Source organism: Cyprinodon tularosa, unplaced genomic scaffold, assembly GCF_016077235.1.
Source record: "Cyprinodon tularosa strain WSP-4 unplaced genomic scaffold, ASM1607723v1 ctg90, whole genome shotgun sequence".
Classification (NCBI taxonomy): Eukaryota; Metazoa; Chordata; class Actinopteri; order Cyprinodontiformes; family Cyprinodontidae; genus Cyprinodon; species Cyprinodon tularosa.
In genome coordinates this window covers 3,102,063-3,163,010 of record NW_024039674.1, presented here as the reverse complement: position 1 = coordinate 3,163,010, position 60,948 = coordinate 3,102,063, and the positions used below count along the sequence as shown (strand labels likewise).

At 39.4% G+C, this 60,948-nt stretch overlaps 3 protein-coding genes across 6 annotated transcripts; 1 reads left to right on the top strand and 2 right to left on the bottom strand.

Annotated features, from left to right (window-relative positions):
• Window positions 1–1,619: 1,619 nt before the first annotated feature.
• tom1l2 (target of myb1 like 2 membrane trafficking protein) lies at window positions 1,620–18,619 on the bottom strand. Of its 3 annotated transcripts, XM_038274121.1 has the most exons (16): window positions 18,466–18,619; window positions 18,023–18,107; window positions 16,098–16,176; window positions 15,870–16,019; window positions 12,502–12,636; window positions 12,276–12,422; window positions 10,788–10,904; window positions 10,565–10,698; window positions 9,561–9,612; window positions 8,453–8,461; window positions 7,519–7,678; window positions 7,044–7,170; window positions 6,874–6,946; window positions 6,177–6,236; window positions 3,262–3,298; window positions 1,620–3,012 (listed from the first exon to the last, which is right to left on the bottom strand). In XM_038274121.1, exons 1-16 carry the CDS (start codon window positions 18,575–18,577, stop codon window positions 2,864–2,866), a joined length of 1,626 nt encoding a protein of 541 aa, XP_038130049.1. In that variant the 5' UTR covers window positions 18,578–18,619; the 3' UTR covers window positions 1,620–2,863. The 3 variants fall into 3 exon arrangements, with proteins under 3 accessions (XP_038130049.1, XP_038130051.1, XP_038130050.1); XM_038274123.1 differs by lacking the exon at window positions 6,177–6,236; XM_038274122.1 differs by lacking the exon at window positions 8,453–8,461.
• A 1,645-nt stretch (window positions 18,620–20,264) lies between these two features.
• Window positions 20,265–25,675, bottom strand: atpaf2 (ATP synthase mitochondrial F1 complex assembly factor 2). Its single transcript, XM_038274124.1, has 8 exons — window positions 25,328–25,675; window positions 25,205–25,249; window positions 24,474–24,622; window positions 23,853–23,950; window positions 21,653–21,733; window positions 21,450–21,562; window positions 21,251–21,366; window positions 20,265–21,115 (listed from the first exon to the last, which is right to left on the bottom strand). The coding sequence occupies exons 1-8, from the start codon at window positions 25,443–25,445 to the stop codon at window positions 20,978–20,980; spliced, it is 858 nt and encodes a 285-aa protein (XP_038130052.1). The 5' UTR covers window positions 25,446–25,675; the 3' UTR covers window positions 20,265–20,977.
• Window positions 25,676–25,802: 127 nt separating this feature from the next.
• Window positions 25,803–36,418, top strand: LOC119775956 (glucose-induced degradation protein 4 homolog). Of its 2 annotated transcripts, XR_005279718.1 has the most exons (7): window positions 25,803–26,206; window positions 29,281–29,340; window positions 30,791–30,898; window positions 30,988–31,089; window positions 31,181–31,311; window positions 35,167–35,725; window positions 36,299–36,418. XR_005279718.1 is itself a non-coding variant. In XM_038274126.1 (6 exons), exons 1-6 carry the CDS (start codon window positions 26,018–26,020, stop codon window positions 35,228–35,230), a joined length of 654 nt encoding a protein of 217 aa, XP_038130054.1. In that variant the 5' UTR covers window positions 25,803–26,017; the 3' UTR covers window positions 35,231–36,414. The 2 variants fall into 2 exon arrangements, 1 of the variants encoding a protein (XP_038130054.1); XM_038274126.1 differs by having other exon boundaries at window positions 35,167–36,414.
• Window positions 36,419–60,948: the final 24,530 nt, after the last annotated feature.

The window sequence follows — 60,948 nt, the reverse complement described above, 5'->3', positions numbered from 1 at the left end:
AGTATTAAGTGGGTTTAGATCATACTAGTGTTCCTATGATGATTGAAGCAGGTTCCAATACTTTTGGCAGAGTGAGTCAGTAAAAAGTCCAGCTGGAAAATAAATTCATCTTCATAACATTAATCACCCAAATCAAGCACTAAGTGGTCAAACATTCTGCTGGATGGCTGCTCCTACGTAAATCAAAGAGGACCAATACTAGCAGATGACGTAGGCTCTTACACAATCAGACTTTTGACCATAAAAGTCCAGCTGTATTTTCTCTGTAGCCAAGGTTAGATGCATCTAAGGGACAGACCGTTCTGGTCCTCATTTGGAAACGTCTCAAACCTCCAACTCCTTCAGGTTTTGCTTCTAATTTTTCCTCAAAGACGTAGTAACTCCTGTTGATCAGGCACATTTATCCGTTTTTTCTTTCCACTCAATTTTACTCAGAACATGTCCTTCAGTCTCCTTCGTTAGCCAATATCTACTGAGGCGTAGCCTCCAGGTGGAGGAACTGTGATCGTCTCACAGAGCTGATTTTATATTCTGCACTCAACATCTCTGCTTATAACCTGAAAAGAAAAAAACAACAGACTGGCAACTCCATGAAAATACTTATGAATATAGAGCGATTACATTGTTTGTCATTTATATTTAAATACTTCATCTATAATTTTAAAATTATTTTCATTCTTTATGGATTTTTTTTCATAATTTAATAGTATATTTAATATTCAAATCACACATTAAAAAAATGTTACACCCACTTCATACTACATTTATTTACACCTATGCATTTGATATTTTAACCCTCATATTGCACCCTCCCACTTTGAGAACTCCATTATCCATTTAACAGATTCAGAATCTTTGGAATCCATAAAAATAAAGATTTCCAAACATCGGTTGAAATTTTAAATGATCTATAAATTAATCTACAACTGTATAAATTCCTCTAAAACACTTAAGGATTAAGATGCACCTTCTTGTGATTTAGTAGCATAAGGTTAATAAGTCATAGTCCACTTGTCGGAGGAATAAAAACTTTCAGCATGGGTAGATCACACATTGCTAACTTTATTTAGACTTCATGCATAATCAACCAACACAAAGAAAAGATGAAGCGACCCAGAAATGCAGCACAGCCTCCCTTTAGGACTCCACAGACACACCGATCTGATCAATAGTTTAAATAGAGCTTCATTCAAATCAAACTTCTTTTCCACCCAACGGAATGGAGAAGTCTTTGCAACACAAAACACACGACTAACACCGAAAAAACAGGAAATTAGAAGGAAATCTCTTTAAAATGTGCAACGTTCATGTTTGTCCAGATGAGGTTAGTGTTCTGGTCAGATGAGAAAATATCCATCCTTCATAAGATCATTCCCTCCAACAGAGAACAACGAGAAGCTAAAGCAGCAGCAGCGTGGAAACGTCTCAGCAGCAGAAACAGAAGCTAATAACATTAAAGCTAATGCGTAGTGATGGTTTGCTCGTTTTCCCTTTTCTAATAAAAACATTTTTAAATACTGATCACAAAAAAAGATAAATTACTACAGCACAGCGCGGTCAAAGTGAACGCTTGTATGAAAGCGTGTCGCCAGGCCGTAAAACGGCGTCTGTGATCAAAATGTCTCGTTTGTGGCGCCTTTTTTTTTTTTTTTTTTGCTGTGGAGCTCATTTCAGAAAACAAATGTCATGTTGAAAGGTCAGGCCTCTAAAGATGTAAGCAAATCAGAATAATTATGTGCAAACTGCATCTGAGGAAGAGAGATGTTGAAATCTTACATCACAGAGTCACTAAATCAGGAATAATCTCAACAGGAAGGACATAAAACACTTGGTCCTCAGCAGGATTTTAGGACAAAACGGAGAGCCGGCCCAAGGTGTGAGTGAATGTTTTAGCTGCTTCGAGTCGCTTTGTTTTAACAGTCAGGTTTTAGAGCTTGGCCATGTTTTCACATCGAGTCTTTCCATGCTCCATGTTAATGCTGATTACTAAGTGTTCCCTTTGCTCTGGTGAAAACAGAAAACTAGCCTCTGTTTTCTAAATATTCCACTTCATCGGATGAATTACGCTCTAATAGAACCCAAAGTGAAACCCAGGGATGAGTGGAACCTTGGGTCGGCTCTGCCTGCGTGTAGAGGAACGCCAGACAGTGAGTTTGCTCGTTCAGCATCGTTTGAATACAGCAGCTTTAGGTGTGGTCGGAGAACCAACCACTGCTCCCAGTTTGGGACCAAAACACAACCAGGCAGATCATCATTTCTGCAACCACTACAAACTTCTTCCCTTTTCTTTTTTTTTTTTTCCTCAGACTATCATGGAGATATTAAACATATCTGATAAGAACATAAACTCTTTCCAAAAACAAAAGAACAGATCTACATTAAATTACCATCTCTTCCATATAAGGAGTTTAAATATACACCAAACATCTGCCATTTACAGATTTACAAATCAACTTAGACTTGTTTGCAGAGACTGAAAGCAACACTAAAACATAATGTGCAGGTTCCCCTGATGAGGAGCGCAGTCTGCACTGGTCAGCTATAATTAAACCAAACACTGACTGGAGGAATCTAAAAAGAAATGTCCTGCATAACTAATATAAGGGATCCTGTTTAAGTTTTAGTGAAACTAAAAAGCATTAGCTGCAGTCCACAGCGGGCCTAAAAGGAAACTATCCAGGAAGCAGCAGCCCCAGCGTCTCTGAAACTAATCGGCAAGCGGATGGGAGCCATCACCTGCTCGCCGGTTCTGTTTGATTTAGCCTTTCTCATGTGCCAATGTAGTGCTATGATGGGTCGGGGGACAGGTCCAATTTCAGGCGTTGCTGTTCAGGGTCTGGGGGGAGGGGCAAAGGTTGACGGTCTACATGGCAAACAGAGCACCTTCCGGTCTCTCCTGCTTCTTCCTGCTGGGTGTGCCCTGCGCTGCGCCGGGGTTGCTGCCAGGGGGCGATGGTACGCCGGGGGTCATCTCAGCAGCTTTGGCCCTCTCCTCAAGGAATTTGTCAAACTCTGGATGGATGATAACATTTCAATTCAATTCAGTTTTTATATATAGCGCCAAATCACAACACGTCATTTCAAAGCAATGTACAATTCAACCAGATAATAGAGTCACATAGATTCAAAGTTTTCCATCTAAGGAAACCAGTTTGCTTCATTGACTCAAAGACAATCCCTCACACCAAATTAAACAGATCTAGAGAACATAAGAGGGAAAAAAAAAACAAAACAAAAAAAAACTAGTTTGGGTTTTCTTACCTTCGCTAGTGACGCCTTCCTCACCTTCATCTCCTTTCTGTAAGAGAAGAAGCCACAACAGAAACATAAGCTCCAGAGGCCGACCCTTCAGACCAAAACTCGGCCTAAATAAGGCTTTCTGCTGCCCTCAGACGACATCTAACCCACCAGGCTGAAGAACATTTCCCCTATATTCGAGTTAGGATGCTACCTTTGGGGGGAGTTTGCCATCCAGATGTTAGATACCACCACTATGACCCCAGAATCTCCCTGATCTACGCAGCAACACTTTCAAAACAATCAAAATCCAGACATTGTAGAGTGGAAGGTAAATAAAAACCCAGCTCTTAAAACCTTTACTAATAAAAATCTGAAAAGTGTGGAGTGCACTCTTTTTTTTCTTTTTTGTTTAGCCCATGTAAATCTGTCTTCTAAATTTAGGCCTTTGAAAGCCACAAAAGTAGGGAATACACTGCAGCTGTAGGTAATTTAAAGAGCAAATTGCAGGTTAAAATTCTTAAAAGAAAAAAAAATGCAAACTGTCTTCCAATGGATCATATCTGAAAAGTTGAATTAGGATTTTAAGCTGGTGAAAATTCTCAGTCATCCAGGTCAGTCATTCCAAAAAAGTAAAAAAAATAATAATTTTTTTTTGCTTTTTTGGATTGAATTTAGGATTAAGTGTTTTGGTCGCCATAATGAAGCCAATTTACCAATAAAAGCGACAGTCCCCCTAAACACTGCTTTTTTTTTTTTTAAACAAGCGCGTCATTTGACGTCACATCAGAGAGTCAAATAAGGTAGAGCGAACGTATAACTGAGTTTTGTAGAAGATTGCATTCATCGATCATAAACATGGTCAAATACTATGTTTTCAGGGCTACACAAACTGTACTTAAAGGAATAGTACACCCAAAACATGATTAGCCTTCATTTTCTACTCACCCTCATGCTGAACAACACTCTGGAGTACTTTTTTGATATCTCAAATGCATCTGGAGATCTGGGAGGCTTCTTGCTGTCTGCTGACATTCAAATAATGGAGGTCTATTGTGCCCGAGACAGAAAGGTCCATAAAAGTCCACAAAAATGTGTCAATATTCCTCCATACTGCTCGTCCAATGTATTCCAAGTATCCTGAGTGGGTAGCATCCAGAATTTACTCGAAACGAAGTCATTTAGAATGTTTTTAGAGCATAAACAGTAGTGTATAGTATTTCCTAAAAGCGCGTTCACGAGTCTACGGAAACCGCGGCAGACCAAACCAGATGAAAGTGCACATTCAGCTCGGCAAAGAACTCATGCTCTTCCTCAACACTGAAGTCCTCAGACATTTTTCTTTCGTTGTTTCTTTCTTTGCACAGGTAAACAGCACATTTCTTCTTCTACGCTTGCATTATCGGCAGAGCAGACGCTGAATGCGCACTTTCATCTGGTTTGGTCTGCCGGCTTCCGTAGCGTCCTGAACGCGCTGGCACGCGCTTTCAGGAAGTCCTATACACTACTGTAGAAAATGAAGGCTAATCATGTTTTGGGTGTACTATTCCTTTAATGATGCTGAAATGAATGGAACAGATCCTCAGAGAGAATGAGATAACGTCTGTGCAAAATCCACCAGAATGACGTCTGGTTTAGAAAAATGGCACGATGCCGCTGGACTAAACCACCGCAGCGAAATTGCCTCTGAGGACAAGATGTGATCCTATGACTGTCGGCGATTAGATCACCTTTCCAAAACAGCAACGAGTTAATTCTCCACCTCTCTGCGGCAACAGGGTTGTGGCCAATCATATGTGTACACTGGAAGAACGATCTAGAAATAAGTAAAAATTTCTTAAATTAAGTTTAATTTCCCCTTAATTTGTGTAGGTAAACGAGATTATATTTATATGTATTTTTACTCTTAGAATAAGATAATTAGATAATATGCACTTGAAATAAGACAATGCAAATAATTTTTCACATTTTAAGTGTAAATTGTCTTGTTCCATTGGCAAGATGTCTCTTTCACCTCCTCAATCCAAGAACAAATGCACTTATTAAGAAAAAATGACTTATCTAGATTTTGTTTTTTTCCAGTGTAGTTCTAAACATTTAAAGCCTCTTTGTTGTCTGAATTAGCATCGGTATCCACTGTTTAGTGCTATAAAGCCAAGTGGACTCACTTCACTCCAGTGCCCCATTTTACCATAGATACAAAAGTAACATTTTCCTCACAAAAAAAAAAAAAAAAAAAAAAAATCAAATAGATCATATACAAGTATATCAAGATTAAAAACCAATTCCAATTTTTAATTTTTTTATTAACATTGATAAAAGTGGGGATCCAATCTGCAATCTCAGACAGAATCATTAAAGACCAAAGGGAACCCAATGCATGATGGTGGTAGCATAATGCTGTGGGTCAAAAATGTTCTAACAAACCACCACTATATGTGGAAATCTAGAAGAAATACACTCCTGTACGGCTCTACATATTTAGAGCCAGTATGGCTCTAAAATAAATGATAAACATAAAGCCCTGCCACACTTTCCAGATTTCCAAAAGGAAAAGCCATTTCACCCCCAGATAGAACAATAAATTCCGATAAGGTTTTTGTGATGCAATGAGATGAAATGTAGAAAACAAAACAGCAATAGTGATTACTTCAGAGCTACACATGCGCCGATGCATTTATTTTGTACAAAACACGTCTCCGTCCAGGGAAGTATAGCAACATTAGTATCGAATCACCAAGAGCTCCTGTTGATCGTGTTTTATCCAACAATCATTTTATCCACCAACACTAGTAGTAAACATTTAGTGAGTGAAGGAATCAGAAGGTGATTTATCGCACTCTAAGGAAAGAAGACATTTTGCTTTCAGGCTGATAAAAGAAATTCAATAGATGAAAGAAAAGAAAAGAAGCAGAAATCAAAGTAATGATCTGGCTCACCACATCAGTACTCAGCCACTCCTCTATGTCATCCATGACAGAGGACTGAGGTCCCGGACCCTAGGGGGCAGAGTGGAGGGCCGGAGGTGGCCGCAAAACAAAAACAAAAATAAACAAAACATCCCAAACAGAAAAAAAAAAAAATGATGTAAAATAAACTTCACTGGCAACTTAAAGCTATTTGACAAATTCAAACACAATATAAACATGTTATGGAGGATGGCGACCAGTCAGGTGAAGCAGATGATCTCATTTCATTCAGTGACCGGCTCATGGTTTCAAACATATGAAAGTAGTTTTCCACAGCTTACTGAGCATATTTGGATACAAAATTCCTACAAGTAGCAGGGGGGTGTGTCTGGGTGAACTGGGCCAAACAGAGATCACAACCAGTGGGAAATATTTAAGTGTTTATCCGGATGACAAAACATGATAAAAATACTGAATAAGCAAGACTTTCATTCCAATGGATTCAAATAATACACCTACTGGTATCAAAATAAGGTAGTGGCTGGGTTTGAAACTGGGTCAAATAAACAGATTGACCCAGGAACAACAGGTCAGTAACATCAATGAGCAGACAGAGCCAGCTTTAGAGATGAGAACACTAAAATTACCTTTTCATGGTACATTACAGCAGTTTTAATGGTACAGGCAGCATCTGGTCATAAATGTTAGGATAATGAACAGAACTCACCCCTCCTGCAGTCGGCTGCTGGACGTCCAGAGTGGGAGGAGGACCGTCGGCTGCAGGGTTCTGTGCTGAAGAACTGAGCAGAACACAGAAGTTAAATAACAGCAGCAGCTTTCTGCTGCACCCAAAGGGACCAAAAACCCCAGAACTTCCTTCATTTAATTAGATCTTACGTTCTGTGTGGTTCTGTCAGAGCTCCACTCCTGGTTTGAGCAAACGTATCAAAGTCGTCCTGTGGAGGCGGAGGCTTACAGCTGCTGAGAGCGCTCAGGGTGCTGCTCACGCTGTCTGCACCCAGATCTAAAGGGGAGACCAAGAAAAAACAAAAGTCAGATTTTACAGGAACAGCAATCTGGATCTGCTGCAGGCTTTCCAGAAAATAATCAACCTTCTTTAAAAACCTTTATAAAAAAAAACAAAAAAACACTTTAAATAATCATTTAACACCAAGAAGGTTTGTTCCTTTATGCCTTATTAAAGAGACGGGATCAACCCCGCTGCTTCTCCCTTGTGGTTACACCTGGGAACAACACCAGCTTTCTCCTTCAATAAGCTTCTACTTGATTAAGTACTACAGCACTAGTCTAAACAAACATGTTACTGCAGCTTTAAATGTGGATAAGGCCTAAGATGAGCTTGCTTGGATACCTAAACCAGCCAGACGGGAGGCTAAGGTGGCCGGGGAGGAGGGTCCTCCTGTCAGGGTAGGGGGCAAGTTGGTTGGAGCTGCGTTCGGCATGTTGCTGACCACCGCAGGGGAGCCTGGACCGAGATCAATCAGGTTGTCCTCTGTGGCTTCGCTGAGGACCTGATCAACAAGGAATCAGCAGCATTTAAAGCTCACATTTAATGTTGGAAGAAAAGGTCTGAGAAGTTAGGAGTGATTCACATTTAAAAAAAAGCAGGCAGAGCAGGTTTAAAACTTAGGGGTCAACTTAAGGAAGGTATGAAAATGTGTCTGAAGGTCACGGGAAGAACTTCACAGAAAGCTGGTTCTTAAGGGGGGAGGAGGTTGTAAAGGGAAATTATTCTTAGAAACACACAGAGGTTCTAAAGGAGCGTAATAAACATAAATCCCCCTAAGAAGAGCTCAGAAAAAAACAACAGAACCGTGCTTTTACTTTGGTGCTATGCTGCTAAAATCTGCTTCCTGTTCAAGTTAATAGGGACTGCAGGGTGAAAACAAGCTGCATGGCAGTAGCTCCCAATCTGATAAGGAGAGCAAAGATAGATTAGGAGGAACTCTGGCTACACCTTCAGCTCCAGCAGCCTTCTTATCTGATTGGTGTAGCACAACAATAAACATTTATAATGATGTAATAACTGCAGGCGATGATGTAACAGGACGACTTTTGATGCAGGTAGTATAAGAAATATTTATTACACTAAATCTTTAAAAGGTTGTTTATCATTTATTAAAAATTCATATGGGGACAACAAAAAAAAAGGCTCAACCAGACAGGTTTGAGAACCACTGCCAAAGGGAATAAAGGTACTGAGTGAAGAATAAGCCTGGATCTTAGCAATCTCTCTATTCTGAGGTGATGCTGCTCATTAAAGATGACATGTTCTCCATACTTGCCTTCCTCAGCTAGCCCCAGAAACAGAAGTACATGGACAGAGAGGAAAGACAGTGAATACTATTAGCATGCCAGTACAGAGACAACATAATGACAGGAAGTATGCAGGATGAGCCATGCTTAGGACCGGGGACCCCAGAATGATGCAGCTAAATGGACGTCTCCCTACTGCCTGATTGAAGGTTAAAAACCAAAGAGTTTTACTGTTATTAGCAGGAAGAACCAGGATATAAACCATGGCTGGCAGTAAACACTTTCAACAGTTTGCATCATTATCATTTAAAACACACCAAAAAAAGGTGCATTAGTGGAAAATGAAAGAAACTTTATAGAGTTTAAGATTTTTAAAAGAGGTTAAAAAAAACCCTTTAAACTTTTGTTTATTATTTGCCTACTTTTCAATTATGCTTTTCATAGAAAAAAAAAAAAAAAAACTTTAAATGAAATCAGTGACACAGTGCAAGGGAAATAAAAAATAAAATAAAAAAATAGACGCCCAGTAAGTAAATACAGGCAGCATGTGTAGCAGAATCTCAGTTTAAATAAAGCATTGGGAAACAGGGTGGGAATTATTTTGAAAAGCACCGCAGAGCAGAGGCCATTTTTACAAAAAACTGCTAATGTCTTGGTTTAACAAAGAAATTTAGAAATAAACCAGCATGTAAATAACTGGTTAAAAAAATATTTAAAGACACATCTTTAATAAACCTGCTAGATTAAAATATACATAACCATTTATTTTATTTTGTACTTTTAAAAGTGTTTCAATGTGATAGTCTGGTTCTGGGTATTAAACAGTGACTCCCTTTCTTCTTCTGACTGGAGAGTTTTGGGTCTAGAAGGAACCATAGCAGTCAATTTCCTTTGCTTTGGTCAGAGCGACGCCCCCTGCTGGGGAGACGCTGCCTTGAGCTGATCTCTAGAAATCTACAGCTTTTAAGACATGGATTGCTCTGAGCTGCCTGGGTCTCAGGTTAGCATGTGCATCAGACACTCAGAGGTTTACTGATGGTTGTTGGTGTCACGACCAGACATGAAAGATGATGGATGTGAAGAAGACGACGGTGAAGCTAATAAGTCAGATCTTTAATCTGTTTAAATGAGACTCACCCCGTTGTTGACGGTCTGAGCTGTGGACCTCCCGGAGCGAAAGCGCTCATACCTAAAGCAACAAGAAGGTTGAATGAAGACAAACTGGGATCAACTCAAAGCTGAATCAGCGATTAAACTAATAATAATTCAGAGTTCTGAAGAGATTATCAAAACTCATCATAGACCAGGAAGAGAAAATAACAGCATTTACTACAGATATTGGCTTAATTCAGCATTTTATAACCATCTCAAACATTTATTGGAATATTTTTTTTCAAAAAGGACCTGGGAGTAGTTAAAGATATGGTGCCCAGATGTACATATAAAGTGATATTTGGCCAATTTTAAAACAATACAAAAAAGCTCAGACATTAATTATAAATAAAAAAAGGGATCATATTTGGTTACCTTTTTTCCAGCAAGATACAACAAAACCAACACAGCCTTCAGATAATTCAAAAATATTGAAAAGAAGGGCTGAAACCATTAATCGGATTAATCATGATCAAGCGATTATTGAAATAATCTATAATTTATTAATCGTTATGATATACCAAAAGTGTACAAAAACATATAAAGATTTAGGATTCAAGATAAGAAAAAAAAAAAAAAAAAAAAAAAACATTTGTCCGTCAATAAGCTCTATCCGGAACTTCTGGAGTGGAAAAGTTTTAGTTTTGCCCGGTTTAATCGTTTAAAAAATAAATGTTCCCTATACAGGGAACAAAAGCCACACCAAAAAGGTATGAAAACCAATGACACATGCAAAATTAACCAATGGATTATAGAAACTTAACAGAAGTATGTTTCTATCTGCATGAAAATATCTGATATTTTAACCAATAAAATCTGATATCAGTTTTTTGGGTAGTATAGGACCCATATCCGATATTAATAACAGATTGGGACGTCCCTAAATTACACCTAAAACGCTAAAGCAACCGAAAACGATCAGTTGTATCAAAGCCAACTCACCCCTGACAGAACACTAAAGCATTCATTTGATTTTTTACAGTTCTGACCTTTCATAGCGGAGGAAAATGTTGTTGAGGTCGTCGTTTACATGCAGCAACTCCTCAGTCACTGCCTCATTAGATACGCAGGAGATGAGCTCCACTATCCTCTGCTGCATGGCTCGGCACGTCCTGTTCAGCTCCTGAGCGACACGCCAACCATTGTTTTAAGACGTCTACAAGCACCCCGGCCCTCTACGTTCCTCCAGAGCCCAGACTCAGAGCATCTTACCTGTAGTAGCTCGTAGTCTGAAGCATCCTCCTGTCCTGGCACCATCTCAGTCAGCATCTCTGACATCACTTTAGTGTTTCCACGAACAACCTCTAACTCACTGCGGAGCCGGCTAATCTGAGAGACATTGATGGAAACCAATCATTTTTTCATCCAGTGTAATAAATCTCAGAGTCATGCCTTAATACTCTGAACCCTACATTAGTTTCTTTGCCATGATGCTAACTAAAACATTCATGGAGATTTTATAAAAATAAAGGATTTCTCTCAGAAACTTATTGCTTATTGCAGTTGTTACAGACCTTTATTTCTTTTTTTTTTTTTTTTTGAGGCTCATACCCATTATTTTGACATCATTGATCTCTTATACGTCCTGCCAATATTTTTGGTCGGATTCTTAAAAGGCTATATTGCTTTTTCTTCCTCAATTTACATGATAAAAATGACAACGATAGCAAATTCCCACACAAAACTCAATGAAAAAAGAAATATCTCTTATCAACTTAAACTAAATATTAACAATATCTAGCAAAAGAAGGAGAGTGGCAATGCATGCTCTCCACAGGATCTCAAAGCATGGCTGCTGAATGCACGTATGAATCAGACAACACATGCATGTATTTGCGGATATGAGAAAAAAAATGCCAACATCCACCAAAAATATCAGTCTGACAATGCATCAAAAAGAATATATAGTGCTTATAGGACTCATTAGCACTATATACATAATATAAGGGTGTAAGCTCTGGAAAAACTCCTGGAATCATTTGTGCCCTGTAGCCATCATCAGGGTTCCCATTTAAAAAGTATTGAGAAGGATCCATACTAAAATTGTCCGTATGCTCAATAGGTAGAAATGTTGGCACCAAAGGGGAACCCCCCCCCAACAAAGAGGGGACAAAAAAAATAAAAAATAAAAATAAAATCAAATTTATCAAAAGACATTTGCACACAAGACTCCACTTTATGTTAGGCACTCTACACACTGACATTCAACCATCAGTGGTGCATGCAAATAACCCTAATGAACATCACTGTATATTAAAATGAGAAAGTGATTTTAAGAAGCTCAACAAGCTGATAAAGGAGGCTAACTCTAGAAAGTCCTCTGGAACCTTCTAAGATTAGCCAACAAGAGGAATTATTCATAAAATGAAGAACATTAGAGAAAATACCAACAGAGTGTCTTTAGTTAAAGGCTTCTCCAGATCTGGAGCAAGAAAGACCAGTACAGAAGATCCTTCCTGCCTACAGACCCTAAAATGGTTTTGACTTCCACTAAATTGACTGAAGATACAGTTTTCCTCATTCATTATTCAGTAAGGAGCAGCATGATGTTCATATGTCATTGATAAGAAAGCAGAAACAAAGAGAAGACTCCTCAACTCAGAGATTGGTCCAAACATAGAGCGCTGCCCCATCAATCAGAGCATAGCGTCTGCACACGTAGAGATTAATTTAAAAAAATCACAGGAGTTTACAGCGCACCTGTTCAGGGGTCGGGTTGACGGCTCCAGATGAAGGCAAGTTGGGGACCTGAGGGCTGCTGTAGGCTGGAGGGACAGGTTGCGCTGCTGGTTTAGTCTTGGTGCTGTGCCGATGTAGAGTGGAGTCGCCCTCTGGAGCTGATGCTGCCTGTAAGCAACACAGAGGCTTTTTAAAACCGCAGAGATGACCAGTCTTTGTTGAGAGAGGCAGAAAGGATGCCTCTAACCCGCAGAGGTGTATGTATAGGTGACAGAGTCTCCAGTTCTGATGTGGGGAACTCGATGCCCTTCCTCTTCAGCTCCTCATACACTTGAACTACACCTGTGAGATCTGGACTGCTCCTGAATGCATCGGCCCACGCCTGCAGAACAAGACCCAAGAAACAAGTCGTTACAGCGGGCAAACAGACATGGCAGAGGCTTCACACTGGATGCTCCTCCTGACACAACCTGGATTCAAACTGATGCCTCATATCAAAGGTGCAAACTTTCTGACCCCCTTTGATGAAGTAAAATTAAGCTTCACTTTTTACCGAGGAAATTGAAGAACCAACATGGTTTAAAGTAGGAGGAGGGCTGAAGCATGAATACCATCAAAACATGAAGTATGGAGCTCTCATGAACTTCATCACAGCTCTATAAAGACACAGACGTTTTTGTTAATGTTTTGTGTAACTAGAAACACGTAGCCAAGCTGCAGTATTTAAGATCAAGGCATATTCACGTGTAGGGCTGAAATAATCTGTTTAATCGGTTATTGAAATAACCGTCAACTAATTTAGTAACTGAGTATAGAGACTCTAAAACATGCCTTTAGCTGAGAGAGCGACCCATTTAGAGCACTAATTATACCAATATTGTTAAAAAAAATATAAACTTTTTGCATTTAAAGCTACAGTGTGTAATTTTCAGCGACATCTAGCGGTCAGACTGCAGACTGCAGCAACATGAACGTCTCCCCCCCACCGCTTCTCCCTCCCAACAGTACGGCGAGCGTTACAGGACAAAATGTCTTCCACGACGTCCGCATCACCTACCTTCTCAAGTGATGAGGTTTGTTTACATAGATAATTTTACAGATAGTATTTCATTAGTCTGTTTAGGGTATAGATTTCATGTAGACTTAAGATAATAAATATACCCGTTATTTTTTCTACGTCGTTGTGACGTTTTGGTGAGCTGCTTTGCATGGTGATATAAACAGACGAAGTAATTGTAGTCATTAGTTTAACAGCGAGATTGTGTTCGCTGGAAGAATATATATTCCCCGTTTACAGAGTCCAAGTCTTGTTTGTGGCACGGGGGTTACAAGGCAAGGAAGAGGGAAAGGAAGAGGGCAGAGAGGCCGGGGTGAGCGTGCAGCTGGGGCCAGGCGAGAGAGGGGAGCCAGCGGGGTGAGAGCAGAGGAGGAAAGGCTTGAAGATCTCCAAAGGAGCTGGAGAGAAGTAACCGAGGTATATATCCAGAAAATTATTTTACAGAAAATTACTGAATCATTACCTGTGAAACGTCAGGGACGTTGCTGAATAAGTATACTGGAGAGTAACAGCATCATCACGCAGCATGTTATTGTTTTAGACAGGTCTGAGCATCCTGTACTCCAAAAACTGCAGTGATATTAGACAATTGTGTGTGTAGGATTAATTACCTGTCCAAGAGAAAACTGGCAACTTGAGCGTCACTTTGAAAACCTTTTTCCTCCATCAGTGACTTCCATCGTGTAAATGCCGTGCCAATGTTGATCCGTGTTTTTTGTCGTTTCTTGTCACTCTTGCGTTTATTCTCGTCGTGTTTCCGTTTCTTAGATGACGGGGGTTCGGTGTCCGCCGCTTTTCGTTGTGATACAGAGTAGGCATGATCCTCCATTCGTCTGATGTTTGGCCACACAGTGCCAAACAGTTTGCAAAGTCACTCACGCCTGCCGCCTTGTTTACCTTTCTTGTTACCGAGGCGCAGTATACCTGCTTCTTCTTCTTTGGTTTCAGGCAGACTAAACGCTTCTCAGGCATAATACTGCCATCTACTGTTCAGTACCGTCTCAGTTCATCTCTCTCAACTTGCCGTAGTTATTTTCGAGCGTCATGGGAGATCTCGCAATCGCTAGTTTGTTGCCTCTGCGCTGCCGTAGCGCAAAGATGTCTGCCTCCATGGCTGCGAGACCCGCTCCTATGTAATTATAAATAACGAATTCTAAGGCAACGCAAATATTATGGTTAAAAGGCTGAGCTCATAGGTGATGATAAATAACATAGTTATGTATAATATATTAAATTTCTGACTTTATATGCCTGTAATTATTACACACTGTAGCTTTAAGATTTAAAAAAAGATTTGTCCATCCATATGCTCCATCCAGTTAAAGTTGGGTTTCACTTGGTTTAATTTCGTCAAAAGTCTTCTATAAAAATCTTTGCTATATTATTATTAATCGAATATTTTGTCAGTTTGCAAAATAATCGTTAGTTGCAGCCCTATTCACGTATTACAATGGCCTAGTCAAAGTTCACACCTAAATAACCCTTGAAAAACAAAACAGTATTTAGTTTAACTGCAGTGGATACTATTTAGTTTCAATATCAAAACAAAATCAAAGCTTAAGAAAGACTGTCATGAATGTTTACAACAGAATCCTGTACAAAATTCTAAACATTATGTTGGAAAGTTTATGAAAATCCTCCAATAGAACATTTCAGAAATATTAGCTTTAAAAAAAAAAAACAACATAAACTACAAAAAAACAGAAACCTCAGTCTGTGACAAATGTGTGATCGTACACTAAAATAGATTTAAATTTTTTATATTTCATATCACTGATATGAAATAAAGTATCACGATATATGTGGATATTGTATTATTGTCAAGCCTCTGATAAGACTTGAAAACTGATATTCTGCTTCCAACATGTTAGCAGCTGAGCAGCCAGTAAAAACAAACAAAAGAAAAAAACAGGGTATGACAAAAGGTGTTCTGGTGCCGATTCCGTAAATCATTTCAAAAACGTTTAATTTAATCATTTTAAATGAGAGACGGTGAAGAAAAAGCTTCAAGGTATTTATACTTTGAGATGGTGCAGCTGGTGGAGGCTCTTGGCTTTAAGCCCAATCAGCCATTTCAAAGGTTCAACCTCAGGATTAAACTATAGATAAGCATAAACATCACAAACTCATCTTGATTACTCAGCAGGGTTATACGACCAGCTTAAGGAAGATCAACTCCTTTAACAGTCAGTACTTTCAGGACTTTAACAAACATCTGATGACAACATCAGACGAGTGGAAAAGGCTTGTTTAACAAATCCTCTGTCTTCTTTCCACATTGAAATGTCAACAAATACCGCAGCTGCTGTTTGACAGGAGAGCAGCTCTAAATATCTTCAGTTGTCTCAACAAACAAATGCTTTTCTCTTAATACCAGCTACAACTAAGCCCTCTCCCTTCCTACCACAGGTGGAAATAGGAGCTGCAGTGTCACCTGAGAACAAAAAGGTAACTAGAGCTGCTCGGTTCAAGCCATGCAGACTCAACAGGCCCTCTCCTGGACAGATGCATCACCATTAACCGCACATTTAACAACAGACCGAGAACCATTTCCTTACCTGGATCAGAGCGAGCACTTTGTCCTGAACGATGGTGGGCGGGTTGTTTTTAGGAGAGATGACTTTAACAAGCACGCCATCAACAAAGTCCTTACTGGTCACTAAAGCGTGAAAACGATGACCGCAGTTCTTCACACATGTCTCAAGGACCTGGCAATGACAGAATGAGAAAGCTGCAGTTTGGGGAGAGCTACATCTATAGTATACTGTAGCAGAACTTGAACTCACTGTTAAAGTCAGCATCACTTCCCTATAGTTCCTGTTGCCACCGAGTCTCTTCTTGACCGCTCTAATAGCATCCTTTGGGCTAAAGAGAGGAGAAACAAACCGTGACAACTCAGCCTGGCCTTTCTGCTGAATATAAACATGTTCAGATCATAAACCAGGCAAGCTCTCAGTGTTTAAGTTAAGTTAAAATAACTTAACATTTTTTATGAGCAACAGACACTGATATATTTACTATTTTATTTTTCAGAACTGAAAAGAAAACATTTGTTAAGTGGAAGAAAAGTGATCCATTGTTTAAACAAAACTCTAAACTGTGGCATGCATTTCTATCCACAGCTCTAAATGAAGCTTCTTAGAACCACCTGGTTGTGGAGTTGCAACTCTGGGCGTTTTGGGTTTTTACCAGATTTTCACATTTCAAGTGAAAACTTGTTGAGTCTGATTTGAAAATTAGCCAAACATTTTTTTAGATGGATAATGTTACCTACTGACACAAACAGTCATTTAGATTCAGGTGTGAACTTCAACTAGGCCATTCTAACCCCTGAATATGCTTTGATCCAAACCCTTCATTGTATCTCCAGCAAGATGGTCAGGGTGGTAATCTAGCTGGAAGGTGAACCTCCATCCTCTGCAGCACCCAACAGGTTTTTCCTTAATGACTGTTTTGGTTTAGCTCCATCCATTTTCCATCAACTCTGATCAGCTTCCCTGCTCCCTCCACCATGTTGACAGTGGGTATATTTTGTCCAGCAGTGTTAGTTTATTATATCAAAGCATTTAGCTTTTAGGCACAAAGGTTCAGTTCTGGTCTCCCATCAGATCACCTTCTTCCAAATGTTTGGTTCGTCACAAACTGCAAACAGAACAACTTCTGGCTTTTTTTTTGTCCTCACTAATGACTTTCTTCTTGCTACTCTTCCATAAAGCCCAGTGGACATACTAGATGTATAAACGGATGTTGAGCTAATAGATGGTCCTATTGGCTGCTTTTCCGATCAATGCTTTCCCTCACCCTATTAGTCTAAGTGGATGTCAATCTCTTTGTAGGTCTGAGGGGGGGTCCATCCTCTCCATGTTCAGAAATTCAAAGCTTAGGAGAATGTGCTAGGAACAGAATTTGCTTTAAACATAATCAAATCAGGTGGACTCCGTTTACCAGTGAGACTCTGAAGACAAATGGTCACATTGGTGATATTGGGAGACCAAAGTTAAGGCGGGTGAACACAAATCCACTCTCTACTTTTGTGACTGTATAAAAATAAAGTTGATTTAATTACAGGCTCCATTACAATCATCTGTTTTTTTATGTATGTTTGCTAAATGAAAATTCAATAAAATACAAAGAAGTTATGAACTTTCACAAAAACCAGAAAGCAATTACCAACAATGCAACAACTGTTTGGTGAGAGGGTCAAGTTACATTCTCAGGCAGGGACAACAGCCAAGATTTCGAAAGTAAAATGAAAAGTAAAATCCTAATTTAAGAAGTACAGTCTTCATGTGGACTCTGCTCTCCCATAAGACAATAATAAGTAACTGTTTTAAATATTTTACTGGTTTAACCTATTTGGAGGGATGAATGGCACATTTAACATTAAAAACAGACATGTTTACCTTCATACAAAAGCAGATGTAGAGAGCGAGTGTGGTTGGAGCAGACTGCTTTGAATGTTGGGCTTGGCCAGTTTACAACCCACTAATCAAATAAAAAGCTGGACTTCACACACCAGTTTCAGGCATAAAAGCAGACGATTATGAAGCCATGAGATAAGAAATGAGGCCTTGCATGGGTCCACCCCACACAGTCGGAGCCACATCACTTAAGCTGGCCCAGGTATGAAAAGCAGCAGCCTTTAGTCCTAATGTAAATACCACACACCTGTGAGCACAGAGCTAGCAAACCTACAGAGCTAGCAACTCACCCATCCTCTGTTTCATTGATGATGTCGCATATTTCCATGTTCAGGGTCCAGTCTTCACTCTGCAGGGAACCATCGGTGGCTCTCTCTGAAACACAAACCTAGAATATCAGGAAAAAAGCGAAGTTTTCCCACAATAACACGACGATGACTAGTGGCTAGCTGAAAGCTAATTTAGCACGTAGCCCTTTAAAAATATATAGTTCGACTGCAAATAACATTAGCTCTAGCTAAAAATAACAAAGACCATATAAAGGAGACTTAGTTAACGTAAATAGTTAAAAAATGACATAAATATGAGCCTAGCTGCTCAATAACTAGGCGGCTAACGGTGGACCTCCACTCCGTAAGGGACGTTAGCATGCCTAAGTAGCAGCTTTTGATATGACTTCTACACAAAAAGATGTACAAGTTCGCGATGTTGTCTTTAAAGTAGTGTTTCTCACCAATACAATGCCCCACAGGGGTACTGAACGGATTTCCCAAAAGGAACTCCATCTTGCTCGACAAACAAGTCAATCCATGGACGACGGCGGCGATACAATAGAAACATCTCATAAGCCCCACCCACACACTTACCCTATTGGCCGAAGCGATTCTTCTCCTTGATTTTGATTCGACGAGCGCAACACGGTAGATAAACGAAGCTAAAGGTTAGGCCAAATCAACTCGTGACGTAACTGTATATATACACTATATTGCCAAAAGTATTTGCTCACCTGCCTTGACTCACATATGAGCTTAAGTGACATCCCGTTCCTAATCCATAGGGTTCAATATGACGTCGGTCCACCCTTTGCAGCTAGAACAGCTTCAACTCTTCTGGGAAGGCTGTCCACAAGGTTTAGGAGTGTGTTTATGGGAATTTTTGACCATTCTTCCAGAAGCGCATTTGTGAGGTCGCACACTGATGTTGGACGAGAAGGCCTGGCTCTCAGTCTCCGCTCTAATTCATCCCAAAGGTGTTCTATCGGGTTGAGGTCAGGACTCTGTGCAGGCCAGTCAAGTTCATCCACACCAGACTCTGTCATCCATGTCTTTATGGACCTTGCTTTGTGCACTGGTGCACAGTCATGTTGGAAGAGGAAGGGGCCAGCTCCAAACTGTTCCCACAAAGTTGGGAGCATGGAATTGTCCAAAATGTCTTGGTATGCTGAAGCATTCAGAGTTCCTTTCACTGGAACTAAGGGGCCAAGCCCAGCTCCTGAAAAACAACCTCACACCATAATCCCCCCTCCACCAAACTTTACACTTGGCACAATGCAGTCAGACAAGTACCGTTCTCCTGGCAACCGCCAAACCCAGACCCGTCCATCAGATTGCCAGATGGAGAAGCGCGATTCGTCACTCCAGAGAACGCGTCTCCACTGCTCTAGAGTCCAGTGGCGGCGTGCTTTACACCACCGCATCCGACGCTTTGCATTGCACTTGGTGATGTATGGCTTGGATGCAGCTGCTCGACCATGGAAACCCATTCCATGAAGCTCTCTGCGCACTGTTCTTGAGCTAATCTGAAGGCCACATGAAGTTTGGAGGTCTGTAGTGATTGACTCTGCAGAAAGTTGGCGACCTCTTCGCACTATGCGCGTCAGCATCCGCTGACCCCGCTCCGTCAGTTTACGTGGCCTACCACTTCGTGGCTGAGTTGCTGTCGTTCCCAAACACTTCCATTTTCTTATAATACAGCTGACAGTTGACTGTGGAATATTTAGGAGCGAGGAAATTTCACGACTGGATTTGTTGCACAGGTGGCATCCTATCACAGTTCCACGCTGGAATTCACTGAGCTCCTGAGAGCGACCCATTCTTTCACAAATGTTTGTAAAAACAGTCTGCATGCCTAGGTGCTTGAATTTATACACCTGTGGCCATGGAAGTGATTGGAACACCTGATTCCAATAATTTGGATGGGTGAGCAAATACTTTTGGCAATATAGTGTGTATATATATATATATATATATATATATATATATATAAAAAAAACTTTGGAAAAAATATATTTCCTGCTTTAAACTGGTAATACCCATTAAAGGCCTTTAGATGTTTTGTTTATCTAAAAGCTTAAAAAATGTAATATCTGGAAAATTATGTGACTAGGTAAAATGCAAATGATTTTAAAAAACAGACATTTAACAATTAAGATTATTGTTCTGATGCTGTGGTAATTGAAATGTTTTAAACCTAAAATTATTAAATGTAAAATTTTTGTCCCTAATTTAAGAATTTGAAACTCATTGTACATAATGAAATATTCAAAGCCTTTATTGTTATTTTGATGATTTCTGGCTTACACATGATGAAAACCCCTTGCAATACCAACAATAGTTTGATTTCTCACTGAATTAGCAAATTCTCCTATTTTATTTAAACCAAACAGTACTAGACTCAGTGGGATGTGCCAGCTGCTGTGCCCCTGTAACATGACAGGAAAACAGACACTGTGCAGTAAAACCTCTCAGATTTACTGATACACAAACAAATACACATGCACAATAAACAGAGTTGACAACTAGAGCTAGTATTTAGACAATACATTTGATATTGAGGCTGTGAAACTTCAACTTTCCTATTTGGAGGTTTTCAAATTTTTATATTTTACTACATGAACCATCAAGAACAGGCAGCTTATTGAAACCACGTCCTGAAATGAAATAATCATGGCCAAACAATGATGGTACTCATTAAACTCAGTATGTGCTGAGGTGATGGCTCTATTCTAAAAGGGCTGAGGACCATGGAACCTGTTTCCAAAATGTCCCAGTGGAAAGGGAGTCATACTGACATCAAGAAAACATGGATGCGGTTTACTAAATACAGGTGACTCAGTCTTCTGGTATGTGTCACAGCTGACTAGAACAATGTAGTAATGGGTTGCTCAGTGAGTTCCGCCTCTGAAGCTCAATGTTTTAGGGTAGATTTGCTGCCGTTGTTGCTCAATGGGTACCAGGTAATCCTGATCAGTCCTGCATTAGTTTGCGTTTCACGGTTGAGCTCTCAGATGAGAGGTGGACAAAAAGAGCTCCCGCAGCTGCCCGTGCCCTCAGCTCATACATGTCGTAGTCATGTGCCCACTCTACATTACCCCAGTGCTGAATCTGAAAAAATAGAGACAACAAAATCAAGAAAAATGGAAAACAAATGTCTCAAATAAAAAGCTAATTCTGCAGAGTTTTTAAACCAGGCAGATTTCATAATAGACCTTGTTTAGCCGTGTTTTTAGTCCATCCTACCTGGTATTCCTCCTCCAGCCTGGACAGCAGCACTGCTTGATCTACGCTCAGATGTCTGTCAATCAGCGCCAGGGAAAGTACCAAAGACTTCAGCTGTGAGATCACAAACTCCAGCCCTGCACAGGAGATACCACAGATGATCATAAACTAAGGCCCAGGCTTTGAAAGGGCATCTAAATATTCAGTGCTGATCTTCTACCAGTCAGGGACCAGAGGGTGTATGAACTCAGGTGCTGTCTGAACGTGTCGTTAGTTTCCTCTGGGATCTCAGGACCCAAAATACTGGACGAAGATCCAATAGTGACATTGTATCTGTTGCATAAAATAAGGAGGAATATTTTTGCAGTTACTACATATTTAACAGAACAAGCATTACTCCAACATCAGCTCCTTAACTCTTACCTGTCTTCAATCCAGTGAAGCACAGGGTCCCATTCATTCTTCTGCAGCTCAACCAAACCTGGAGGTTCATCTACTCTGTAGCTAAAACCACACAAAGAAGCGAGAATAACAACATTTTGGCAAACATACAGCCCATTTGAAGCCTAATCTTTATACCCTTAGTGTCATGCTGAGCTTCGTTTCACTCCAAAAGGCCAGCAATTGATTCAGAGCTCTTAGGCTATGTTCACCCTGCAGGCCTAGATGCTCAATTCCGATTTTTTTTTGCATTGCCGTTCACATTTCCAAATATATGCGACTTGTATGTGATCTCCTGTGTGAACTGCAGTCACACAAAGCAATGTCCCGCATGCGCAGTAGAGGACGCAATGACCTCATAGGCAAGCGTGCTCTATGTTTACGGAAGTAAACATGGATGGTAGTGCCGGCGCACATCTAGCGGTCTTTTCCAACCATAAAAACTCAATCTTTTGAATATGGTTAAACATAAATACTGCTCTCCGCATCATCATCTGCCATGGTTGTTGTTTTTCTTGCAGCTTCTGTGTAGCAAGATGCATAATAGAACCCTTTGTCGGGAATTAATGACGGCCAGGTCGGATTTGAAAAGATCAGATTTGTATCGGATTTAGGACCACATAACCAAGTGGCCTGGGTCGGATCTGTGTTGTTCAGACAGCCATGAAAAGATCAGATCCAGGTCGCATATGGGCCAAAAAAATCAGATTTGGGTCACTTCAGGCTGCAGTGTGAACGTAGCCTTAGTCCGATGCCCCTTTGGTTTTAATAGAATTGATCAAATCAAATAATCCAAGCATGAATTTTATTTTAACATTCACCCAATTCGTTGTGATAAGTTCTATGGTTTGTTTGCTTTCTCTTTTAAGATGGAGTAAATCTACAGCAGGAACTCTGAGTTCTTTACATTTCAATTACAGCCTTAAGATTGATGGACAGCATCAGCCCTCTCTAGAGGCCCCGCTGGGCCCTGTTTCAGAAAGTGGGATGAGTAACTCAGGTAAATTCTGTTGTATATTCCTGCATATCGTGGATTTTTGGTTTCAGAAAGCTGGGTAGCAGTTATCGCAAGTGAATTTTATTCTGCAAGTTACTCCATGAACCAACGCTGGTCGGTAGCAGGATCTCTTGAAGTTATTCTCTGTCTGTTGCCCATTTGACAAGGTGTCAAAAATGGTGTGCCAATTGCTCTCCATCAGCTACAGGCTTGTCTAATAAACACTCATTTGCTATACACGATTAGATGTCATATTAATATGCTTTCAATCATATATTTCAAGAAATCTAGCTTCAGAATGCTTGAAACAAAACAACAACACATTCTTTACTTGTGCAGAAGGCAAACTATCAGGATTTAGCATCAAATCGTTACCTAAGGGCTCAAACTGTTCTCTTTTTGTGGAGCAGAGTTTTCCTACCTGCTGTACACAACAGTGGGGTTGGAACCCAGAAAGTGGTTGTAGCTCCCCTGACCCTCCCCCTCAATCATGGAATAGCTTGGGTGATGTTCACTTATATTCTACAACCGAGCTTTGCAGACTGAAGAGGTCAAAAATTCCAAACAGAAATCAGAATTTATCCTTGTAGAGTAATTAATTTATAGATTAGGGCTTCTTATTTACTAGGTTTACTAGTGGCTCCCAGAATTTCTAAAAGTAGAATGGGAGGCAGATCTTTCACTTGTCATGCTCCTCTCCTATAGAACCAACTAGCAGTGTTAGCCTGTGAGGCAGACACCCTGTGTACTTTTAAGACAAGGCTTAGAACTTTACTTTTTAATAAACCTATAGTTTTAGTGGCTGAGGTAATACTGAGCTATCTCTATAGTTGCTGCTATGGGCTTAGACTGCTGGAGGACATAGGCATCACTTTTCATTATTCTGCTTCATTCTGCCTCTATTCTAAGACTAGTCTGTGAACATTGCAAAATGAAACAACAAAATGCTGCAAAAATCCAAATCTGTCAACCTGTAAAATTACTTTTTTATAATATGAAAAGCATTAAAGAGCTTCGAACCTAAAATCGGAGGAGAATGGGCATAGATCCATTTAGATTATATATATTGATAAATCTGTCAACAGGTTTGAAATGCAGAAGCATCTAAAACCTCACTTATTGAGGGAGAAGACATTTCTAAAGGAAGTTAGTGAAGGTTAGCACACAATATTAAGAAAAGCATACCAAATGGTGTCTGTTTCCAGAAACTTAAGAGCAGCGCTGATCATCTGGTCTTTGTTGCGCTGAGTGGGATTGTCCAGAGCAGTGTTGCACAAAGTAGTCTGTAGAGAAAGTTTCCAACCCCAATGAAATCAGTTCAAATTCATCAGGTAAAAAAAGAACAAAGCAGAATCTCTACAGGTAGTTTCCTCTCATAAAATCCAAGCCTGAGGCTCACCTGATGACCACTTCTGAGCGTTGGGGGTATATTAATATGATGGTCATGTTTCAGACTGATGTCTGACATCAGAGACACTGACTTCTTAAAGTATTGATGACAAGATATGGAGTTTATGTAATATTGCATTAAAATCATGCTGCAGGACATTAGGAATAAAACAGGCAGATTTTAACACAAATATCCTGCATTTAGAAGTACCACAGCAGCTTTTTTTAAAACTATAGCAGGTAAAAACCAAGCTGTGTGCTGCAATATGAGGGAGAACACTATTGAAGCTAGCACAACATTCTATAATGGAGATAATGGTGAAACACTGATAACCTACACTGCACACAAAGCACCATTTTATATATAACATAGGACCTTTAAGATCTAACAAATGGAGAAAAGGTAAACAGCCATACCAGGTGCATGGTGTAGAACTTGATTGTGTCTTTTTGAGCATCCCACTCTGTAGCCACGGCGATGGCCAGCGCTTCATTTGGTACGGTGAACAACTGCCCATTGGGAGTTTTTAACTTCCTCTTGTCAAGGTTTACCTCAAATAGACCACCTGTAATTTCGTTTAAAAAAAAAAACTATTATAAACAAATATTTTTTATACAGCAGAATAACGCAAGAGGACAGCAATCTTCACAGTGACTCAAATGCAGTTATGCACAGTTATGTTACAAACACAGATTACTGTGTAATATAATGGGATTGGACCAGATGAGAAAACTGCAAAATAGAAAGAAAAAAAAATATAGCACAGTGTCAGATTATAATCTGACACTTTAAAATTAAATCAAGTGTTAACAATTAATCCAGTCTAATCAGTAAAACTCATAGGAGCCATTAGTCCCACTCTATGAAAACCTGGTCTCTACTGAAGAGCAGCAATAGCCATTCAGCATAAACAGCAAATATGTGCAGCTGGGCTGAGGTTAGAAGAGACCAAAACTGAATAATTTTCATTTCATAAAACTCATGTTTGGTAGTAAACAGACACTGCATATCACCCCATAGTGAGGCTGGGTGGTGGCAGCATCATGCTACGGGAACGCTGTAGGGAAGCTTTTCATGTTTATTGAAAGGTTCTAATTATAGGGCAATTTAGAGGAAAATTTGCTAAAGGATTGAGACTTATGCTTACCTTCACCCTGGGATATACTGACATCCTGATAAAATCTCTTCCTCTCTAGTAAAGAAACAAGACAGCAACATCAACACAATTCAGCATCTGTTCATTTTCTATAAGGTGCAGTTATCTTCCTACCTGTTGAGGCAGTGGAGTATTTCAGGGCACCCCTGTATTGTTGATGTCTTGAACAAACTTTTGAATGAGAAATAAAACCTCCAAAGTGGCTCTGCAGTCTAGCAATGCCTCTAAACATAGCTGAACTTAATGAGGTGGAGATGCTATAACAGATAAAGATACAGAAAACTGTCGGTCAGTAAAACTGCTGCATTGTTAGCGTCGCTATACCTTTAAAACTAACTCCATAAAGCAGCTACACTAATATCTGCTGGTTTTGTTTTTATTTTAGCAAAGCAGCTTCAGCTTTCAAAAGCACGCGTGTGACCTTCCTCTCAGTCGGTTTTATGAGCTTTCTGAGAAAGGGATATGTAGTCTTTTAACACCGTTGTAAAACCTTCTGCGTTATGAAAAAAAACTACACTCAAACGTTTGCGTGAGAACTTCCGCATATTCATCCAATGATCGGTTACGATGTTGGTGAAGTGGATTCCTCCAGCCAATGGGAGAGCGCGATGCTCCCGCTAGAGCGCAGCAACGAAGTCCGCTCTACTTCTCCTGAGAGCCTTGGCAAACTGTGCTCTAGCGGAGATAAATGGGTGTTTGAATGGTTTTGGATGTACCCAGCGCTCCTTCAGCTGTCCGTAGAAGCGAGCGGAGTCCTCCGCCAGCACGGCTATTGACTGCGGTAGGTGAGCAGCCAGCGAAGCCATGCCAGTCCCCGCTGGATACCTCAGCGCCTCCCTCGCGGCCTTCTCATCCTCGGCCTCGCTTATCCCACCGCCGCCGATAAACACCCAGCAGCCGGGCGTCGTCACCTCGCTCCTGTACAGCGGCTCCAAATTTAGAGGCCATCAGAAAAGCAAAGGAAACTCTTATGATGTGGAGGTTGTTTTGCAGGTAGGGTGCTGAACTTAATATTGATGTTTGAGTGTAAATGTTAAAGGCATTTTGGTGATGTGTCAATCTGACGCCGTGATGACTGACAGCTGGAAAAAACAAATCTCGTTTCTGCACGTCTTCGTTTAACTTACCCTGATTTGTTTGTAAAACAGCTATACAATACATACAACTGAAGTATAAAAAAAAATTGATCTCCAAATGTTATAAAATGTTACCAAAACGCCAACAAATCAATATCGATATGTTATATATGAGGAACAGTACACAGGTTGTGGGAGTGTCGCCTAGTGGTTAGTAAACAGGCTTGGAATCCTGAGGTTGTGGGTTCGACACCCCTGGGATCTCTGGACGCTGCACTGTGGCAGCCCAATCAGAGGCACAAGCCAAATCATTTAAATAAGGGTGGTCAGGCAATAACCAATATACTCTGTGGGGTGGCCAAAAGCAGATGGGTGCCAGAACCTCAGGGTCAGTGTACACTGTTCCAAAATGAACAATCACAACATTTATATTTTCTAAATAAAGACAAACTATACTTTCCTACAGCCTTTGCTAACAAATACACGCATATATTTAAACATTCATGCTGTCTAAATTAAAGGTGTAGTGGATAAAATTCTTTCAGTTTTGAGTTGTGGCTCGAACATCTTATTTATTGTAATTACTAACCTACTTTTAATAATAATCTGACCAAAATGTATATTTACATGTACTAATATCTACATTAAATTGATTACTGATCATTGAATATTCCTACAGGACTTGCAGAGACAAAAAATAGTTCTGAAAAGAGCATGAATTCTGTATTTATCTTTAATGTTAATATATTGATGTGCATAATTAACCGCAGGGTTGTTGTTTTTTGTCAGGTAAATTGTTTACATATATAACATTTAAATGTTAAATTGGAACATTCCACTTGAGAGCATTACTGCTGTCACCATCTGTATTATAGGGAAAATAATGGTAGGGGCGGCCAATGATTGGGTAAGGGTGGCCATGGCCACCCCCCAACTATTTCCGCCCCTGAACCCAGTGCTCCCCAAAGGAGATGGGTTAAATGTAGAGAGTTAATTTCTCCTTTGTGAGATCAATAAAGTTTAGTTTATTTATTTAGGCTGATCTCAATGTTCTCTCAAAGTTTTCAGATAAAAAATATGGCTTAATCTGGGTTCCTGCAGATCCTTAAAAAGTCTTAAAAGGCAATGAATTCTTCAATATAAAAATAAGGCCCTAATTTGTATTATAATGTCTTAAATCAGTCTTTCGTAGGTCTTAAAATTGTCACCAAGTCATAAATGGGATTTTATTTTGTAATTCATATAAAAAATTTAAATAAGTCATGAAAATTTTTTCACATTTACCGAACAGCTTAGCTGGAAGCATTGTTAGTTCCATCCTGACGGCAGAACCAATAAAAACAATGTTTGGGTGATGCAGCAATAACATAACCTGACAACAGCCAGATGCATGTCTCGCTCCGCCCAGCTGAGCTAGGCGGAGTGAGACATGCATCTGGCTGTTGTCAGGTTAGCAATAACATGGGGAAGTGTAAATTCAATGAAAATGGGCTATCCAGCCAGAGTTTTTTTGCAATGGCTAAAAACAGAACCAGGTGATGTATATGAGGAATGGCGTATTTTGAGCAAGAAGTCATTGGAGCTCAGCACCATGAGAATGAAAGCTGTGGGGTCAGGCATGTGAAAAACAAAGCACCAGAATTAAGTTAAAGGAATAGTACACCCAAAACATGATTAGCCTTCATTTTCTACTCACCCCCATGCTGAACAACACTTTGGAGTACTTTGATATCTCAAATGCATCTGGAGATCTGGGAGGCTTCTTGCTGTCTGCTGACATTCAAATAATGGAGGTCCATGGTGCCCGAGGCAGAAAGGTCCATAAAAGTCCACAAAAAACGTGTCAATATTCCTCCATACTGCTCGTCCAATGTATTCCAAGTGTCCTGAGTTGGTAGCGTCCATAATTTACTCAAAATGAAGTCATTTAGAATGTTTTTAGAGCATAAACAGTAGTGTATAGGATTTCCTAAAAGCGCATTCACGAGTCTACGGAAACCGCTGCAGACCAAACCAGATAAAAGTGCGCATTCAGCGTCTGCTCTGCCAATAATGCAAGCGTAGAAGAAGAAATGTGCTGTTTACCTGTGCAAAGAAAGAAACAACGAAAGAAAAATGTCTGAGGACTTCAGTGTTGAGGAAGAGCATGAGTTCTTTGCCGAGCTGAATGCGCACTTTCGTCTGGTTTGGTCTGCCGCGGTTTCCGTAGACTCGTGAACGCGCTTTTAGGAAATCCTATAAACTACTGTTTATGCTCTAAAAACATTCTAAATGACTTAGTTTCGAGTAAATTATGGATGCTACCCACTCAGGACACTTGGAATACATTGGACGAGCAGTATGGAGGAATATTGACACGTTTTTTGTGGACTTTTATGGACCTTTCTGTCTCGGGCACCATAGACCTCCATTATTTGAATGTCAGCAGACAGCAAGAAGCCTCCCAGATCTCCAGATGCATTTGAGATATCAAAAAAGTACTCCAGAGTGTTGTTCAGCATGAGGGTGAGTAGAAAATGAAGGCTAATCATGTTTTGGGTGTACTATTCCTTTAAAGAGAAGCAGCAGCTTTTTCTCAGCTCTGTTCCACCATTGTCTCTGCAAGGCCTCTACAGCATCTCCAACATCAAAAAAAGCACCAGTAGCACCAAATCTGCGGATAATGTTTGGCGGTTCGCCTACAATGAAAGCAGAGCTATTATGGACTTTAAGTAGGGATCAAAACAAAGTTTGTGAATTACATTCATAAGTTGTTCAATACATATGTTATAAGAGTGTTTTTAGCTTCTTTACTGGGCCACAAAGTAATGGTTTATGTTAAAATAAGCATCAGGTTAAATTTGACGCGAACAGGTTTTCTTGTGAATTTGGTCTTAAAGTTTTATTTCAAGGGACAAAAAAAAAGTCTCAAAAAGTCTTAATTTTAACTTGCCTTATGTTGTAGGATCCCTGGGAATGACTATTTAGTTTTTTGTTTTCTTCCTGTCAAAGCACGTCACCATGGAAGATTCCTACTTGTGTGGCTACTTGAAGATCAAGGGATTGACAGAAGTGAGTATTTGTCTCTTTTAATTCCTCCATGTTGTGATATGTAGACAAAAAAGCTCCATGTTTGTTTAATCTATCATTTAGTAAAAAAAAAAAAGAAGAAAACTCAGCAATTTCAGTTCAATGAAAAAGAAGTTTTCTTAGTGCATTTTGTAGAACATTTAGTCATCATTGAACTCATTGGCCATGTTTATGAGGCAGCATCTTCATGATTGACGTGTCAGGAACCAATCGTGTACAACGGACCAGACCGTCTTTTGTGATTGGTTGGGGTTAATCATTGATTTCTCATTTTTTAGTTTCACTTCCAGACCTTCTATTTCACTGCTTGCTAAGCGGCTGTGGGGAGATCTTTAAGCCACATGGTAAAGAAATGCGTCAGAAAAGATCTCCTACTGCACCTTAGAGGCCACCCTAGAACCATGGAGCTAACACTGACATCCTGTCATTAGTGGTTCTGAAAGCTGATTTAGAGGACAAATGGAACCTTCCATAAACCTGGACAATGGATAAAGGACACATAGCAACAGCATTCATAATAAAACCATATCTAGTCTACTAAATGCAGCACAAAAAAAAATTACAAATGTTTTTGTCTTTTCAAATTTCTGCCTGGGACACATGTCCTTTAATAGTTGGAGAAGCACCTATAATCATCTGTCCTCGTCTCTCTATTTCAAACCAACTGAGCAGAGTTGGACTGAAGCAGAACCTTGGGTCATTGTTTGTTTGCACAGATGTTGCCCCCCCCCAAAAAAAACAAAGAACACGAATGAAATCATTTAAAGCCCTAACCTGTTATTCACATACCCAGATTTATAAGGCAGCTTTAAAGAACACCCAGTGATGACCGGTAATGGTGAAAGCATCAGGGATGCGATCGTCAAGGCTCTTCATGAAACCCCAGAAAACTAGGAGCTCTCAAGTTTAAAAGCATTTATCAACTGTAAAACTAAAAATTGGATTAATATGGTATTTTGCCCCTGTGATATATTGTATTGGCGGGGGGTTCTGGACTTGTTAATGAGTCTCTTTCCGTTGATAAATTTCTGTGATATCTATTGTTACATTTACATGTACCGTGATGTTTTTTGCTCTTATATAATTTCTGGGGTTTTTTTGTGTGCTTTTTTTTAAATCAAAATCCTGCTTTTAGTTAATTGCAATGTGTACCTTTTACTTGTTTGTAGCTTGTCCACTTTTGGGATCGGTTTATTCAATTTTTTTTTCATTTTTTAAATTTAAAACATTTTATTCGGGAACTTGGGTGACTCTGATTAGGGCCCCAGGAAAGAAAGTTGTTTGTGTGTGGCTGAGGTCTCCACCTCCCCTGATCTTTGACCCTCTTCATTTATCCGGGAGTCAGAGGAGTCATGCCTCCATTGCTTAGAGCTGATTAATATAAAGTATTAAAAAAAAAACTGAACTAAACACTTCCTGCTTTCTCCTGTAGGAATATCCAACTCTGACAACCTTTTTCGCTGGAGAGATCATCAGCAGGAAGCGGCCGTTTCTCACCAGGAAGTGGGACGCAGATGAAGATGTGGATCGAAAGCACTGGGTATCCCTAAGACTTTTACTACAGCAAATATTGGCTAAATCCATCTCCAGTCGACCAGTGTACCTTAACAGTAAGGTTTTTCTGTTCAGGGCAAGTTCCAGGCCTTTTACCAATACGCAAAGACCTTCAACTCTGATGAGTTCGACTATGAAGACCTGAAGAACTCTGATTATATCTTCATGAGGTGGAAAGTAAGACACTGCTTGCATGCATTCTGCAGGTCTGCTCAGTGTGTCTCCGAAGGTCGCCTGTTATATTTTCTTGTGGTTCCATCTTCCTCAGGAGCAGTTTCTGGTTCCTGATCACACCATCAAGGACATCAGTGGGGCTTCCTTCGCCGGCTTTTACTACATCTGCTTCCAGAAGTCCACAGCCACAATCGAGGGCTATTACTACCACAGGAGCTCTGAATGGTAACCAGTTGTTTTAAGGATGCTCAGAGTTAGGATTACCTGGAAAATGTACTGCAGGGAAACTGTCAGGGATGTAACATTAAACTGTTACTGTACAGAACAGGTGGACATAAGCAGGAACGTAAATTATATGTAATTTTATCAAGGCAAGGCAAATTTATTTGTATAGCACAATTAAGTACAAAGACAATGCATGTGCTTTACATGATTAAAATATAGGAAAATAAAACATAATCAAAGCAAGTAGGAAAAAAAATAAAATAAAAAATGCAGAACCAAAAAGAATATTATATCAGGGTGGAGAGTCCAAGCACGGTGGTTCCAATCCAGACAGATTAGATCTCACAATATTTTCCCTTCTGCTTAATTATTAATCAGATCAGCTTCTGCTTTATTAATTCATTAAAGTATGAATGAAAACAATAATTTAGTTGGTTTCTAGGCATAATTGATAGTAATCACACTCACTGTTCCTTAATTAAAGAAGAATATTTGATCTAATTATTAATGCTTCAACATGTTTCTATGTGCATTTGTAAATACATCTTGTACAGTGATTTCACAGAGAGCTTTAGGGGCAGAAAAATCTTAATTTCAGCTTTTATGTCTATATTTCATCCTAAAGCCCCTGTCACACCTTGACGATTTAGACCAGCATATGCCTGACGTACAAAAAATCTGGCAACAACACTGGCACACGTTGGATAAGTTATGGGTTTGTTTTGTATAAGTTGTGAGCACGCTGGCACAGGTCAATACGGCACATGTGGGGCATAAGTTACAGGTAAGTTATCTGATCGTTGACATTCGTTAAGTGTAAGTTACTCATAAGTCGTGGCGTCTAGCTATGAGTAACTTGTGCGTAGCTGATGCGTAACTTATAAAGAACTTATCTCCAACACATATCAATGTATCTGACATGTTCCAGACAACCGCTGAACAGCTACTGTTTAATGGCGTATTGGCAGCGTTTTGGTATAAAAGGAGGTTCTCCTCCAGAATGCATCCCCATCATAGGATAAGTGTGATGGATCTTCCCTGCATTCACACCCACGACCAACAAACTTCCTAGCAGATGTGGCGCTGAATCTGCTACGACTGCAAACCTTCTTTCTTTCTTTCTTTCTTTCTTTCTTTCTTTCTTTCTTTCTTTCTTTCTTTCTTTCTTTCTTTCTTTCTTTCTTTCTTTCTTTCTTTCTTTCTTTCTTTCTTTCTTTCTTTCTTTCTTTCTTTCTTTCTTTCTTTCTTTCTTTCTTTCTTTCTTTCTTTCTTTCTTTCTTTCTTTCTTTCTTTCTTTCTTTCTTTCTTTCTTTCTTTCTTTCTTTCTTTCTTTCTTTCTTTCTTTCTTTCTTTCTTTCTTTCTTTCTTTCTTTCTTTCTTTCTTTCTTTCTTTCTTTCTTTCTTTCTTTCTTTCTTTCTTTCTTTCTTTCTTTCTTTCTTTCTTTCTTTCTTTCTTTCTTTCTTTCTTTCTTTCTTTCTTTCTTTCTTTCTTTCTTTCTTTCTTTCTTTCTTTCTTTCTTTCTTTCTTTCTTTCTTTCTTTCTTTCTTTCTTTCTTTCTTTCTTTCTTTCTTTCTTTCTTTCTTTCTTTCTTTCTTTCTTTCTTTCTTTCTTCTTTCTTTCTTTCTTTCTTTCTTTCTTTCTTTCTTTCTTTCTTTCTTTCTTTCTTTCTTTCTTTCTTTCTTTCTTTCTTTCTTTCTTTCTTTCTTTCTTTCTTTCTTTCTTTCTTTCTTTCTTTCTTTCTTTCTTTCTTTCTTTCTTTCTTTCTTTCTTTCTTTCTTTCTTTCTTTCTTTCTTTCTTTCTTTCTTTCTTTCTTTCTTTCTTTCTTTCTTTCTTTCTTTCTTTCTTTCTTTCTTTCTTTCTTTCTTTCTTTCTTTCTTTCTTTCTTTCTTTCTTTCTTTCTTTCTTTCTTTCTTTCTTTCTTTCTTTCTTTCTTTCTTTCTTTCTTTCTTTCTTTCTTTCTTTCTTTCTTTCTTTCTTTCTTTCTTTCTTTCTTTCTTTCTTTCTTTCTTTCTTTCTTTCTTTCTTTCTTTCTTTCTTTCTTTCTTTCTTTCTTTCTTTCTTTCTTTCTTTCTTTCTTTCTTTCTTTCTTTCTTTCTTTCTTTCTTTCTTTCTTTCTTTCTTTCTTTCTTTCTTTCTTTCTTTCTTTCTTTCTTTCTTTCTTTCTTTCTTTCTTTCTTTCTTTCTTTCTTTCTTTCTTTCTTTCTTTCTTTCTTTCTTTCTTTCTTTCTTTCTTTCTTTCTTTCTTTCTTTCTTTCTTTCTTTCTTTCTTTCTTTCTTTCTTTCTTTCTTTCTTTCTTTCTTTCTTTCTTTCTTTCTTTCTTTCTTTCTTTCTTTCTTTCTTTCTTTCTTTCTTTCTTTCTTTCTTTCTTTCTTTCTTTCTTTCTTTCTTTCTTTCTTTCTTTCTTTCTTTCTTTCTTTCTTTCTTTCTTTCTTTCTTTCTTTCTTTCTTTCTTTCTTTCTTTCTTTCTTTCTTTCCTTTTCTTTTCTTTTCTTTTGGGTGGGCAGTAAACAGCAGCTAGGTTAATACCGAGATCAAAGACATCATTTGATGCAGGCCGGGCGCCTCTGGGTGCATCTCCGCTCCCCTCAGGACACTGGCTTGTGACGTTTCATGGGCATTGCGCTGCCGTGCGTTATGCATAAGTTAGGCACTCGCTGAACATTAGTTGTAGGCTACTTATACATACGCTATGTATTCGCCCAAAATTGAAAAAATACATAGAAAGTTCAGGGTATGTCAGCGTTTTAGAAGATTTGAATAGTTTGTTGAATACAGCTAATAAAGGCTGTAAAGGATAAACTTAATAACGGATAACTAAAACTTTCATGATATATCTATTTTTCTCTTGATTTACTGCTACTTCCTTTATGCGTCGGCTGGGTTATACCTGATATGTTTCAAGCACACACACACCCTCGTCTTGCTATATGTTGAGGACCGTGTTTTTACTTCCATAGACTTCACTTGATTTTCAAGCCTTTCTGCGCCTCAACCCTAAAAAATAACCAAGCGTGTCCTTGGTGTCCTCCTGGTGGGACGTGTCTTGAACACCTCACTAGGGAGACATCCAGGAGGCATCCTAATCAGATGCCCGAGCCACCTCAGCTGGCTCCTCTCGACTACTTTTCAGAAACCCAAATCTGGTCACCATAGATATGCTAACATTGCTATCAACAGCTCAGCGACAAAATAGTACTTACAGCTTGCGGTTGTGATGGCCTTACAGTCGGAACAGCCCCACGTTTCAGTAAAAGAAGTTTAGCAAATCCTGCTTTGAACTTTCCAAGACTTTGAAAGTTATCTTCTGTAAAATGCTTTGAGCAAATGAACAGCTGAGCATTAAAACTTTGCAGGGATCTTCTGATACACAAAAATAATCCATGCCTGTCGAGTCTTCGAATCCTTGGGAAGAATGTAAAATGTTCCCCTTTCTCTGTGCAGCCTGGAGCGCTGCATTTACTCCCATGGTTCTGGCTCATTTTAAAGAAACTGCCCGCTTTTTGTAGAAGTAAACCCAACTGTAGGCTAAACGGCTAAACTGGTGTCTTCCATCTACCTTTATTCATGTTCTTGGGCCAGAGAACCAGTGGGCTGGTCTGTATGTCAAATTAGAGGCGTAACAAAATTACCAAATAAGGCAAAATCCCCGAATTGACATCATCACGGTGCTTCGTTTGAATTCACCCATTTTATGATGGAAGTTTAGAATTGTGAGGGAGGAGCTGTCGATGGCGTTTGAACTTCTCTGTTCATCCATTTCACCCACTGAACTGTCATTATTCATCTATAACAATGTAAACTCGGTTTTGCATGATGAGCCCTTTAACATTTCTTGTTGTTTCTGTTGTCTAGGTACCAGTCCCTGAACCTCACCCATGTTCCTGAGCACAGTGCAGCAATCTATGAGTTCCGGTGACCACTGTCAGCTTCCAGGATCTTTCTATTGTTGGGAAAGCAGAAGGTCTGCGGATGCTGCTGAGAAGTTAAAGGACGCCAACCTGCAATGACAGAAACGCTTGGAGACCTGCACATGCTCACATTTTCCTAAACGAGCACCATGAATGTATGGATGCAGGCGGAACAGGTGGAATGTGCTTTTGTGCCTCCCGGCAGGAGTTTGAGAAGCTGGAACCAGCAGCTAGGACTGGGTGTGGTTCCTGTAGAGTTTCCCTTTCCTCCATTGTTTTAACGTCTGGTTTTTAAAGCGCTTGGCTCAGTATAGCGAGACTCTTTCTAAGCCTTGTTGGGATTTCTCCTTTCCTGATTTGCCACAAGGAACAGCTCAAGCTTTGGTGCAGAAAGAGCAGCTTGCACACATTGAACTGCTGCTGGACAAGGATTCTTCTACGGAGTCCGATCCGATTACTGGACAGAACCAGCAAGTCTGGGAAGACGAAGAGCAGGAGAGAAGGTGACGGTCGGAAAGTCTAAATGGTGACAGAGTATTTTTAAGCTAAAGTTGTTTGTTGGTCTGCCAAGAGTATATTTTCTTATTTTACTGATTGAGCAGCGAGAGGCACTTTTTTAAAAAAAAGGTACAATCTGGGAGATTCCTGAAATAAGCTTTTCTCTATTTTCATCCAGCTGCTTTTTGAGATTCTTCTCATTTAGGATTGTTGTGGATTTTCTCTTCATTCTGAGTCAGCTCTACATGTGTCTATGAGGCTTATAGTTGGGCTTTTAAAGCAGGTCAGGTTTTTATCGGTGAAGGTTCCCAACCAGAACAATCCTGTAAAAGTATTAAAAGGAGGAAATTCTACCATCAGCATTAAACTGAGCATCATGTTAATTTTCCTCCCTGTTTTTCTCCACGGCTATGCAACACTTTATTGAAAGCAAACATTATTACACCCAGAGGATTCAGAGGTGAAGTTTTATTCTGTTCCTAAAATATATACGATCTACCTTCATTAAAGAGACTATTTTTGTGAAAGAGTCTGTTAACAAAGCCCATCCCTGATGTTGTTTCTCTGCTATGTCATAGTGCCATGGTTTTCAAGCTCACCACAGCTGCAACAAGTTGATTTGAGGAATGCGTGGGAATAAAGGTTGGAGTGACTGTAAGGAGTGAATCATTTAAATTAAAAAGAAAAATCCAAACATCTCTCTTTGTCTTTTTTATTATAATTCATTTGATTTTTTTTTTAAAGTGAAATGTTGTCTTTATGGTCAAAGAACATCTGATGCTCACTAAAGAGCCCATAAAATATAAGCTGCACTGCCATCTAGTGGAGAATAAATACCATGGCATGTTATTGCCACCTGAAGGGGAGGAGGCTCTACATGTCTTGCATTGAAATGATCTGTTCTGATTGGACCTCAGATTTGGATGCAGCTTTGAGACAACAGAGAGGACACTGCTGTAAGAAGAAAATCAAGGACCAAAGCTGAAGTCGAAGTAGAATGGACAGATCAGTGTAAAGACACCTCCCTGAGTAGTTCTCATTGGTTGTCATGCAGACGTAAAGGTTTCCTGGGCTACTTTTATCACAAAACATCCTCCAACACATCTTCTAATACATTTATAATGATCTGTGTTTTTGCTGTGATGTAGCACAGTCAGCAGAAGAATGAAGAAGGGACACTGGCAGTTATGAGAAAATCTTTATGTAGAAATCTCAGTAATATTAGTGGGTGTCTTCTCATCCACCTGCAACGGTTCATATTCCAACCATGAATCATGCATGGTGTTTTTTTCTCTCCGTTGTTTTACAGGACAAAAAGTTGGCTTTGAAATAGAAAAAACATGTTAAAGTGCTCAGAGGGAAAACTTAGCACCTCGTTGGATTGAAGGTCCAGTAAAAATCATGGGATTTATTCGGTTTAGAACATTTAAAGATTGACATTTGTTGTCTTTGACTTTGACTAGGCCATTCTAACCTATAGATTTAAACCATCCATTTTATCTTCAACACCATGCCAGCAAAAACAATAATTCCCCAGCATGATGCTGCCATTACCTTGCTCCATTCTAAGAATGCTCAGTTCCGGGTAATTATATTGTGGTTTTATCCAACACATTGAAGTCCTGTTCTATTAAATATTTGCGTGCATAAAAAATTTGAAAAATTGACAGTGTGCAAAGCTGACCTACTTACTGACTGTAGACAGAACTGCATCAGTGACAGAAGCAGATGCAGTCATTTAGCATGTTTGCCTTCATTAATATGCAGAACATGATCATCAGAGCGTTGAATACTAGAAACGGATATGCAATTATAATTACTGCAAAAATTGCATCTTTTTCTACCCTGAATTGAAGTGGGTGCAGTTTCTGTCTCTATGTTTAAAGTCAGTCAAATTGGCATGAAAATAGATGTCTGCATTTATTATGGTAAGAAGGAGGCAAAGGAACAATCTCAGTAATGTTATTTTTAGGGGAAAAAATCTCTATATTCTATTGTATTTTCTGGGGTCTGGTTGGATCATTCGTTCGTTCCGTTGTGTGGTTCAGTGTTACTGAATACATTTTTGGGTTGTTAGTTTTGGGATCCCTTGAACTTGGCTCCTCATACTATTAATCATCAAAGCAAGTGAGAAACGAGCTGAAATCAGTCCATCTTTGGAAACATAAACCATCATTTATGGATCCAAAGTGCAGCACTGATTAATACTTTCTTAGAGGAGTAGAAATATGTCTGCTAATTAGTGGGAAAATGGGTTATCATATTTAATTTTATTTTAAAACAACTAGCTTCTCTCGGTTGCTATCTAAGCAGCTCTGTTCAAACATCTGTGGTGCTGAAAACACAGAGCTGCTACAGTCGTGCATCTGGTAGGATGATCACTGGGAGGAGAAAATTAACATATTCAATGCCTGCTAGTAAACCAACTGCCTTCTCTTGCTTTTTATTAACTAAACACTGCAATGTTGTTAATACTAATTGTTAAAAATAAAACATCCAAAAATATAAAAACCTCATCCATCCACTCATTAAATGAAACACTTGATGATGTGACAGACGTTTGTGACTCCCGGCCACATTAGTGCCTACGACTGATCTTATTTTAGAAAACGATGAGATGCCACAAAGTGTTCACCAGCCATAAATACCTCTACACCTGCATTAATTTGACCTTTTCCACAATAAATAGAATTTAAAAGGAAAATAAACAACCCATATAAAACTACCTGGTGACACAATGTCTGAAATAATCAGTTTTAACTTCAGGATCTTCATCTCAAATTGTTTGATGTATTTAGTAAGTAATTCAGGAAAACGGTCCCTGAAGAAACAGAATCCTCTGGTTTCACTAGCCACCCAGTGCTGCCACCTGGTGGGTTTACAAAAGAACTGTTTTATATTGTAGTGATGCTGATCATTGTGTCATCTTTCCAAATTAATTACAGTTATGTCCGATTGGGTGAAGTAGCCTATGTCTTTCAGGATAATTGTTTAAATCAACTTCACAATGCTCTGCTAATCCAGCCAGTTAGTCTTTCATATTAGTTTTAGTGAAAAACCTATACAATCATTCATCTTCTCCCAACCATTCAGTGCTAAAGATCAGTTTGTATTGATTAGTTCCTTATCACTCTCTTCACCTTAGCCTCATTAGCTGCTCTTCCCTCTGAGGGCTGCACATATGTGTGTAATGAGACATTACGGTTTCATAACAGGCTGGGTGATTATGAAACTAGGGCTTACTTTTTGGCACGAAACTTGACGTTGCCAGTATACAAACCGTATCTGAGCAGTTGGATCAGAAACTGCTGCTTCCTTGATGGAAAGGCCTCTAACAATAGACTGAAAAGTCTGAAAATATTCAGAGGCATTGTTAGAATGTGACACACCACGTCTTACAAAATTGAAACCTGCCAATCCAGATCATACAAACACTGGCATCTCCAAAGTCCTGTTGTGGGGTTTGGACCATGGCTCAAGAGACATTTTTGTCAGTATTTGTAGGTTACACATGTGTACCAAATTTCATACTAGGCTGCTTTGTTTTTTGGAAAGAAGTCTGATTTTGGTGCTTCACCAGCTTTTATAGGCTACTTTGATGTAGCATGTTACTCCTCTGAACTGGCATTGAACTTATTACACCATGTTTATTGTGAGAGGTCAGATTTTTATGCATAGCCCACATGCTTTGAAGCAGAAAATAATTTAGATCACTTTCTATCCCTATGCCTAAAGTCTATGCATGGTGTTTTTTCTCTCCATTGTTTTAAAGGACAAAAAGTTGGCTTTGAAATAGAAAAAAACATGTTAAAGTGCTCAGAGGGAAAACTTAGCACTGTTAAAGATCCAGTTAAAATCTTGGGATTTATTCGGTTTAGAACATTTAAAGATTGACATTTGTTGTCTTTGACTTTGACTAGGCCATTGTATCCCATAGATCTGCTCTGATCTAAACCACCTGTTGTATCTCCAACACCATGCCAGCTTATTTTTCTTGCTGAAAAAAAAAAACAATAATTCCCCAGCATGACGCTGCCATTACCTTGCTCCATTCTAATATGCAATTATAATTACTGCAAAAATTGCATCTTTTTCTACCCTGAATTGAAGTGGGTGCAGTTTCTGTCTCTATGTTTAAAGTCAGTCAAATTGGCATGAAAATAGATGTCTGCATTTATTATGGTAAGAAGGAGGCAAAGGAACAATCTCAGTAATGTTATTTTTAGGGGAAAAAATCTCTATATTCTATTGTATTTTCTGGGGTCTGGTTGGATCATTCGTTCGTTCCGTTGTGTGGTTCAGTGTTACTGAATACATTTTTGGGTTGTTAGTTTTGGGATCCCTTGAACTTGGCTCCTCATACTATTAATCATCAAAGCAAGTGAGAAACGAGCTGAAATCAGTCCGTCTTTGGAAACATAAACCATCATTTATGGATCCAAAGTGCAGCACTGATTAATACTTTTTTAGAGGAGTAGAAATATGTCTGCTAATTAGTGGGAAAATGGGTTATCATATTTAATTTTATTTTAAAACAACTAGCTTCTCTCGGTTTCTATCTAAGCAGCTCTGTTCAAACATCTGTGGTGCTGAAAACACAGAGCTGCTACAGTCGTACATCTGGTAGGATGATCACTGGGAGGAGAAAATTAACATATTCAACGCCTGCTAGTAAACCAACTGCATTCTCTTGCTTTTTATTAACTAAACACTGCAATGTTGTTAATACTAATTGTTAAAAATAAAACATCCACAAATACAAAAACCTCATCCATCCACTCATTAAATGAAACACTTGATGATGTGACAGACGTTTGTGACTCCCGGCCACATTAGTGCCTACGACTGATCTTATTTTAGAAAACGATGAGATGCCACAAAGTGTTCACCAGCCATAAATACCTCTACACCTGCATTAATTTGACCTTTTCCACAATAAATAGAATTTAAAAGGAAAATATACAACCCATATAAAACTACCTGGTGACACAATGTCTGAAATAATCAGTTTTAACTTCAGGATCTTCATCTGAAATTGTTTGATGTATTTAGTAAGTTATTCAGGAAAACGGTCCCTGAAGAAACAGAATCCTCTGGTTTCACTAGCCACCCAGTGCTGCCACCTGGTGGGTTTACAAAAGAACTGTTTTATATTGTAGTGATGCTGATCATTGTGTCATCTTTCCAAATTAATTACAGTTATGTCCGATTGGGTGAAGTAGCCTATGTCTTTCAGGATAATTGTTTAAATCAGCTTCACAATGCTCTGCTAATCCAGCCAGTTAGTCTTTCATATTAGTTTTAGTGAAAAACCTATACAATCATTCATCTTCTCCCAACCATTCAGTGCTAAAGATCAGTTTGCATTGATTAGTGCCAAAATCCTAAAAGTTCCTTATTACTCTCTTCACCTTAGCCTTATTAGCTGCTCTTCCCTCTGAGGGCTGCACATATGTGTGTAATGAGACATTACGGTTCCATAACAGGCTGGGTGATTATGAAACTAGGGCTTACTTTTTGGCACGAAGCTTGACGTTGCCAGTATACAAACCGTATCTGAGCAGTTGGATCAGAAACTGCTGCTTCCTTGATGGAAAGGCCTCTAACAATAGACTGAAAAGTCTGAAAATATTCAGAGGCATTGTTAGAATGTGACACACCATGTCTTACAAAATTGAAACCTGCCAATCCAGATCATACAAACACTGGCATCTCCAAAGTCCTGTTGTGGGGTTTGGACCATGGCTCAAGAGACATTTTTGTCAGTATTTGTAGGTTACACATGTGTACCAAATTTCATACTAGGCTGCTTTGTTTTATGGAAAGAAGTCTGATTTTGATGCTTCACCAGTTTTTATAGGCTACTTTGATGTAGCATGTTACTCCTCTGAACTGGCATTGAACTTATTACACCATGTTATATTGTGAGAGGTCAGATTTTTATGCATAGCCCACATGCTTTGAAGCAGAAAATAATTTAGATCACTTTCTATCCCTATGCCAAAAGTCTATGCATGGTGAATATTCTGTCTGTAAGTTAAGAGCTATAGGTGAAGTTAACTATGATACAATATGAGTAAATGTGAGAAAATTGCTTGTTGACTTTGTGTTGATGGTGCAGAACAATCAGATATATATCAAGAATTACAGAACCTATAGTTATATGTAACGCAGGATGTCTGGAGATGCTACGTTGGTGTAGCTTCTAGGTCCTGAACGGGGGATGGAGAGAGGTGGTTTCAGTGTCATGCGGGTCTCTGGGCCTTGTTGATAAGGCTGGTAGCGGATTTGAAGAAACTGTTCTGGTGGTGTGAAGTTTTGGACCTGATGGGTTCCAGCCTCCTGCCAGAGGAAAGTGTCTGAAATAGTTTGTGGCTGTGATGCGAGAGATTAGCCACAATCTTCCCTGCACGCCTCAGAGTCCTGGAGGCGTACAGATCTGACGATTGCAGCCAATCACCTTCTCTGCAGACTGGATGACACGCTGCAGTCTGCCTTTGTCCTTGGCGGTTGAACCAGCGTACTGTGGGGTTTTGGCCCATGCTTCAAGATACTTTTTTTTGTAGGTCCTGGTAGGTTACATGTGTACCTGATTTAATAATCTTCAATAAAAGCATCATTTGATGCCACAGAAAGCTTTTGATCCCTAATGACTTAAGTCTTAGCTCAGTCAGTTAGAAGTATGTATCAGGAAATCTGTAGGAGTTCCCTCAGATATGAAATGAGTGTAAAAAAGTTAAGTGATGGCTTTGATTCAAAATGGCTTACATCTTGCTCCATCTAGCTCCAACATACTTTTTTGTAGGTTTTTTTATGCTTTTTTTTTGCATTTTGCACAATAAATAGAAAATTAAAATGAAAACAAACAATTTAAATAAAATTACAGCTGCAAACATGTCTGGAATACTTAGCTTTGACTTCAGGATCTACATCTCCAACTGTTAGATAAATAGGACTTTATTATAAGATAAGATAAGATAAGATAATCCTTTATTTGTCCCACAGTGGGGAAATTGCAGCGTTGCATCACAGTACAGTAGGAAAAAAGAAGAAGAAGAATACAAAGTATAAAAAAAAAATATTTAAAAATATATAAAAAAAAATATATATATATATATATATACATATATACATTAAGTATATACAGTGAGACAAGGCAACACTGGTATAAAATGACAACAGTAAAGTTCTGTGCAAATGATTGATTGTATTAAATTATTGCAGATTTAAATAGGTATGAGTGAAGTATACAATAGATATGCAATAATAACAGGTAAAGTGACGGTGGACATATGGTTGATACGGAGCTAGCATTGTTGGTTGTACAGTCTGACAGCAGAAGGAAGAAAGGATCTGCGGAATCTCTCCTTTATACAGCGAGGGTGTATCAGTCTTTCACTGAAGCTGCTCTCCAGAGCAGAGAGAGTGTCCTTCAGGGGGTGGTCCTCATGGTCCAGCATAGACATGAGTTTGGACAGGGCCCTCCTGTCCCCCACCTGCTGTACAGAGTCCAGCCCAGGACTGAGCTGGACCTCTTGATGATCTTGTCTAGTTTTTTTCTGTCCCTCTCCGTAATGCTGTTGCCCCAGCAGGCCACACTGTACAGGATGGCTGATGCCACCACAGAGTCGTAGAAGGTCTTCAGGAGTGGCCCTCTCACCCCAAAAGACCTGAGCTTCCTCAAAAGGTAGAGCCGGCTCTGGCCCTTCCTGTACAGAGCCTCCGTGTTGTGAGTCCAGTCCAGTTTATTGTTGAGAATTCAACATTGATCTCACAATGGAGAAATTAACTCTATGCATTTAACCCATCCCCTTGGCATTAAGGCATCTTTCTAAATTAGTTACAGTTAAGTCAGATTAGATGAAGTATTTCTTTGAGCATAATAGTTTAAATCTCCGCCATGATTCTCGGCTAAGCCAGCCAATCAGTCTTTCATACTAATTTTAATGAAAAACCTATACAATCATTGATCTTCTCTCAACCTTTCAGTGCTAAGACCAATTTTTTTATTGTTGTCAAAATCCATAAAGTTCTTTATTACTGTCTTTACCTTAGCCTCGTTAGCTGCTCTTCCCTCTGAGGGCTCCACCGATGTGTGGAATGTGACATTACTGTACGGTTTCATAACAGTGATTATGAAACTAGGGCAATTTTTGGCACAAATCTTGACGCTACAAGCATACAAACCATATCAGCCCAGTTGAAACAGAAACTGCTGCTTCCTTAATGGAAAGGCATCTAACAATAGACTTAAAGTGCTGAAAATAGTCAGAGGCATTGTTAGAATGTGACACACCTTGTCTTACAAATTGAAACCTGCTTATCCGGATCATACACACACTGGCACTTCCAAAGAAAATATAAATTAATCTACTGACGCTGAGGAAGTGCATATTTAAAAAAAAAAAGGCATACATTTATTATTTTTGTTCAAGACTAGAGAAAGTTGTTCATCTCTATCTATATTCAGTTTATGACTAAATAAAGTTTGATTATTGAGAGCTCCTTCCTGTCTTAATTCTATTACCTAGTAGGGTTAAGGTAGGCAGGTTTCTGCAGCAAAACCTCATGTAAAATGGAATTTAATGAGAATCTGTAAGCTCTTAACATTAGTCCATGAGACAAATCATCAATCTACTTTTAATCCTTAGCTTGAAATTTAACTTTTTCAATAAACTTAGAGTTGTCCAGATTATCCTGAGCTATCCATGCAGTTATGCTGCTATAGGCTGAAGATGATGGAGAGCATAATAACCTTAATAACTTTTCCTTACTCTACTACGTTGTGCTACTGCTATCCAAAATTGCATTATTTGCAGAGGTGGGCTAAAAGATTTAGTAGCAGGAGTAGCACTTCTATAATTCATTTCATATATTTACTCTGTAAACATCCCTTTATTGGTCAAAAGGGCATAGAAGCACTTGTACTTCCTGCAGAGGATGATGAGAGCCCACCTGCCATCCTCATGACCTTCTACAGAAGCACCATAGAGAGCGTTCTGACCAGCTGTCTCACTGTGATGTGTGGAGGCTGCAGCTCCTCAGACTGAAAGAAAGCGAAGAGTGGTGAGAACAGCATAGAGGATCATTGCGGCTGCTCCCTTAAGGACGTTTCATCCCAGCGCCTCATGTCCCGAGCAAGTAACATCATCAGCGACCCCTCACATCCCCACTATGGACTGTTCTTCCTGCTGCCCTCTGGGAAGAGGATTCGCGGCATCCGCTGCAGGTCCAGCAGTTTCTGCGTAAGCTTTTTGCCCACTGCCATCAGACTGCGGAAGTGTAAAAAAAAAAAAAAAATCTGCATCACACCAATAACACCAAACAGGACATAATGCATATTTGAACGATATATATATTTGTCTTGAAATGCTCTGAACTTCCATATCAATAAATTTTGCGCAATGTTTTTTTTCTCCCACTTTGTTTACATTTGATCACTGCTGCACTTTATGAAAATGGAAGGGAATGAAATGTACATTTCCCTGCTAATCTCCTGCTCATTTATTGTCTGAAAGCTGTACAAAACAAAATTTCACTTTGTATACACAATTTGTATACGAAATTACCATAGAAGCTGTCTAAGTCTCAAGTAATAGTAAAACGTAGTATTCAATTAAATTACCCGGGTCAAAATAAGAAGTACTTTAACTGTTCTATAACTATATATGTCAAAGTTTGTTTAGCGATTCATAGTCATACGTAAAAAAAAGATGAAAATATTAATGTTTTATCTTTATATTTTAATATATTAATGTTTTTATTTTTATTCATCGAAAAGGTGGATGAGAAAGCGTGGAGTGATGTCGCAAGCTGATAATGTCAGATAATAGAATTTTGATCTGCATGTGATTTCAAATGTACAGAATGGCCTTTCCCAAAGAGCTTAAAACTTGAAATATCTGCCTCACTAGCTCTGAATCGAGAAAGTTATTTTATTTAGTAACCGTCTCTAACAGACATAGCTACTGCCTGAGCATTTGCAATGACTAACTGGGTTTGCTCTCTCTCACCTTCTAGACTTGAATCTTGAAACTCTCTCATATTGAAAGTACTCCTAGACTAATTATTTTATGGGTTTTTTTATATATCGGCTTTGTGGCAGATGGCTGCTAACACTGGTTCAGGTTCTGATATAGGTCTTTACCTTTTAGAGGAGAGTTTTCCTCTCTACTCTTACTACATGCATGGTCGGTATTAGAGATTGCTGAAAAGTCAATCACACTTTAAAAGTGTATGTCCACTGAAACTGCTTGCTCATCTATAAGAAGTACATTTTGCAAGAGAGTAACTTTATGCCGTCCCCTGCAATTGGATGTCTAATTGCAATTTGCTGCAAGTCAATGACTCGACACAAGTCAATGACTTGATGAAAGTGAAAGACTCAATGGAAACTGCTGCAAGTCAGTAACTCAATACAATCTACTGCAAGTCAGTGACATGTGTAATATGGTGCATTTCAGTGACTTGCTGCAATCTGCTGCAAGTTAGTGACTCGGTACAATCTGGTAAGTCTCCTTATACAGATAACGAGTCTTATTTAAATGATAAACCAAACTTTACTACTCAGTTTGATAACCAGGATAATCTGAAATGGATGAAACTGATCTAGAATCTCTCTGGACTATTAAAATAATTGTATTTTTTGTGAAGTGATTTAAGGTAATATTTGCAGGGGCTTTGAGTTTTATTTGCAAAATTAGTTGAATTGATTGTCAAGTTTGAAATTGTATAACATTTTCTGCTGGGTGGGGAGCCAGGCTCCACCAGTTTGAACAGGTTTAGTTTGGGCTTTACCTGAAATTTTTTCCCCAGATGTTTTTGTTGCTATTAGAAAATCCAATTATTTTTCTGTAGGTCATGCAATGCTGCATCTCATACACACTGCCGCCCAGCTCTGACTCATGGTAGCTTATAAAAGTGCTTGTGTAAGGTTGAAAAAATAGGTTTCATGCAACCATCTGTATAAAAGTCCAGGATCCAATATCTTTGGATGGGATTGTTTACCATAAAACAAAGGAAAATTGAAGCCGCAATCAGCATTGGTTTGCTGGAATACAAAAATGACCAACTTCCTGTGTAATTTGGATCCTGGTTTCAAAAGGCTTTTTTGAAGGTCCTGGTTGGTTACATATATTGGCCCAAGTTACATAACCCTCAGTAAATGCATGGCTTAGGGCTGGTTGTTTTAGTGTGGCTGAGAGAAGCGTGTTTTCTAAGATGACATTCATCATGGACAACACCTTCCACCCTCTGCACCAGACCGTGGAGGAGCTGACAGCTCCTTTATTTAAAGACTTTTACACTCCGTTTGTTAAAAGGTGCACTGCCGCAGATCATTCGTCCCTACTGCAACCAGACTCTATGTGACACCACAACGGCAATAACTTGTGCAATGTATAATGTTGTGGAATTTACTATTTGATACTCTGCAATAACCCGTTTCTCTATATTTGACACCCAGTGCGATAACTATATTTATAAATATAAATGTCCATCTATATAAATACCCATGTAAACAGTCCATGCACCCTGTATAATGATCCCACTATAAAAAACAAAAAACAAAAAAACTGTCATATGTGGACACTTTGTATATACTGTATATATCCCATGCAACTCTTTCTTCTTTTGGCACAGTCTTCTTTTTTTGACTATTTGAGCAGATGTAAAGAGTAAATTTCTCCACTGTGAGATCAATAAAGTTAATCAATCAATCAATTAATCTATATAAGGGGTGCTGTAGAGAAACACAGCCACATGTGTTGGGTTGGACAGGCCAAATGTATGGTCATAGCAAAACGTCTAATTTTGCCATGCAGCTTTGGACCAGCCAGTACCATCAGGCACCCAAGGGGGCTCAATACTACAAAACTGGGTTCGATTTGAATTTGTTTTGTAAAAATGCCTTTCAAATTTCTTTGCGGGTACACTAACTTCACAGCCTTGTGCCGCCACTTTAACAAGTTTAAAAACTCAAGCTTTTAATGACTTTTAATTTCCTATACCTTAACTGCATATTGATGACATTTGAAGCCAATCTCTCAAAGTCCCAAGAAGGCGTTTGTTAAATTTTGGCATGAGTGAAAATGAAAGATGCTTCCTGAGGGATTTAAGGCATACCTCCAATATACTGATTTGGGAAAATCTATCTACATACCAAATATCAAATCTTTGCAATGTATGGTTTGGCCCATATCAGTTTAGGTGGCGCTGTGGAGCATTTTTGGCCGCGCCCATTTTGTGAACTCATGCATTTTCCCACAGAGACAATTTTCCTCAAAGTTTTGTGAGTTTTCATGCACGTTAAGGGCCCCGGAAAACTATTTTTAAAGGCATACAAAACTTTCAAAATACATTTAGCCTTTGCAGCGCTTTGCTGCTCTGGCCTAATTATTCAAAGTTTAAGGTTTTTGGTAACAAGAAGCAGACTTTACCTTTCTCTGCTAGTCTGGATTATTAAACACTATTTTGCTGATATCTTTTCACTGTAATCTTTTTTGCATTTTTGTATTTTCAAACCTTTCCAGAACTGGGATTTGTAGTGGAAAGGAGTGGTTGCAGAAAAAGACAACAAAAAGACACCAGGACAGAGATGAGGGATCTCGAGTCAACAAGTCATCTCTATGTCATGTACTTTTTCTGCCCAGCCACTGAACCAGATGAGTCCAATCAGCACAGGTTAGTTCACTCTACAGATTGGACTCACCTGGTTCAGTGGCTGGGCAGAAGAAAAACATGACATAGAGATGACTTGTTGGCTCTAGATCTCCGATCTCTGCACCAGGACAAAGACCCACATATGCATTGACATGCTAGACATGTCAGTTGGTCCGGCATGATTTGACACTGACCATAGCTAGGCTGACCAGTAGGGTAGGGAAGGTTCCACATGAACTGCTGTTCATGGAGCTTTCAGAGCCCTGGGTGATGGCCCATGTTGGGGCATGTCTGCTCCAGTGCCTACACTAAGATCCAAGGGGAGAACCAGAGCTCACTGGACCTGTGAGCACTCTTGCTTTTCCCCAGAATGAACTGAAGAGTGTTGCTCAGAATAGGGATACCTGTGTTCCCTCCTTGACCTGATCCCTCTGTAGTACAATCTCAGACTAAATGGATCCATGAAGTCTTATGCATTTTAGACATTAAGGCAATGGTGTAACAACACAACAATAGGCCCATAAGCAACATTATCTGGGTTGGCCCCATATGAAGTGAATCACCCCATCTTCTTTGCTTTTTCTTTCCTGGAATCTGCTTAAGTACCTATTTTTGGTATCCATCGGCGCTAACACATTGTACGTAATGTTTTTAATCTACGCTCTGGATTATCCATAATTCCAAGTTGTATTGTAAATACATCGTTCTTTTAAGATCTTTATTGCGGTTTGAAACATATTATATGAGTGTATTTTTTACCAACCGTCTAATGAACTATACAAAGTTATTAACATAGTAATTAAAAGTACCACTGTCTGCTTTGCTATTGGTGTCAAGTTTAAATGGTTCACCATCATGTTGAAATCTGCCATGTGTTGGGGTATAAATAAGGTCCAGTCAGTTAATCTAGTATCAGGTGGGTTTAAGAGGAATTTTTTGCACCATTACATCTGCAGAGGGACTTCCTAGTCAACAATTGCATAGGGGAACAACCAGGTGTCAGTTTAGAAAGCCAATGTTTTCCTGTTAATCCTTTTCAGATTTTGCAAGAAGGAGGCCTTTCTCGGTGCTTCAAACCTGTGAGTTCTGGAGCCACTTCTTAAATAAATTTTGGAAAATAGCCTCTCACTACCTAGAACAATGCAATACAATTATTAGAAATAAACATTAAATGACCTTTAACAGATAAAAGCTGCCAAACCCACCTAAACTCCTAAAAGGTGTGTTTAACAGCTTAATCAACAGAATAATTAGGTAGTCTTAGAAGCACCGCTTAAAAGCTACAACTATCAGAAAATTTCCCCATGATAAAAGGTGACCTTTAGAGGAGTTGCACAAACGTTTCTTCTAATAAATGTGATCTAAATACGCAAATGATCTGATTTTCAGGAAGGGATCAAAGAATTCTGGTTATCTGTCATCTACGTGACTTTTCCCTGTATTTGGGAAGCATTTAAGAGGCTCTAATGTGATTACTCTACCTTTGTCTGTGTCAGCGTGACCTTTGGTCAAACCTCTACAATATTGTCCTGAAAGATTAGCTCAAGGAAATGGACCAGCCTCCTCCAAATACAAACTCCTTGAAGCTTTCCCATCATTTCACAACCGTGGAGTTATAGACACACCTGCAACTTCCTGGTATAGAGAGAAAATGACCCCTGCCATTCTGTCATGTACATCAGGTGTTTGCAATAAACTCATGATGAAAGGATGGGAACCCCTCCTCAGCTTCTTATCACACGGCAAAACATTTTTATCTTAATAAATCACTTTTACCTTAAATAGGTGAATTTTTTCTTGAAATGAAGAGGAACAAGACAATTTATATTTTAAACAAGAAAAAAAATTTAATTGTTTTATTTCAAGTGCATATTGTCTAATTATCTAGTAAAAATACTAATTAAATTGGCAGATCATCTTATTTAACTACTCAAAGTAATTGACCTATATCTGGATTGTTTTTGCAGTGCACATCCTTATTTTCATTTCCACAGGTAACCAAGCTGTATGTTTTTGTAAAATGAAGTGAAAATTAAAATAAAGTATTAGTTTCTGACAATGCCATTGTTTGTTTCCAGGTAAGTGGAACAAAGAGCGATTGTGAGGCCAGTCCAGGTCAGATGACACATAGTGGATTGGCTTTTAGTGGAATGCACCCTGGGCTGTCTTTATGCAACTCTCCTCACTGAAAAAAAATTAAATCCACGTAATGACAAAGTTACATTGCCACCTCAGTGGGATTAAGCGTACTTTCTTGTAATAGTTATTACAGGATGACAGAAACTTGATTCACTCAGAGTCAGACATTTAGGGATAGTTCTCTTGTCCCAACACCATGTCTGTTTTTGGATGCTAAAGTTAAGTTCAATGATGGCAGATTTGAAAATAAACTCAGAAATTACCATCTAAAGCAGGCATCCCCAAACTCAGTCCTCGAGGCCCGCTGTCCTGCAGGTTTTAGAGGTTTCCTTGCTCCAGCACAGCTGATTTTAATTGAAAGCTGATTAACAGGCTTTTGCTCTACTGCAATCATGATAATCAACTGTGCTAAAGCAGGGAAACCTCTAAAACCTGCAGGACAGCGGTGCAGGACCAAGTTTGGGGATGCCTGATCTAAAGGGTAGACTTTCCTCTGATGGCACTAAATCAAATAAAGAGGCAGTTTAAGATTTAAGGAAAAAAACAAGAACAACTGAATCCACAAAATAATGTTGAAACATTTAACTTTCCAAGAACGTGCCCTGGCAGTCCTGTCCAGCTCATCACCCCTGCTTTAACAAAAGACTAAAGGGAGGATGAGCTGGACAGGACTGCCAGGAAATGTATCCTGAAACATGCCTTTTCCAGTAATTATCACAGTGGATTTTATGACGGGCTTGTTTGCCAACAATAAATATTTGTTCTTTCACGAAGCAGTGATTCATGCTTCTCTTATTTCATACTTAGAAATACCCGAATTTCTCCATGTTTGACTGTTTGATTATAGCATTTTAAACATTAAATTGGATGTTATGAACCAAAAATTAGTTAAAGAGTAATTTTTACTCTTACTAGAGTGATTCCTTGGATATCTACTTTTACTTAAGTAAAATAATGTTAAAGTACTGGTACTCCTCCTAACGGAGGCAGATTTTTGGGTATTCTACCCACCTCTGCATATGAGACCCTCACCAAAGAGTGTTGGCATCAGGTGGGGACCTACATTTGTATCAGACTTAAGACAGGAAGCAACAAAAGGTGGCTTTGAGTTCTTAGAAATTTGAGAAAAGGTTCATCATATTATTGAGAAATAAAGTTTATTAATACAACTGCCTGTACTAGACAGGAATTCAAATATCCATATAGGTTGAAGGTCAAACCATGCTTTCCTTAGTTAAGTTTAAAGTTAAAGGAACAGCACTTTAAAACAAATAGCATAAAAACAGGTGATGCTCATACATGTCAAAACCTTCCTGAGTTCAGCTACCTTAGATTGACTTGCTATGTCAATCTAAGTTTGACTTTTAGGTGCCACTGCCCACAGCCTGCCTGTCTCTATGCAGAGTTCCTCCCTGCAGCTGGTAGGGTGTCAGATGGCATTTCCAGACAGTAATATAATGGCTTGGTCGGAAGAAGGTATGATCAGTTCATCAGGCCCCAAAATGACACTATTTACCGACGCCTGGACATAGATGCAGTTTGTCTATCCTTTAATGGCCAGGGCAGCTGTTCTTTCCAAGCATGTCGTCTCACCTCACATAGCGAAAACTACACTAGCGCCTCTAACAGGGCTGTGACAGGTGGACAGCTCTTTCAGAGCTCAAGCCCTCCTCAGAATTGGTCCCTGCCATATGTTCCCACGCATAGGAGAAGGTGGAACTAGATTAGACCAAGCTTAGGTGGCACTGCAAATAACTTCGTTGCTGCAAGACATGAGCTGGAGATTTACTTCAGGGTATTCTCGGGGAACAGTGGGACTTTCAAATGACCTACAGTTAAGCTTAAACACTCCAGATGAGATAGAAAACAATAGGAGCCCTCTATTTATTTACCTCAAGATACTTCATAGAGTGTTCTTTACCACTAAGTGCTGAAAATGTGGGGAATTCACTCCTACTGTCAATAGTGAGAATAAAAGCTATTATCAACTTTCTCAAGTCTAAGAACTTCTAAACTTCTCGTCTACTCCTCCAAATATGTAAGAGATTTCCAGATCTCGCAGCAAAGGTTCATGCTGGAGTTCAAAGCCATTAGAATTCTCTAACAGGAAATTGAATGTGAACTGTTTTCCATTACAGTTTCTCACAAAATAACATCTGGTAACATCAGCTTGGATAAAATATGAATAATAATTTCCATTCAGCGATTGGTCAATTCAATAGACTTAGAAGTAACATCTATAATTCCATTTACAGCGACAGGTATTGAAGTAACCCATTCCGAGAGTCAGACTTAAGATTTTATCTACATTTTGCTAAATGTGTGAGTGGCTGATTTGATGAAAAAGTTTGAGCTTTTAACTTTGATTTTTTTTTCCAAAGTCCACTCTTAAGTGAAATCTTACTAATAATTCTAAGAACTTTAATAAATACTGAGTTTAGCTGGAATCAAAGCATTTATTCCCAAAGTACACATTAAAAGGTCTTTCATATCAGTAAATTGCTTATCAAAGCTGCAGCAGTTCATTTTACAAAGGCATTGCTAAATAAACAAAGAAAAAAAATGTATTATCTGGAGACATGTTCAAAAGTACACCCCCCTCTTGTCTAAACTGGCTCTTTGGATTGTTTAAAGATGGAGTATTAACAAGAAAAAAAAGGTTACATAATATAAAACCTTCTCTTTCGTTGGTTAACTGTTTTATTTTTATGACCAGTATGTCTACTATTTCATATTATATAAACTAAATTTATTAAGAAGTTTCTTACTTGATTGATTTGTTGATACTGATAGCAGAAGAAAAGCTGAAGGTCCAAGAAAGGTCCAGAATGAGGCTGTATGTTATAGTTTAACCCCCACAAACTAATGTATTTCACTATATAATGTGTAATAGTATAGACTACAAATGGCTCATACTCTTAGTGCAACAGACTGTGCTGTAACATGTTTTATTTGATAATTTTGAGAGGGAAAATAAAACTAATCTCTTGAGAAGATAGCAGTAAAACAGAATTTATGGAATCAATGTTAATTAATAATGATATTTGGGAAAGCTCTCATCATAAATAAAATAAATACATTTTATTAGGATTTTGCCAAATAAGATTCAAGAAAATGAACTCTCCATATTTTTTTTAAATAACTTTTTATCAGTTGAAACAAACCAAAATATAGACAAATATTTTTGAACACCCCTTTAACTCTTTCTCTCCAGTCGTAACTTTAACTATTTGATGCCATTAAATTGTTGTTGTAAACCTTTTTGTTTAAATCAGATAGTTCATATTGCTAAAACTTAGAAGCATACATATTTTTCTATATCAAATTAAATGCAGGTATATTCTTCATCTTTTTTTTAGATGGTTAATAGAAAGCTATTCCAACCCCCTGAACTCCCCTCCCCTCCTGAAAGGAGCTAAAAGGCCAGCCTCCTATAAAGCAGCACCTTTCACTGACTGAGACGCATCACCTATTTAGAACCGAACATGCTGGGGGCAATCCCATTTATTGGCAGCCTTCCTCAGACAATATGAAAATTTGCTGTTGGCTAATGCCGCAGATTCTTTAACTATGAGTGCCAAGGAGGGACTGCAAAAAGATGTGCTTTGTTATTTGGTTCACAATAGTATGAAAACTGAGGCCGACCTGTCTCCCATTTAGAACAGAACCTGCTGGGGGCAGAGTCTGCTAATTTCATGTTTCTTCCAGACTATATTCAAATTTATTATTGAAAGCAGCAGCCCTACAAAATGTTTCACACTCAGGACTAACTGAGTGCTGCAGGGTTCAGCGCTACAGCCAGCTGGCTGGATGCTGCGCTCAATGTTTGCTGGGATGGCATCCATCCATCCATTTTCTGACACACTTCATCCCTGCTGGGGTCGCTGGCGCCTATCTCCAGCTGTGTACGGGCGAGAGGCAGGGTACACCCTGGACAGATTGCCAATCCATTACAGGGCAACACAGAGACAAACAACCATTCACACCTAAGGTGGTTTCAGAGAAGCCAATTAACCTAACAGCCATGTTTTTGGACGGAGGGAGGAAGCCAGAGTACCCAGAGAGAACCCACGCATGCTCAGGGAGAACATGTAAACTCCATGCAGAAACACCCCGGGCCAGGAATCAAACCCAGAACCTTCTTGCTGCAAGGCAGCAGTGCTACCCACTGCGCCACTGAGCAGCCCAGCTGGGATGGCAAAGAAAGTAGAAAGCCAGCACTAGCACTAGCCATGCTAGTCTGGAGAAATAGAGCAGCAAGGAAGAAGAGGCTGTGGGTGGAAAAAAGCCACTTGTCAGGGTGCAACTTAAGGACTCAGGCTTATGAAAAAGTTGAGTTTTCACAGCCATTTTCGGCTCATTGTGGAGCAGTTAGAGAGTTGGACCAATGATATTAAGGATCAATACAAATCAGACAAACACAATACTACCTTTTCCTCCATTTTGCTCTCTGGTTTACTGCCTGATGATAGGGTTTCTATTCACCACTGGTCTGCGACACAGGGAGTTTCCTTGCACTCTGCTTGTACTTTGCTTGATGCAGTGCAATGGCCTGTTCCTTGTGTGGCACATGCCATTGCATATATTGGGTTTCAGAGCACAATGATGCTTTAAGTTTGAAAGGTACTTAGAGGAGACTTGCAGGAGGGCCCCTCCAACAAAGATCAGAATATTCTGATAACAGCTAGCCAGAGAAACACCCAAAATAACACGGCTTATTGACGCAATGTTAGCATGCTCAAGTCAGCTTTACATGCGTGCTGATCAATTTATCATTTGGCATATACCATCCTCTCAGTTGGGTACAATTTTATTCCGATCAGTCTAGAGGATCCCGAAAACAATTTGGGGTCACAGACTAAACTACCATGCTGTAGGACACTTAAACCCGGGAACAACCAGCTTGTAATGCCAGTGGGAACAGTTCACTGACCCGTATTGACCCATGTCAAACGACTCGGCAAACAAACGGCTCTGTTGTGGTCAATATAAAGTGGGAACATAATACTTGTTTTTTTTTCAATTTGTCGAACTCGGGTTAACCTGTTAATCTCAGAGGGAAGACTAAAGACTTGCTCTTCTTTCCAGAACCCTACACCTCTACATTCTAAGCAACCTATCTCAACATCCAGGGAAAGGAAGTAGAGAAAGCAGACTTTTCTCAGTATCCTTATGCTCAGTAGCCTGATGTGGTAACTCCATCAGACATCATAATCTCTTGGACAAGCTTGAGCTCCTGATTGGAGATTGTTGTAAAATGTCTGTGCTTTTTTCTGGCAGAAAGAAGAAAGCCAAAAGGATACAAAAAGTAATAAACATTCATAGCCAAGAGCCATAAATAGGTGGTACAACCACACATAGGGGAAATATCTGCCACATATAAACTTGCTTTATTAAAAGGGGAAAATCCCTTTTAATCTACGAATTAATAGCTGACCATAATCTTAGTTTTGGTTGAGTCAATTCAGTGGGGCACCTTTTGTAAAAGATTCAGATGTTATAACTCTTCCTTTTTACAAGGCAAAAAGTTATGGATAGTCGTCAGTTTCAACATAAAATGGCTGCTAAATTTGGGGGGAGTGGTACCCTAGTAGTTAGAGAATTGCGCTTTGGTGCCAGAGTTCAAGTTCTGAGTTCAACTCCTGCAGACTGCCACTCTGGGCCCTAAGCAAGACCCTTAACCCCACCCTGCTCCCCAAGGGGATGGGTCAACTGCAGAGGTGAATTTCTCCAGTGTGAGATTAATAAAGTTCAATTATTATTATTATAGTAGAGAAACAGTATGCTTGACTTTGATTGCTTTATACTCCTCCTTTATCAACAACACGTTGTCATATAGCCTACAGTTAAAAGGTGTACGTTTACTTTTTTGCATGTTGGAACTGCGGCTTATCTGCAGGCATGAGGACGAAGGTAGGGTGAGCTCATTGCAAGGATCGGCTCTGTCCATAAATATCCCCTGGACCAAGTACAGGTGATGGGACAAAGAAAGACAGTAAAAGAAGAAGAAAATCAGCAGGCTTTTAGCTAGGAATATTTCATAGGGTGTTCATCACATCTTTAGGCTTTGCACGGCATAGAGGGGTAGTGGAGTGACCATAGTGCTTAGTGTGAGGGATTGTATTTGAGTCAATGAGTCGATGCAATCAACTGGTTTTCCTTGGATAGAAAACTTTGAATCAATTGACTGTATGATCTGGTTGAACTGTAAAGTGTCTAGAGATGACATGTGATGTGAATTTGGCGCTATATAAATAAACTGAATTGAATTGAATAGTGTACTGTATCAGCAGTGCTGTGTCTGTCTCCTTGCCAGCCAACAGATCAGCTTCACTGATTGGTTAATGTGGCGCATCGAGCAGCAAAATTTACATTTTTCCAACTCCAGCATCTGCTGCTTCTGTAATTTTTAACATTTCAGCAAAGTTCACAGGGAAAACAGGGTGTTCAATTTGTCAATATTTTAGTAAAGGTCGTAAAATGTATGACTGTATGCAATGCTAGCTAAAACCCTGAAGAACCGTGTTGAATAATGTCTTACATGCCACTGTTTCACCTCACTGCTGCAGAATGTTTCCCATACTGAAGTACTAGAAGAGGTTGAGGGCCCCTTTAGTGACAGTGACTCCAACCTTAGGTACACTAAGCAGCATTGTCACAGATCCTTCCTCCCAGCTGCTGTTAGACTTTAGAACCAACATTGCTCCCAAAAAACACAATACATTTTACATATCTTCTGTTTTAAAGCAATCTGCCTACTGTACATTTTGTCCATCTTTTTCGCTCAGTTGCACACTTCTCTAATGTTCTGAATATGTATTTCTATAAAACATAGCATGCCCTTACTGCAAATTCAGTTTTTATTTTCATATTTTTACTCTTGTGTGTATCTGCATGCTTCATCTTGCTGCTTAGATATCCAAATGTCTGCCTCAAAAGTCACAGTAAAGGTTATTTCTGTTCTATTCTATTCTGTTTACGTTTTTAATATTTTCATTGTATCTGTAAAGTCCTTGGATGTTTAAAGAGAACATGAATTGACTTCTGACAGATAGTGGCAGCATCAAGCTGAAGGGAAGCAGGTCAGGGTTGATGGAAAGATGGATGGAGCTAAATCCTGGAAAACCCTTGAGGAAATCCTGTTACCGTATTTTCACGACCATAAGGCGCACCGGACTAAAAGGCGCACTCTCAGTTATGTGTCCCATTTCTGTATTTAACACACACATAAGGCGCACCGGACTATAGGGCGTGTTTTTTATATACAGGTACATGTCCTCTACTACCTTTAAATACCTCTACTGCGTATTTAAAAATACAGCGGGGGCAAAACTGAGTATGACTGTGCTTTATTCATGTATTTATTACAAAGTATTAATCAAACCTGGCAGCTGGCCGTGAGACAGACACATCGCAGATGACACAGCTCTGTGGTCACTCCTAAATTAACTTAAAATCCTGAAACCTGCCGACGGAATATGTTCGCTTTTATTACCGGTATCCTGGTGCCTGCAGCTAAAATTATTTAGATGAAAAACACCTGCCAGCAGCTGCGGTGAACGAAAGGATTTCTCCTGTCGGCGCACCGCTGGTATGTGGGGGTCTGAGCGCCTCCGACAGAAATAGATAATCTGGATGAACTGACTGCAATTATTAAGTTTTCAGGTGGCCTTTCTCACTTCAAAACATATTAAAACTACTTTATTCCAACTGATCACAGCAAATATAGCTGCAAGATTTAGATTATTTAGATGAAAAAACACCTGCCAGCCACCGCGCTGAAGAGGAGGAGACGCGCCCACAGGCTGCTGTTGAATTAAGTTTTCAGGTAGAAAAATAGAGCGGAAGCAAACCTGAGTATGATTGTGCTTTATTCATGTATTTATTACAAAGTATTAATCAAACCCATCAAAGTCATCATCCTCTGTTATCCTCAGCATTCCTCTGAATAACAGCTGCACTAAATCAGACATGCCAGTTTCCCCTTCTTCGCTGTCAGAGTCACTTTCCGTGCAGCGCAGCTCCTCAGAAATAATGCCGGCTTTTGCGAAAGCTTGAACAACAGAGCCAGCAGACACAGTCCATCTACAATCCATCCGCAAACGGTGGCGTAACTTGCACGGCGCTGCCTTCCACATATCCTGTTACTGTGGTCTCAGTCTGTCATCCATCGCTCCCACGCCGCTCGCAGCCTTACTGTGAACGGCCGCTCCACACCGATGTCGAGCGGTGGAAGTTCCTTTGTCAGACCCCCCGGGATAACGGCGAGCACAGCTTTCATTTGATTCATCTTTTTTTCACATCGGCTGTGAAATGGGCACGCAGCGATGGTGATGCGTGGAAAAAAGCACCTGGTCTCCTCACATACACCTGCCTTTCATCATCTCCTCATTCATCCAGCCTTTTCATTTGCGTTAATATCATATGTCATCAGAGCGCTGTGTCAGTCTCGCTGCCAGCTCCCAGATCAGCTTCTCTGATTGGTTGATGCGGCGCGTCCAGCAGCAAAACTTCAATTTTTCCATCTGAGCAGCAGCAGCGCGTTGGCGGTGCGTCAGATGCTTAAACGCTCCCGACGTGCTGCACCAAAACGCGCTGCGGGACCTTTTGCTGTGCCTATACGCGCGTCAACCATTGACTTTGCATGTAAACTCGCTGCTTCTGCTGCACCTGCTGGGTCCGGTTCACACCGATGTCGAGCGGTTGAACAGCGAGCACAGCGTTAATTTGTTTCCCCATGTTTTTCACATCAGCTGTGAGATGGGCACGCATGGAGTTACATATTAACAGCGATGGTGAGGGGTGGAAAAAAAACACCTGGTCTCCTTACATTCAGCCACTCTTTCATCATCTCCTCAATGAGGTGGTCTCAAAAGTCGCAGTTACAACACACATAGGGCGCACCGCACCATAGGGCGCACCGCACATTTTGAGGAAAAAAAAAGACGTTTAAGTGCGCCTTATAGTCGTGAAAATACGGTAGATTCTGCAGGTATCACTGAGATTGGGGTGAAGGGTCCAGCAGTGCAACCACCCTGAATATTCAGCCAAAGATACAATTAAGTGGTTCAGAGCAAAGCAGATTCTGGGGTTCAATTCAGTTTATTTATATAGCACCAGTTCACAACACATGCCACCTTGGGGGAACTTTACAGAGAGAATAGAGTCTGATTTGTTAAAAGTTTCTGTCTGATTACATTGGGTCATTGACTTGCATAACCTGCTTTTCTAGGATGAGCCTCCGGCAACGATTTTTGCTTGCACTTTGTCATTGAGTCTTCAGCAATCCATCACACAGAGCATGCATCTAGCAACAGTGGAAAGCCCAGGTAACATGCAGCCAGTCAGACGAGCTCTGAGCCAGTTCCCACGTCAAAGGGTTGGTGTGGTCTATTTGGGTTCAATTATTCAAAACTTATAAAAGGGGGATTGGACTAGCTTGTAGGAACCAAATTTTATTACTTGTAAAAATTATTTTAAAAGATCCCATTCTTAAGAATATGATCTGGCAGTGCCCTCCTCCTCCTAATTATTACAGCAGATTTCACCTACAGCGCTGTTTGCTAACAATACATATTTCTGGAGATGGATGGATGGATGGATGGATGGATGGATGGATGGATGGATGGATGGATGGATGGATGGATGGATGGATGGATGGATGGATGGATGGATGGATGGATAGAACAATATTTTACAACATTATATAAATATTAATGTTTCTTTAGTTAAACTTCCTTTAACAAGATGTGAATTATAAGTATTGACATTTGATATGTAGCACAAAGTTTTCATTTCAGTTTATATATTTTAGTTATTGTCATTTTAGTTCAGTTATAGTTATATATTAAAATATATATAAATTCACTCCGCGTAACAACATCTGATAATGTAGATCTACAGTTGGATTTAGATGCTGTCATTTTTTAACCTTTATAATGGTCAAAGGGCCTTGATCCTTTCAAAGAAGGAAGTTTTATCTGGAGTCTTCCATCAAAATTCAAACAAAGAGATTTAACTGGACTCCAACCTGGGTGTTGAATAATGGGGATTGTTTTACATCCAGAGTAAACAAAACTGTTTTTACTTCCTCATCTTCTCCTTCCTGAGTAAACCACAAAGACAAACTGGAGTTGGGCCAGGACTTTAACTAGGCCATTCTAACCCAAGAATCTGCTCTGATCTAACTATCCATTGTATGTCTGCGTGTTCAGGGTGGTTGGCCTGCTAGACAGTGAACCTACCTCCAGTTTCAGGTTTCTAACACCGTTTCCTCCATTTAGCTCCATCCATCTTTTATCAAGTCTGACAATTTTAACTATCCCTGATGAAGGAAAGCATATTTTGTGTAATAGTTATGCGGCAAATTATAGATTGCCTTACACATATTCAGGGAATATGAGGCATTTGCACTACTGCATGGTAAGAG

Coding starts and splice junctions, on each gene's coding strand:
- tom1l2 (XM_038274121.1), bottom strand. CDS start 18,577: ATGAGATGTTTCTATTGTATCGCCGCCGTCGTCCATGGATTGACTTGT. Junction 10,905..12,275: donor TCAACCCGACCCCTGAACAG/GTGCGCTGTAAA, acceptor AATGTCTCTCAG/ATTAGCCGGCTCCGCAGTGA. Junction 3,299..6,176: donor AGTGGCTGAGTACTGATGTG/GTGAGCCAGATC, acceptor CTTCTCTTACAG/AAAGGAGATGAAGGTGAGGA.
- atpaf2 (XM_038274124.1), bottom strand. CDS start 25,445: ATGTTTAGAGGCATTGCTAGACTGCAGAGCCACTTTGGAGGTTTTATT. Junction 24,623..25,204: donor CAGTATATCCCAGGGTGAAG/GTAAGCATAAGT, acceptor ACGAAATTACAG/GTGGTCTATTTGAGGTAAAC. Junction 21,734..23,852: donor CTGGAAACAGACACCATTTG/GTATGCTTTTCT, acceptor GTGTGGTTTTAG/CTACAGAGTAGATGAACCTC.
- LOC119775956 (XM_038274126.1), top strand. CDS start 26,018: ATGCCAGTCCCCGCTGGATACCTCAGCGCCTCCCTCGCGGCCTTCTCA. Junction 31,090..31,180: donor ATATCTTCATGAGGTGGAAA/GTAAGACACTGC, acceptor CATCTTCCTCAG/GAGCAGTTTCTGGTTCCTGA. Junction 31,312..35,166: donor TACCACAGGAGCTCTGAATG/GTAACCAGTTGT, acceptor TCTGTTGTCTAG/GTACCAGTCCCTGAACCTCA.